The sequence below is a fragment of the Carya illinoinensis genome, chromosome 16 (assembly GCF_018687715.1).
Source record: "Carya illinoinensis cultivar Pawnee chromosome 16, C.illinoinensisPawnee_v1, whole genome shotgun sequence".
NCBI classification, from domain to species: Eukaryota; Viridiplantae; Streptophyta; class Magnoliopsida; order Fagales; family Juglandaceae; genus Carya; species Carya illinoinensis.
In genome coordinates, this window is record NC_056767.1 from 28,461,804 (window position 1) to 28,532,050 (window position 70,247).

The 70,247-nt window shown below is 35.2% G+C and overlaps 7 protein-coding genes and 1 non-coding gene across 12 annotated transcripts in view; 4 read left to right on the plus strand and 4 right to left on the minus strand.

The window, feature by feature from the left end:
• Positions 1 to 564: 564 nt before the first annotated feature.
• LOC122299178 lies at positions 565 to 4,562 on the minus strand. Its single transcript, XM_043109211.1, has 3 exons — positions 3,792 to 4,562; positions 1,294 to 2,730; positions 565 to 1,154 (listed from the first exon to the last, which is right to left on the minus strand). The coding sequence occupies exons 2-3, from the start codon at positions 2,689 to 2,691 to the stop codon at positions 1,131 to 1,133; spliced, it is 1,422 nt and encodes a 473-aa protein (XP_042965145.1). The 5' UTR covers positions 2,692 to 2,730; positions 3,792 to 4,562; the 3' UTR covers positions 565 to 1,130.
• A 1,168-nt stretch (positions 4,563 to 5,730) lies between these two features.
• Positions 5,731 to 8,604, minus strand: LOC122298477 (calcineurin subunit B-like). 2 transcript variants are annotated; one of them, XR_006239423.1, is made up of 7 exons: positions 8,296 to 8,604; positions 8,063 to 8,187; positions 7,756 to 7,852; positions 7,552 to 7,661; positions 6,584 to 6,658; positions 6,229 to 6,382; positions 5,731 to 6,047 (listed from the first exon to the last, which is right to left on the minus strand). XR_006239423.1 is itself a non-coding variant. In XM_043108235.1 (6 exons), exons 1-6 carry the CDS (start codon positions 8,363 to 8,365, stop codon positions 6,332 to 6,334), a joined length of 528 nt encoding a protein of 175 aa, XP_042964169.1. In that variant the 5' UTR covers positions 8,366 to 8,604; the 3' UTR covers positions 6,108 to 6,331. The 2 variants fall into 2 exon arrangements, 1 of the variants encoding a protein (XP_042964169.1); XM_043108235.1 differs by lacking the exon at positions 5,731 to 6,047 and having other exon boundaries at positions 6,108 to 6,382.
• Positions 8,605 to 22,748: 14,144 nt separating this feature from the next.
• LOC122298623 (AUGMIN subunit 8-like) lies at positions 22,749 to 32,249 on the plus strand. Of its 2 annotated transcripts, none has more exons than XM_043108454.1 (7): positions 22,749 to 23,113; positions 24,592 to 26,057; positions 27,727 to 27,846; positions 28,891 to 29,007; positions 29,093 to 29,182; positions 30,346 to 30,453; positions 31,721 to 32,249. In XM_043108454.1, exons 2-7 carry the CDS (start codon positions 24,735 to 24,737, stop codon positions 31,838 to 31,840), a joined length of 1,878 nt encoding a protein of 625 aa, XP_042964388.1. In that variant the 5' UTR covers positions 22,749 to 23,113; positions 24,592 to 24,734; the 3' UTR covers positions 31,841 to 32,249. The 2 variants fall into 2 exon arrangements, with proteins under 2 accessions (XP_042964388.1, XP_042964389.1); XM_043108455.1 differs by having other exon boundaries at positions 22,755 to 23,113; positions 31,724 to 32,249.
• Positions 32,250 to 33,757: 1,508 nt separating this feature from the next.
• Positions 33,758 to 39,987, minus strand: LOC122298622 (cellulose synthase A catalytic subunit 7 [UDP-forming]). The gene is made up of 13 exons (XM_043108453.1): positions 39,816 to 39,987; positions 39,494 to 39,689; positions 39,168 to 39,367; positions 38,928 to 39,027; positions 38,234 to 38,360; positions 37,823 to 38,089; positions 36,676 to 37,021; positions 36,323 to 36,586; positions 36,002 to 36,214; positions 35,691 to 35,901; positions 35,397 to 35,593; positions 34,946 to 35,299; positions 33,758 to 34,630 (listed from the first exon to the last, which is right to left on the minus strand). The coding sequence occupies exons 1-13, from the start codon at positions 39,888 to 39,890 to the stop codon at positions 34,049 to 34,051; spliced, it is 3,132 nt and encodes a 1,043-aa protein (XP_042964387.1). The 5' UTR covers positions 39,891 to 39,987; the 3' UTR covers positions 33,758 to 34,048.
• Positions 39,988 to 43,199: 3,212 nt separating this feature from the next.
• Positions 43,200 to 48,946, minus strand: LOC122299588 (translation initiation factor IF3-4, chloroplastic-like). Of its 2 annotated transcripts, XR_006239708.1 has the most exons (10): positions 48,591 to 48,946; positions 48,469 to 48,508; positions 48,218 to 48,277; positions 47,036 to 47,088; positions 45,916 to 45,971; positions 45,786 to 45,819; positions 45,221 to 45,293; positions 45,025 to 45,117; positions 43,498 to 44,053; positions 43,200 to 43,349 (listed from the first exon to the last, which is right to left on the minus strand). XR_006239708.1 is itself a non-coding variant. In XM_043109971.1 (9 exons), the coding sequence occupies exons 1-9, from the start codon at positions 48,863 to 48,865 to the stop codon at positions 43,916 to 43,918; spliced, it is 822 nt and encodes a 273-aa protein (XP_042965905.1). In that variant the 5' UTR covers positions 48,866 to 48,946; the 3' UTR covers positions 43,200 to 43,915. The 2 variants fall into 2 exon arrangements, 1 of the variants encoding a protein (XP_042965905.1); XM_043109971.1 differs by having other exon boundaries at positions 43,200 to 44,053.
• Positions 48,947 to 50,864: 1,918 nt separating this feature from the next.
• LOC122299000 (zinc finger BED domain-containing protein RICESLEEPER 2-like) lies at positions 50,865 to 54,068 on the plus strand. Its single transcript, XM_043108840.1, has 3 exons — positions 50,865 to 51,054; positions 52,183 to 52,895; positions 53,010 to 54,068. Exons 1-3 carry the CDS (start codon positions 50,865 to 50,867, stop codon positions 54,066 to 54,068), a joined length of 1,962 nt encoding a protein of 653 aa, XP_042964774.1.
• A 9,146-nt stretch (positions 54,069 to 63,214) lies between these two features.
• LOC122299076 (eukaryotic translation initiation factor-like) overlaps positions 63,215 to 70,247 on the plus strand; it is a 7,713-nt gene continuing 680 nt past the window's right edge. The window contains exons 1-9 of one of the 2 annotated variants that reach the window (XM_043108995.1): positions 63,215 to 63,663; positions 64,975 to 65,046; positions 65,965 to 66,060; positions 66,456 to 66,665; positions 67,555 to 67,652; positions 68,472 to 68,559; positions 68,639 to 68,986; positions 69,112 to 69,357; positions 69,474 to 70,247. The exon at positions 69,474 to 70,247 is cut by the window's right edge and continues 680 nt beyond it. In XM_043108995.1, coding sequence (XP_042964929.1) covers positions 63,490 to 63,663; positions 64,975 to 65,046; positions 65,965 to 66,060; positions 66,456 to 66,665; positions 67,555 to 67,652; positions 68,472 to 68,559; positions 68,639 to 68,986; positions 69,112 to 69,357; positions 69,474 to 70,247 — 2,106 coding nt within the window. In that variant the 5' untranslated portion in view covers positions 63,215 to 63,489. The remainder of the gene's footprint in view (positions 63,664 to 64,974; positions 65,047 to 65,964; positions 66,061 to 66,455; positions 66,666 to 67,554; positions 67,653 to 68,471; positions 68,560 to 68,638; positions 68,987 to 69,111; positions 69,358 to 69,473) is intronic. The other variant, XM_043108996.1, reaches the window with a different exon arrangement.
• On the plus strand, positions 64,421 to 64,525 carry LOC122300007. The gene has a single exon (XR_006239853.1). It is a non-coding gene; the product is annotated as a small nucleolar RNA snoR103 (small nucleolar RNA).

A 70,247-nucleotide genomic window follows, 5' to 3' on the forward strand; every position in this document is an offset into this window, starting at 1 on the left:
TTCAGCATAAATTATGAAAAATGAGCTCACACAGTAAAGAATACCTTTGGATCTGATTATGTCGCCCTTTAGGCATGTATATGTACAGTAAATCTCCTCCGGGCCTTTCAACTGCCCTTTTCTTTCTACTTTGATACAACATGTGTTTACATGAAATTCTTGGGAACAAAAGAAATGACCTGCATCTTAATGAGCTCGTAGAAATGCTTTGCTTCAAGTATTTGCATCTGCATCTCTCTTTATCTGCCAGCCTGCAGTACATCGCCTCGCCTCTTGATTTTGAGAATTTTGTGTTCCTTCTCGCTCAGATCCACAATCAAAATATATTTCTAATATTTAATCCTTGCTACAATCCTTAATTAATTCCCCTTGACACTTGCCATCCACAGGACCCAGAATCACATGATATTGTGAATGTAAGGAAGATGTAGTAGTGTGATAGTTCGAGAAAATAATTTTTATAAACTGATCAAATAATTAAGGGACTGAATTAATTTGAGAGAATATCATTGTTGTAGTGCACGTATTAGCTTCATTGGATGATTACAGAGTGACTCATCTCCATTGCTAAGTAAGAGGTGATTTGCACATTATTAAGAAGATTGGATTAGAACACAAAAACAATAAAGTTTTCAATGCATATGTTGATATATCAAGAACTGCAAGGCATGTCTGTTGACTTCTTTCAATTCAGGATTTATGAACGAATAGGTACTAAACATAATATTTGAGGAAAGATTTCATTTGGTGATGCACAACATGCCTATTTGCATTGATATGAAAAGGAAAACACAGTATCCTTATTGGAAAAACAAAGCACTCTCCAAGAAAACACCCTTTGTATGTTACTCACAACCTCTATCCCAAGTTTAGAAGCAAAACATGTCCACAAAAGCATGCTGTGATAGCCACTTATTGCCTAATGTAATTGTAATGAACAGTATGCAAATCTCTTATCATCTATTCTTTGTATGAAAGACATTGAAATCCAATCCAAAAACCTAAAACAGTTTGTTCACACCGTTCATTGGAAAGATCAAAGATACTCTTTAATTAAACTTCACACCGAGCATATCTGCAATGATGTGCGGAAGTTCATGGTTTCATCTGAGATGTCGCCATACGATTTCTTAAATCCAAAAGTATAGCATTGCCTGTACATTAAAATTGTTCATGTTATCAAACTTTTATATGCATGAGCATAGGTCCTCTGATATCCAAGATTAGAGTAGCAAACACAAGTGATGAGTAAAATAAATTACAAAAATGAAAAAAGAAATAAGAGAGCCATACCTCAGTAAGAGAAAGTAGAGGCTGCTCATCTTGTGGAGGGGATTTCTTAGTTCTCCAACTTCTCACCTCGGTCTGTATCATATTAAGTTGCTCATGTATTTCCTTCAACAAATTCAACCCTTCTTCTTCTCCAGCCTCACTAATTTCTTTCCTGAAATAATGTCTATCTCCCTCAAGTCGCTCAATTCTCTGACACAACTGTTGAAAACTGGCTTGAGATTCAGAAACACCCATTCTTGAGGGAAAACAAGACACATTGCAGTCATCACTTGCTCTATTTCTTGCTTTAATTAATTTATTATCATGGTTTTCACAATGCAACATTTTCTTTGTCCATTCTGTTTCATCTTTATTATTTGATGCACAGGGATCCTCAGAGACCAAATCTGGCTTTCCTACCCTGTTCTCACCTTCCAATATCAACTTACTCCATTCTTCCTGGTAGTCATGCGCTTTACGTTTCTCATTATTTTGGGGGACTTCAAGAATATCCTGGACACTTGAGGAGCAAGGATAATTAACAATTGCCTCACTTTCCTGTCTATGTTCGTGAAGTTTAACTTGCTCCAGATTAGTAATACTTTCTACACTTGTTTGGTCACATAATTTGTCAATGCTTACTTGTGGAAATAAAGAACAAGTCATGGACTCACTCTTCAAGCTTGCAGAATTATCTCTACCAGAACCTTTACAATCAGATACCTCTTTTACTCGTTCATCTAACTTTCTGATCTGCTCCCAGTATGAATCATAGGTTCCACTAGCATAGTTTCCCGCTTTCTTCTCTAAATCCATGTTTTGAACATTAAATTCCTGGTCTGCTTTTAGTTTCACTATCTTTGGAATAAAATCCGACAGGGGGATTCCAGATATTTCTCTTTCCAAATTACTTTGTTTCTGGTAGGAATCTTTGAGTTGAATTGGAGGCAGAGAGTTCAATCTTCGTACAATGGTATTAGCACCTATTTCCAACTTGCATAAATCATTTCTTTGCAAAAACGGATGCTCTGGAAATCTACTTTCATAGGCACCCAAATCACCACAACCCATGCTAAGAAGTTTCCACTTGTGAGCCTGAACTTGAAACTCAAGAGATGCAATTTCCATTTCTTTCTGATTGATAACATCTTCAAATACTGAAAGAGAGTTCTCGACGTAAGACATCCTTTCCTCTGCTAGTCTCTTATATTGACTTGCTTCCATCTGTACAGCAGCCTTCTCTCCTTGCAAACGCAGTATCATGGATAGAGCTTCACTAGCTGCGGTAGATGAGGCTTCTCTTTCCTCATCCAACTCAATGTACAGTTTTTGCAGAAGTTGTTGTTGAGTTTGAAGAGTATCTTTTATGGCTGTAATATCAATTTCAGACATTGCAGAACACTTGCCACTTTCGGCCATGGCACACTTAATTGTTTGTAGAAGTGAACAAATTTGGTTCTGAGCACAAAAGGATAGTAGTTTCCTATCGGTATCAGTGGCATATTAAGCATTATCACACTTAACAAAAAATGAGATCAATTTTCAACATAGCACATATGATGTCTGCAGGTGAACACAAATAGGATTAAGCATTAATCAGTTAGAAATTTCTATAACTGGGACTACATATTTCATATTATTATCCTTTAGATGCTGTCAAATAGGTATAAGTGGTGTTAGTAAGATCCATTTAGTGTGACCAATGCAGTAATATGACCAGGCTATTGAACATCTCTATAAGCAAATAATTTTAATCATAACATGTGCATTATAGTGGTGCAGGCCTAAATTTTCCGTAGAGACTAGTTTTAAAGATCTGTTTCCAACTCCAATTGTTATGATGAGATGGAACTTTGGGCTACAAGTATATGCATGGCTGAGGTCTCCACTCCATCCCTAAGTAGTTTACTCACACAAATAACATCACTGTGTAAGATAAGAAACAAACTACATCATCCACGACTGCAGCTACACTTCCATCATTATTTTGTTCAATGGTTTGACATGGGATCTCGGTTGAAGGGATTTCTTTGAAATCCAACATAATCCTCTTCTATCCTCTTCCTCCAAACTTAGGTTCTTGGATTTCTTGTTTGGCCATACATGCACATACACATCGTTGGTGAGAAACAGAGAGAGCACCTTTAGTTTCCAGATTATGTTGGACCAAAAATACTACCAGGAATTCTTTTCCCAAAGATTGGCACGATCAAATATATTCCAGAAAAAGGTTAATGGAAATGGAACTTGAAAAGCAGGCTGTCCTATGATAACTTGAAAATGGCGCTTTCTGCTCCAGTTCTATGTTTCTTATATGGAAAAACGAAACGACTGGTAATTATTTCAAAGTGTTTCATCAGACGGGGCCAGTTTTCCCATAAATTGTCTGAAAAGAAGAGATGCATTATTTGAAAGGATCATGGAGAAACAAATAAATCGTAATAGCTATCCAAACATCATCCAACAAAAATTAAACAGAAAAAAGAGAGCAGGAAACGGAGAAAGGAAGGTGACTTTGCCTGGTTGTTAGAGGCCGATTAGAATTTGATCCTCAGAGCAAGACCCAATAGATTAAAAGAATCCTCTCTGACTCTTTCTTGAGAACTGCCAACAGTCAAACAAGACAACCAACGTGTTCACGAAAATTCAGAACCCAAATACCAACCACATAAGCTTCACAATTCAGAAAAGCATTAACTCAAATATTAACAATGCTGTGGTCTCGAGGAAGACACGTGAAACTTATTTCACGCAAATTCTAATATGGAAGGAGAGTAATAAAATCCAACAGCCAAATCACACCCAAGTGCCAAGTTGATTGAAAACAGCATGCCCATAAATGCAAATTCTCTCTCCCAACAAAGATTTCAGACTCTTGCCTTAGAGGGTCCTTTGGGATGCAACAAAAGGCTACAGATTTGCAAGAAATTACACCAAACGCTGCAAAGAATTGCTTGGCTTCTCCAACACAATGGCTTTGCTTTCTTTTTTCCCTTGCAAAAGAAGTTTTGGTTTAGTAGATATCGCCTATCGGGAGAAGGAAGTAACTGATCACAAAGTCAGAAACTGCTCCTCAGACATTAATTACCAACCAAGAAGTGAAAAACAAGTTTTTTTTTTTAATCCAAGACAAATGTGCTTACAAGGCTCTGTGTTGTTGGTCAAAAGGATCAAAACGAGGTCGTTTGAATGTGTTTAGCAGCTAAAATGGCTCTAATCCTGTCACTTCCAGATAATTCTGCTTTGAAATGTATGTTCATTATCATCGCTTTGTGGGTCCAATCACATTTTAGAGTACAACGGCGAATGAGGTGTTCTTTCTTTTTAAAAGGTAGGTAGTGGAGCATACAACGGCTAGAAACGAGGCCCCGCGGGCTTATAAATGGGGCCGTCATAAGCTCGCGGGGCCCAGCCTTTGCCGACCATTTTATCTGAGTATATTATTCATTGCCTTTGGTCAACTTCCAACTTTTAAGTTACCTTTTATTTTAGTATTTTGCAACCGACTTGAGAATCCAACGTGTATCCTCGGCATCAAGCTCACATATTGGAAAGGGCTCAGTATCCTTTGGGGCCCATTGGGCGTACCAACAGACCTGTGACACCAAATCAGACTATCAGCCTACAGCACCTAAGGGCCCGGCCCATCTCTAAGATCTAATTTACCCCATTCGTCGGGAAAGTAACTGCCGAGAACCCATCAGGGAGAGAAATCTACCTTTTGAATATGGATAAACCCATTGTCAGTAAGTTTGAATATCAAACTTAAAATAAACCCTCCATCTGATAATACACGGATGAGTCATGGGCTCTATATATAGAGAAAACCCAAGTACACTAATTTTCATATTGGTATTCAAAAAGGTTTTTCCACGGCAGCTGCTGATTTAGGTATTAGAGGCGTTCCCATGAACCCCAAGCCGTTCTACCCTTTGGTTGCAAGTAATCGTACGTCAATAGCAGTGAGACATGTCCATAACTCATATATTAGATGTCTTTTAAATAGAATTATTTATGCATGTGTATATATATATATACACATGTTTGTAAATGACGAGGTATCTAGGTGAAAACGGTTGGTTAATGGTTATTGTGGTAAAATCTTTACATTCTTGTGCTAATTAAAGCACGTTTTTTATGCATGGTAAATGTTCACATATTTGAATATAGATTTTTTTAAAAAATTTTATACACCACACTACCATCTTACTTTCATATCACTATGTAAGATGTAATATATTTATCATCATTTGATAATCTTTTATTAGATGACTATTTATTATCAATAGTGATAAATGAATCACATTTTATATAATGAGACGAGAATATAGTGTATAACATTACTCAATTTTTTTAATCAAGAAATTCTCAAAAATAGAATTAAGTCGACTAAAATCCCAAAGTTAGTAGAAGAAAATTTGCCAATGGAGTAACGGATACAACCCCGGGCCATCCCTTCATCTTTCCTTTCCAATGCTGTCAAGTTTGTCATATCCCTATTTGTGATGATAAGCTGAGGAACAACGATGTTTTAACTCACAATGAACACTCTTAATTCATGCTAATCTTTGTCATCCTCAATAATACTTGGTGATGTGATAGATTTCAAAGGGATGTCATTTAAGTAATTGATGGAAGAAGTCACTTGAAATATGACACATTACCATGTATAACTGGGGATGACAGGATTTAGGATGAAGTGTAGTATTGTTCCCAATTTCCAGAAAAACAAACACTAATGGGAAACTCTGTTTGGGGCAGCTTCTGCAGAGTGGCTGCCACCATAAACACAACCATCAGTAAAATAGGAAAGGAATGCCTAATGCACCGTTGAGGACAATAAAATTCAGAGGCTGAAAGTTTATTAATCTAGTACATATGCAACTTTTGCATTGTTTAACTCAGTTTTATTGCTTATAAAAAAAAAGATTTAATCAAACACATCACAACCATCACCTTGCCATGGCTCTATTAGCAGAATGGTGGAAATATGAACTGTGAGAAATGCCTATGGACCACCAAAGTACAGAGTTGTTGAAAAGAACTTATTTTTGTTGCATTAATCCACTGGAACCTCAACCTCCATCTTCAAATCAGAATTGCCAAGAATCTGCAGGCAGCAGGAAAAATTTTTCTTTCAAAAGAATAGAATTTGCTTAAATAATGAAGCAGAAGGGCAACTATATGTATTCGTTTTTTCAGAGTAATCACGTGGGATGTATTTCATCAAATTAAAGCAAAGTATTTGGAAACAGATAATGATGAAAGTTCACATAGAAAGGATTTTATTCAAAATAAAGCGACACAATACCTTCATGAAGTCCGACAAAACTAACGAAGAATCCTTTGTGTAGCCTGCTTCCTCAAGGACTTGGGTCAGAACTTGCTGTACCAGACATCAACAAAACCACACATGCAAAACAAGATATTCAGTAGCATATATAATAACCATGCATATCAAGTTTCAAAATCGTTATGTACATTAGCAGTAATCAATATGCTCTCTTTCAAGTTCAGAGCACGTGTGAACATATTAGCCATATGTAAATAAAGTTGATTTTATTCAATTTCCATTAGAAATTTTAAACCTTATTTCTCACCCTAATAGATTTACAGATCAGGTGATACTTTATTACTCTTATTAGATCTAACACAAATGGAACTTCCTCCCCTGAAAAAAAGAAAAGAAAAGAAAAGAAAAGAACATATTGTATTTCTTAACATCACTCGTCTCATAAAAAGGGTAAAGAATTTAAAGTATTTGGCCAAAGTGCATCAGCATTTAAAAAAAAAGTACTAAATTAGAGGAATGCAGAGTCATTCAAGATTTGCCATATTTATACAAGCAAATAAACATTCAAGAACAGATTTTGTATTTGTTCCAAGTCCTTTTTCCTATCTTCCTTTTCTGTTGATATTGTTGAAAATCTCCAACAACCATATCACTTTCAAAGCAAACTTGAACCTAATGTGCACATATCATGCAATTGAAGACTGCTACGATATCCCTGTATTTTCAAGTTCATAGATTCAATATTAAAAAAGGCCACTGACGATAACCAACACAATAAAGTTTCATGTATATAGCCTTTTAAACTGTTTGCGTTGCACCTTTTGACTTATTAATAAAGATTTCTTACTTGTAAAGGGAAAAGAAACCTTTAAACTGTATTACCAATTAAAAAGAAAACGCACATGAATCGCATAGCCCCAAACCTTTCAAATAAGGCCACTAATCAGAAGATTCATTCTTCAAACATTTTGTAGTTAAGAACTAACCTCCCTCTGTTGTTCAGATATATATTGTCCTGTCAAGTCCCGCAAAACTTCGAGCATGTCATTCATCGCAACTCTTCCATTGCCATCCGAATCATAAACTCTAAAAATAACTAGGAACAAAGAGACGCCATCACCCCAATAGGTGAAAATTCAGAGAAGATAATTTCTAGAAACATGACATCACAAAAACTAAAGAGTCATTACACTCAATTTTCTGTTGTAAAGTCGCACGGGGACTGAATGCGGACAAGAATGCCACGAATTCCTTAAAGTTCAATCCGTCCAACATCCTCAACAATCTCTGGAAGATACACGTTGCAGCACATTATCTCAGTAAGCAAATTGCACAAAATAAGCGCATACAACCATAACCTACGTAATTACATATGTAAGAAGACACGCATACATGCGTAAACGAATTGAACCCAAATAAATAGTTTCATCCCTGTTTATAAGCGTATAATATATGTTATAGATATAAATGTAAACGCGCACAGAGAAAAAGTAGGACCTGGGAGAGAGGGTTGACGGCGAATTCAGGAACGGACATGAACTCCTCAGAAGAGATGAAACCACCGCCGCTTCGATCGAGCTGACAGAACCTCTGGTACAGTGACACTATTTCCTGCTGCGAAACTACGCACCAAAACCAAATCAAAGGGTCAGAAACCCTAAACTTCCCCATCAACAAAACATGAATTTCATCACCATAAAAAAGACTGCGAATCAATAAGTAAAACATACACGTGTGGCTGCAGTGTTCCTGGACTTCTTCGATGTCGTACTGCGTGAGCATTGATGATGTGTTGCCCATGGCGTTCAAAGTGAAGATTCCGGACAGTAAGCGGATCGGGTGTTTGTGGGGGGTCTAATCGGAGCTGTGGAAAGCCCGATGACGTTAGAAGAAGATGGACGAAATTGGGAGAAACGACGTGACCATCTCTGAAACTACCTCGGTGAGGCCGCTGGTCGTTGGAGCGTGTGTAAACAGCTCGTCGTTGGTTCTTATGTTGGCATAAGCCTCAGCTTGAGTAACGTTTTTAGGTGGGAGAGTTTTCAAATTCTAGAAGGCTTATAAGAAAAAAGTGGTGGGACATCTTGAAAATATAATTTATAAATGGTATGAATTTATAATAAATTTTTTAAATTAAAATTTAAAAAAAAAAATTATAAACGAAGGAGACTTCTAGCCATCAAATTGTTTTATCTTTTCAAATTGTTTTTGGACTTTATATATATAATTTTTGAGTTTTGCTATATACAAGTATAGTCGCGTACTAATCTGTAGATCAATACTGATTCATTCATACTTAAAATTTAAATTAACACCGTTTTCAATAAAATTTACTTTTTAACCAATTACATCACATTGGTGTACAGATCAGTACATAATTATATTTGCAACTATATATTTCCATAATTTTTTAGTTATTTTTACATGTGACATGTTGTGTCAGCATTACTCTCTAATAATTGAGTGACAACATGATCGATTTAATCAATTTAATATATGGATTTGAAGATAAGAAATTAGCATGTGTTGGGCACCAAGCTTTGGGTGATGATCGAGTTGTGGTCTATTAATTGATAGATATGTTTGCAAAGAATAATGGTATATAAAAGTCTTAAGGACGTGTTTCGCACCACTAACAATACGGATAACTTATAAAAAAAAAAAGAATGAGGCATGGGGTGCCTAGTAAACTCCGATGTCTGCATTAGAGTGAAGTGGTTTCAATATAAATATATGAGTGAATGTGTAAATGTATTACTTTCAGATGTTTTTTATAGGAATATGATGAGGATAATAATGACTAATCTCTAAAGTTTATTTTGAAGATTCTCCATGTAAAGTGAAGTGATCACCTTCGATCAGTCGGAGGTGTTATCTTTTTTATTATCTATAATGCATATTAATAGGATCAATCCTTAAGCTCATGAATCAGCCCCTAGAGTCTCAAACTTGGGCCCTTCGATATATGAGCTTATTCTTTCAAGGCCGGCCTAAATATCCATTTCAACAAGTTTCAAATGTACAAGTCTCACACAAATCTTTTATTAAAAAAAAAAAAACCCATATTTTCTTATTATATAGAATCCACTTTTACAAGAGGATTGTCTATGTGAGATTTATCTCTAACATTACTTTCAAAAAATGGGGCAAACAGGCTTGAAAGCTAATGAAAAAGGACATGTTGGAGAAGAAACGGGGAACATGCAAAGGTCATGGCATGCATATGCAGACTGCATGGGCTACGATCACCATAATTGTGTTGCATCTTTTGGCACATGAGTGTCCATCATCTGGTCGTGTAGTACTACTTGCCTTCTTGGTTATCATTTTAATTTGTTTATTTTATCATGTTTTGATCATTAATTCTCTTTATCTTTTGTCTCTTAAGCTAGCTAAAAAATCTCACAATGTGAAACGTACGTCAAAAGCAAACTTCTAACTTCTAACTCTGTAATTCAATGCGCGAAATTGAATCTAGTTGGAGGCCAAGATACTATCCAATGCAACTAGATCAAATGCCTTGGCGTGAGAGAAGGGAAAGGGAAATTGAACACATGACTGATCATATAAGACTGGAAAAAAGGCCCACAGTGTTTGTTGTGATGAGAGTTACATGACATACCATATATACGTGATACGTCCGAATCATTGCATGTGGCGGCAAGCTAAGACAACTCCGTCGACCAATTCTTTCATCCCCAAAGTACTTCACATGAATTATTCAAGTCAATATTTGGAAACATGTTCTTTGAATACATCGCACCAATATTGTTGGCCCTTTGTCATATAGCTCCAAGCAAAACATTCATGAACTTATATATATATACACACACAAAACAAAATGGGCCTTTTGCCACTGAGTTCTTTTCCTGTGACAAAGCATAATGAGAAATACTAGTGTAATTAGACCAAGCTTGGTAGTGGAAAATGAAATGAGTTGTTGCAGCGATATGCCTAGCCACGAGAGTGTTTTCGTGGGAGAATTTTCCTTTTACAACGAAAGTTAGTTGTCGCAATAAAATTGCCTTCAAATATTCACTAACTGTAAAGAATAGAGTTTTTTTGGGACAAAATCAATTTTGAACAAATCTCTCTTATGTTCAATCATAACCCTTTTCCGCGGGGAGAATAGAGTCTTCTCTACCAATCTCATTCGTTTTGGCTTTTCGGTGCAAACAAACAGAAGATCTACCACATGGCTAGACGTTAAACTAGTGGATTGTGCAAATTAGGGCTGATTGATTGGGGCTTTGATAATTTTGCATTGACCAGAGAGTTGGTGTCCACGAGTTCGGCATCTCCCACGGCTAGTGTCCGCCCTTTCAGATCCCCAGAAGACACGACCCTCTCTTCCAACGCAGCTTCATGTAAATTTCATCTCTTTTAAATTTATTCCCTCCCGTGTATCATTATATCATCGACATGGAGATAGAGCCAGATCTGAGGCTTCAACAAAGCAGCAAAAAGTCATCTCCTTGAGGAGGTAGCTCAAAGCCCACCGGTACTACTGTGTAAATTTCATCAATTTTATTTCTTCCTTACTCATCTTCTAATATCTTCTAACATCTTTTAACTGATTTCAATTTAAGTAGACTCCCTTCACTTAGCAATAGGAAAAGATTGCATGTAGTAACCAGTAGAGCTGATGGATGGGTCTGGCCACCTTGCTTCTGTACGTCAACATGCAATAAGTCAAGTTAGGAATTCCCACGAAATGATGTTTACTATGATGTTGTGAAAACTCATGAATCCTTAGTGTATCTCTATGAGTGTATTCTGTGTTAGAACTGAATATCATGGTTGATTGTTGTTGCGTATGAAATTGATTTTGTGACTTTAATTTCATATATTTTTACAGCAAAAGTTTTAAGTTCAAATCTTGAGTTTATATTTTACTCAATTAATTAAAAATTCTTCGTTTTGGACTTACTTCTTCAGAAAAAATTATTCCCCTTATGAATGAAAGTGTTAAGAATATAATATATAAAAAATTAGATAGAAAGGGGCATGACACATAATATTTGACATGTCTATTTCAAACTTGAGGGATATTGTAAATTGCATTTTTACCATTCAAATAAAAGCTCAAACCACAACCATATCACAAATATATAATAAGATTCTTGGGTATTGCACTCAAAACAGAAGAGGCAAACTGCATGAGGTTGTTGGGAGTGTTGGCTCAACCACGTATTGATAATCTGACTCCTCTCCACTTCCAACATACATAGTTGCAGCATTAATTTCCACACCAAGACTTTTTTCTTTTTTTCTTTTGAAACAAAGAACATTTCATTGCTCTAATAAAGGATTACAATATTTCATCTCTTACAATCTGTTGAACCCAAAATGGAGTTTCCTTAAGTTCAAACAAATCTTCATAGAGGTTAAGTGCATTCTTAGCTAAGTAGTGTGATGCTCTCTTGCCTTCCCTCTTCAAATGGGTTGCAGACCATATAGCAAACTAGTTCAACACCCACTTGGCATCCTCTACTATTAAGCCTCTATAGCTTGAATCAATTTGCTTTCTATTTAATAGATTGACCTCCTGCATAGCATCACCCTCAAGGATGAATGTAGAGACACCTATCTCCTTGCAAAATAAAACACTCATCATCATAGCATAGGCTTCCCCACTAAATGCAGTCACATTCAGCTTTCTCTTTACTGGATTGTTAGTTTGTGGTTACCCTTGTCAATACCTTGAAGGCTTGCTATTCTGTCCAGCTTTTGCCTTATGAAGAAACGACCTTCTCTTTTCTTCAAGGAAATCTATTTCTTCAATGTTGTTGAACAATGAGTAAGCTTACTTCTGAGAATAGAACTAGCATCAATACTCCATATTGTTTTTTACCATGCAGCCTTTATAGTGGTAGAGCAATCCTCCTTCAGGACCAAGCAGCTTCATACCTAAATTTAGAGTGTATGCTCCTACATTCTTGAGGCTAGTTAACCATCTGTACTAGAAGGGGGAGTGGTCAGACTTTATAGTAGGTAAAGCATAACATACTGCAGTAGGGAATTTAAGTTTCCAATAGGCATCTGTGATACCCCATATTTTCATGTGCTTTAATTAAGTAATTATTTAATTTATCATTATTATGGGTTTTCTTGTTTTAAATTTAACATGATTTTTGGGGTATTATTTCATGATTTCTTTGTGTAAAATTTATTTCAATTTGTTTTTCTTGTTATTAATTATTGTGTATTATTTAAATGGTTCTTTATTTTAAATTATTTTATTGTTGGATTTTACTATTTTTATTTTACTTAGTCACTGTGTTTTCAATTTAAATTATCATTTTCATCATCTTCATTGGATCAGTTTTAAGACCTCAAGTTCTAAAGACTGGATCTCATTTCTTTTCATTTTTATTTTTCTCCTTTTTTTTTTTCCTTCTCTCTTCTCCTTCCCTGCATCCCGCCCAAGCCCTTTCTCTCTTTTCTCTCCCCGTGCGTTCAGACCCTCTCCCCCAGCCTTGTCGTGCGCTGCCCTGTGGTATCACTGCCCAGCCCAATGTCTCCCCCACCCGTCGGCAAACCACTCATTCCAATCTTAGCCCCTACCTCGCTGCCACCTTCCCCCATGCTCCCCTCAAAGTCACGGCCTCGTGTCACTCTAGTGCCACCGTGGCACCACCTCGTGCCGCCAACCCAGCCATCCTTAGCCCTGATCCGCACCTCACGAAGCCACACTCTCTCTCTTTCATATTTCATCTCTTTGGCCTCCATTCGTCGCCCACACAATCACTCACGACCACCAGCCACCACCATTAGCTTTTCCAGCCTCCCTTAGCTCCTCCTTGTCTAGCCCAAGCTTCCCCTAGCTCTCCTCTCCATTTTCCATTCTGAGACCCACGGTTATTGTTTGGAAAACACTGTTTGCTGTTGCTCTGCCAATTTTGGCGTGACCCTTGATCTTCCAGAATTACTTCTACCATTGTAAGTATTTTTTCAAAGAATTTATTGAGATTAAAATATATTTTTACACTAACTTGTTTTATGCAATCTGATTGATTCTTGTCTGATATAGGCCTCGAGCCGATTTGGAGGATGGGTTAATAGTAGAGATGATTTGTGGGTTGTACACTTGGAGTTGTGATTGGTATATTTTATCTTATGTGTGATGTGCCATGACATCATATATACTGTTTGCATGTATTTTCATGTGTCATGTTTGAAAACTGAGTTTTTGTGTTAAGAAATGACTCTGAGTGCATGTGTAATGAGCAGATTGAAATGAATGAAAGAAAGAAAAAAAGGAATTGCAGGGATGATAGTAAGCACAGACAGTGGTAGAGTCTCACCTGTGATTCTCGCCTCGATGCTAGCCGTAGGGATGATGGTAAGTCCCACCTAATATTCCCGCCTATAGTGTGAGCTGTAGGGATAGTAGTAAGTCCCGCTTGTGATTCCTATCTACGGTGCTAGCAGTAGGGATGGTGGTATGCAGAGATGATAGTATGTTCTACTTGTGATTTCCATCTACAGTGACTGAATGAATGAATATGTCAGGTCATTTTCTAGAAAATTTGTGATTTATGATTAAATGGATATCAGGACCATTTTCTAAAAAAATTGTGGATTTATGTTTGGGCCATTTTCTTGAAAAATGAAGGATGGCATTTAATGGACTTGTTTGCAGTCAAATGGGCTTTTGACGTATGTTGGAAAACGAGTCAATTTCAAGAAAAATGATGGTTTTGTTTTTGCGTGTTTCTTCATGTGGATGCATACACGTTGGTTGTATTTATATGTTTTTATCTCTTGTATTGTTTGGTTGGTTACTTACTAAAATTCTCAATCATACTGTGGTAATCCTACCATACAGTTCTGTTTCATAGAATCATAGATTTTGATGCAGAATATGAAGTTAAGCCTGAGAGATCGGCTCCGCCGGAGGAGTGACTCGTGGTCACTCTTGGATCATGGGATTTGTTTTCCCTTTTTGGCTATGTAAGTTGGCTTTTACTTTATTTTTGTTGGATAACTGTATAACGGTTTTGAATGACTTTTATTTTGGTGGTTGTACACTTTTTGCCTGTACACACATTTAGCACTTGTCGTTTTGAGTGTATGACCCCATGTTGTCATTATTGCGATGTCACAATTCTTGCCTTTTCGTACGTAGGAGTCGGGATGTCACAACATTGGTAGTCGAGGTCTAGTCTTTCTTTGGTAAATCTTCTTCCACTCATTTTATTAGACCAAGTAAACTTCAGTCCTTTAGTATTAATTTGAGATAATGCACAATCCTCAATAACCTCTCGAAATGCCTCTAGCTATTTGTAGGGTCTGGTGGCTACCCCCATCTTTTCATTTGACTTGTTATTTCATTGAAGTCACCAATGCAAATCCAGGCCTTCTAGTTGCAAGTTGCAATGCTCTTAAGAGATCCCAACTTAGAGCCCTCTTGGAAGTGACTGGGTGACCATAGAACTAGTAATCTTCCAAAGCATAGTCGAACCCCCACTACTCCCCTTACTTCCCACAACCAAACAATTATCAAATTTAGTGAATCTTGTAACATATTCAATTTTAGCTTTTGAGCACTTGGTTCCATGAGGAAACCCAAACTTGAGCACTTTTTCTTAACCAACATGTTAAGGATTCTAACTGTTTGAGGGTTCCTAAGCTCTTGACAGTTCCAGCTCAAGAAATTCATCTGAATTAGCAGGATTGGAAACTAGGCTCTGCCATCTCAATAGAGCACTCATCCTTGAGTGTTCTTATATGGTTAACATGTATAGTGGGCTTAACAGCAAGATGTATTAGTTGATGTACTAATATGGTTTTCTATTAAACTAGTGGAATGTTAAACTGTTATTTCATATAGTTTTCAAGTACTTAACAGCAAGATGTATGGATGAAGAGTTTTGTCTACCCAAAGTTTTGCTAGGAAGATGAACTGGAACTGGATCTTGTGAATCCCTCATGTGTCTAGAACCCTCCATATTATGTATACATAGATTTTATTAAACATTTTGGGTTATATTAGTTGATTAGGTTGCTGTGACTTGGGAAAATGTAGACTTCCCTCTTGTACTCCCTATTTTACAAACATTGATGTATCTCCATGCTTGGGTTGATGTATTTCAATATTGGAATGATGTTTTTCAAAGTGTTATATATATATGGATGCAACTAGAGAATTTGGATCCAAGTACTTGGCATTAGTCATGTTATATATAAATATATATATATATATATATATATATATATATATATATATATATATATATATATATATATATATATATATATATATGTGATGGCAAATTCAATAATAGCCTATATATACAGCATTTTGATATAAGTATAATATTGTGAGAAAAGACCATTTTTGAAGAGTGAGAAATAGTCAAAAAAGCCAACATTTTGTTGTAGTATTTCCCACAAATCAACAGGTGACAAAAATTCTAAACTAAACCATACACTGAGAAACTGTATTCCGACTAAGCTACCAAATGGAAGGGTGGCAATATATCAATTTTAATAAAATGTTCTAAGTGGGCAAAACTTTTTTCTCACAAACAAATATCATGAACAATACTCTTTACTGACAAAACTATATAGTCCGAAAAATTATATTTCCAAATTTTACTCATGATTGGCAATGATGTGGGAAGTATGAATTGTCATGAAACAATGACATGCAAAATATTCTTTACCCACAAGTTAATTAGGTCTGAAATAGTATATTTTCGTCCATTATTGACGAGTGCCTTTGGTTGGGAAAGATTTATTCCCACGAAATGTGTTCATGAAAAATATAATTTTCACCAGTATATTTCGTCAAAAAACTAGTATTTCCCACTAACACAAACTGATTTGAGTAACCATTTGCCATGAAATTCATTGGCTTTCTTCACGATCTAGTTGATGGAAAAATGTTACAATTTACTATGAGTTTGTGAATTGGTGGGGAAAAAATACTTAGTGTCACCAATTTTAAATCGCTAGTCTCCCACAAATAGATTTAGTGGGAAAAAAGCGTTTCCCACTACGACTATGGTTTTTCTGAATACATACTCTCACAACAAAAACCAACAAATGTTGTAGTGTATATAGAAACTACTCCGGCTAGCGTTTCAATCAGTTGTCACTTACGTAGTGATTTGAGGAAGACTCAAAGCACATCTGGATCTATATTCTAACTAATAGAAAAACTGATATGATAATTAGAGTTACTTGACGTTATTATAAAGATAAGAACTTCTCCATTTCAAGCAGTGTCTAAGCCTATTCGCCACTTTTACATACTTGGGATATTTACATGTTTTATATATTAATTAGAAAGTTATTAAATAAACTCTTGATATTGTAGATGGATTTATTCTAGGTCAGTTTCTTATCCAAATGTCAATTCTAGAAAGAAGGGGGGGGGGGGGGGGGGGTATGTGAAGAAATGAACAAAACCAGCTCCCAGCCAGCTAGATGAAGGGTTTTACCTCATGATCTTACAGGTTTTACTAGAGATCACAGACAAATATGTTCTACTGTTTCTCTACCTTTTGTATGTTAGAAATATAACAATGAAAGGAAAGCAATAGTGCATGGACAAAAACAGGAAGCCTTTTAGTTATCTTTGATACTCATGATGTGAGTTAAGTTGGTGAAACTTACCAATCAGGAAGAAAAATGAGTACTTCCTGTTTAGTTTCAAATTTGGATAGTACTTATGATACTTCACAGCAAGAGCGCAAGGACTGTAATGCTTATACAATATGTCCTTTCTCGCATACCATATTGATAGCTAAAAGCTTGTGTTAGAATATAAATTAATTAAAACAGTTCGGAGAAGGAAAAAAAGAGAGATCTGTTTTTACCCAACCCGAACGTGTCAGGTCGGGTCTTGTTATTTTCATCCTGTCTAGTTATCGGATCGGGTCCATAAGTACATTGGGCGGGCCAGATTGTAGGCTTACTTTCTCCCATACTGTATTGATTGCTAAAAGCTCATGTTAGAATATAAATTAAATAATTAAATAGAACTTTATCAATAGTATAGTCATATATATATTTATTTTTCTAAATATGGCAACAAATCAAGAGGGAGACATGTCCAAACTTCCAACTGATCACATCTAATTTCTAAACATGTTTTCTAGGTAACTTGGTCCCTTTGCATTTAGCCTGCGGTTGGTTTCAAACTTCTCTAATCATTTTTTCATAATGTGGACCCAAAAACTTCACTTTCCATCTCATATTATGTTCATTCAGTAGCTGTAAAATGAGACTTTGATCCACCTTTCGGCTAAAAGGGTTGAAGGGTTATGTCAAAGCAATGATCTTAATTTTTCTTTTTATCTTCTCAAACCTCTTCAATCGGCTCAACCCCTAGATGATGATCTTCTAGCTCCCCTAGCCTGTTAGATCATGAGTTCTTTCAGAATTCCTATTTCTATTAAAAAAAATAGGGAAGCCAGTGAGCCATGACTGCTTGTTGATTTGCCTCTTATGATGCTATATTAATAACCATAAATTTGGTTAAAAGTCTAAACTCAGTTAAAAAAATAGTCACTTTAATAATGAATTGGTGATTGGAAATGATTAATATTGGAGGTATTAGCAAAAGCCAGCTCAAACATGACAACTTCTAGCATGTATAGTACTAATGGTTTTTTCTTTTCTTTTTTTCCTTTTACATCGAAGATGATAAAAAGCATCCAAGTCTTCATGAGTCCATCGTTCTTTATCGGTTGAATCGAAAGTATTGGAGATTTTCATGTGCACTTGAAAATCCATATATCAAGAGTCAAGATTCGAATTCAGAATTTCTGTTTTGATATTATTTGATTAAGTTAATACTCGTCTAAAAAATTTAATTTAATGAGAAGAGATGAATTTTATTACTTAATTTATATATTAACATATTAAAATTACGTCGCTGGGTATAAACTGTTGAGTTAAAAGCAATTTTCTATTTAAATGATGAAAATTTTTTTGATGAATAAATGAATAATGAGAGTTTTTTAAAAAAAAAATAAAAAGTTAGTTTTCTATTTAAATCCATAAAATATAATATAAGCCAAAGTCTAAAAACCTTATCTATATGATTAATATTATTAATTATTCGGGATGCGTATGTGACATATTAAATCTGTAAAGGCTCAAAACAAAACCTAAAACTAGCTATAGCTTTTGACAATTTCAAAAACACAAGGATAAAGGTACCCTAGCTCATGCCATTGGCTGTCTTAATTAATTAAGTCAACCTAGGGGCATTGCGTATGAATTGGATTAGGGAAATTCTAAAATAAATAAGAAAAATGTCCAACCTTGACTGTTTTATATATGAGTAAAGCTACAGCTTTTGAAAAAAGTTATAGAAAAAAATATCGAATACTTTTTTTTTTATATATAGATATATTCTTAAATGTTTTATTTTTAAAATTCACAATATCACTTAAAAATATTTACTTAATCACTAAGTAAAAAAATAAAAAAAATGAATTCGATTAAAAAAAATTTTCGAATTCGGGAACTTTAGCATTTCTCTTTATATATATAAAAAATGTTCAACACTTTAGCTTGTAAAAGAATTGGACCCATTATTATAAATATTTTATTTTTCTCAATCTATTTTCTATTATTTATTATTTAGAATAATAATAGTGGATTAGAACGAAGTGGCCAATTCAACTTCATGAACGCACCACAATATATATATATATATATATTTTTAATTTGAGGTCAACTATATAATAGTTATATTATATAATCGAGGGATACTTCCCATTATTATCTATAGAGAAAGAACATGCGATCGAAGATTCGAAGGCATAGGGGAAATAGGAATATTGGTATTTACAATATCATTAAAAGTTTGTTGAAGAAAGTTTTGAAATATGACAGTCACTATACGAAAATTATTTAGTTATCATCAGCTATTTTCTGTTAAAATTAATCAATTCTCGTCACAAATAATTATTCTCGTCGTAAATAACTCATCTTAAATACCTATTTTTCTTGAGATGAATATTGCTACTAACCATTTGTATTAAGATGTGGTTGATATAAAGAAGAGAAATAGACAGATATCATGTGGAATTAAATGTTTGAGATCTATCTATTTGGAGAACCTATGCATCGATAACATCGATTCTATTAGACCCCAAACCTCTATCTATGTGGTCTCTCCTCAAATTCACCTACCATTCCTCAAAACATGCAATTTTGGTAGGAATCCAAATTCTTAATGCCAAGTATAATTGTGAGTTATGCTAATTATAAGGGCGGTGCTAATCTCATCGTTGGGAGCTCCTATTAGGATTCCCGCTAACAAAATTTAAATTTTGTTTTTTGCTTTTTTTTATATGTATTTTTTTAATATTTTTAAATATTTTTTTTTTAAAAATACACAACATAATTACAAAACACTTCCTTAATCACAAAGTAAAAAAAAAAATGCAAGGAGAAGCCCCAGAGGTAACACTAGCATTATTCTAATTATAAACTGGTGTAGAACACGCTAAACACTGTGAAATCTATTATATTTAGAAAAAAAAATATAAATAATAATATATATTTTTTAAATAAACTAATGTAGCAAGCTTCTACATCAGTAATATTATTGTTGCTATACAAAAAAAGTTAGTTTGATTACACAAAACTAAACTATATCATCTCATCTCATATAATCATTATAATTTTTTTTAAATTTCACATAAAATATAATAAACAATTTAATGTTTTCAAATTTCAAAACAAAAATTATATTATAACAATATTTTATTTAATTTTTAACAAAATATTTCTTCTTATCTTATCTAAATTGTATAACTAAATGTGGCCAATTTACATGTTCATTCAATGAATTGAGAGAGAGATCATGAAATCAATGGACATTTTATCTCAATATTTATTTGTAAACTTACACTCTTTGTATTTGAGAGTTTTGTAAACCCATATCATTTTTTTCATCCCATCTTTTTTATAACTATAAATGGTTAAATCCCCCAAAAAAAAATAAAAAATAAAAAAAATAAAAAAAGGCTATTGAGGATTAGAACGAAGTTGTTGAAAGTTGAAAGGGTAAAAAGTGCCAGCTAGACAAGACAAAGAGATGATTGGTGCTAGCTAGAGGAGAGAATTTTCATGCAACGATGGTGACAGACGATAATGCCAAAGTTCATAAAGACTAGTTATGGAGTCTCATCCTTTTAAAAAAAAAAAAAAGGTTATGGAGTCTCTTGCCCAATATTCTGAAGTATTTCATTCACAAGCTGGGGATCATTACAATGTTATAATTAGGATGAAAATTCATGACTTTCTTAATTGATCTATTTTCTTAGTGACTTTATAAAAAAAAAAACACACATACACATAATTTGGATTATTAATATTCTACCTTTTATAGGACGTACGTTGTTCAATATATAATTTCTTAATTTTAACAAAATTTTATATACAGTTATTTTTACATATTTCATTATACATTTTACTAATGTAATTAGCTACATCACTTTTTTTAATATAAAATAATTATTTTGACCAATTATATTAATGAAGTGTATAAAAAATACGTAAAAGTAACTGTATATAACATAATTCGTCTAATAAATTGGTCATAACCCTTGTTAATTAGTTCATGAGTTGTGGTTTTGATATGGTTTGTCAATCGGATCAAGATATAGCGGTTGGATACCACTATCCACCGATGTATTTTTAATGAAAAATAATATTTATAATCATAAAATGCATAAACGTTACGTGTGAAAATAAGTACGCACTGCTTGCATAATTTAGAACTGTATTTAGCATTATTCAAAATTTTAATTCCTTTTTTATTCTTAACTTAATTATAAAAGACCAATATGTTTCCAAATAAAATAAAAGAAAAGACTAGATAGATATTTGGCCATGGAGACGACAGTAATTATGGCAAATCCCTTCTCTCCGGCGGTTAGGGGGTTGGAGTTGTTTAATTAGGATGTTAGGAATGAGAGTGATAGAATGTAATTGTGGGACTGTGTATTATTTAGTGTCATTTTTTTTAGAAAAATATTATTTATAATTTTATAATACACAAATTTCACGTACTTCTTTTAAAAAATCAGATAAATTTAAAATTCACATAAAAAATAATTTTTTAATAATAAATTTCAATTGTTTTTTTTTTAAATACACAAAATACTATATCTAGTATTACCTAATAAACCTTAGATAAAGATATTGATAATGTAGAATATGAACAAGAAGTTATCCTTAATTATTATTTTTTTGAAAATGTACCTAATTAATAAGATCTCTTCGGCTTTACATTATCTGTTGTGGCTTTACGATTTGTATCATTTTGAAAGTTAAAATCCAACAAAATGATTGTTATTGAATGGAGATATAGTTTAACTATGGAGATTTTATAAAATTAAATCCATAAATTATCGTGGTTTAATGAATGTATCATATGAAATCACGTCACTTTATAAATTAATTAATCTATATTAATGTAAGATGTAATCATAAATTGTGTAAGCGTTACACACATTTTTTGAAAAAAATGAAATTTATTATTAAAAAAATTAATTTTTTATATAAGTTCTATATTTATTCACATTTAAAAAAAACTATGATATTTGCGTACTTTATGATTGCAATTATTATTTCTCATTAAATATTATCATAGACCAACAAAAACAAAACCAAATTTTGGATTTTTCTTTTTCAAAAAATAAAATAATACAGCTAAGAAGCCGGACTCAATTTTAAAAAAGAAAAAAAAAACTCTATGTGTAGTTATTTTTGCATACTTCTTATGCATTCCGCTAACATAATTGGTTGCCTCATATGTTTAATAGAAAATGCTTGTTTTGACTAATCACATTTGAGTTTTGCTACATACAAGCAAAGTCGCGTTCTAATCTGCTTGCCAATACTGATTCCTTCATACTTAAAATTTAAATTAATACTATTTTTAATAAAATTTACTTTTTGACTAATCACGTTAAATTGGTGCGCAGATTAGTAGATTAGTACATAATTATGTTTGTAACTGAATTTTTTCTTAATTAAATGAGTAAAAAATATGTAAAAATAATTGTATATAGCAGAATTATAATTTAAAAAAAAAAATTCTAGAAAAAATATTTTCAATTTATTTGTCGTAAAAGAGTGCTTTAAGTTAAGTAAGCGTAAATACAAGTAGGTGGCGCGAAAAGAACGTCGTCGTCCATCGACTGTCTTTCTCTCCCTCCCAAAGTCCCAACTGATTCAAACCGTTTTTTATTTTTCAATTTATTTTATTTTTATTTTTCCTATAAGTCTTATCTATCGCTTCCTCCTTCCTCCTCTCTGTATGACATAGAATATACTCTCCGCCGGAAAACCTAATCTTCGACCAAAGCCCGGCGATTCTTCCAAAATTTTCGGCGATCCGCTGATCCCTGTTCGTGTCGTTCCGATCCTATTCACGAAGAGATCCAATTCTTTAATATTATTGGTAATTTTTTGGTGGTTTGGTTTTTTTTTGATGAATTTGCTATTGAGCGTTTCCGAATTCGAAGTTGGAGGAGACTGTCTGCGCATAGGTTCTTTGATTTGGTAAAGGTGAGAAAATAATTTCTTTCTTGAATTTGAAATCTCAGTTTGTTCTGATTCCTCCTACAGATGGAGATCGCTTTGATGTTATCAATTTGAAGTGAAAAACAACTAACGAAAAGTGATCGATCTGATTTCACCGGTTTTGTTCTGAATTTTCCATATTTTCCTTTTTCGGATTGAATTGAAAAATAATCTTTAACTAAAAAAATTATTTTTTTAGTTAAAGATGTCAGAATAGATTTTTGTTTCTGTTTTGGATATAATATATCTGAAAGTTTTATCAGAGATATTCAATGAACTCTCTCTCTCTCTCTCTCAGTGGTACACTGTAAGCGTGTCTTCAAAACAAGAGTCAGGGAACCTGTCAAGCACATCAGAATTCAGAAAACTCTTTGTTTTACCTTCGTTTCATCGATTTCCGTTCCTAAATCTCGCAGTCGGGCAATTCGTTAAAAAAAAAAATATATATTGTCGATCTGTGGGTACTTCTCTTGAGTTAATCAAATCATGCAAATATACGAATATCGATGGTCTTATTTATCATTTTTAATGTTATTTTTTTGCTTAAATTGTTTTCTTTAATTGCAATTCTGTAGATTTTAAATTGGGATGAACAATGATCTTCCTTCCACGTGGGCTTCCATTGTATCTTTTCATTCCCTAAGAACACTAGCACCTGCAAGGTTGCAAGTTCAAAACTTCTATTCTGCTATTCAAAGAATACAAACAAAATACATAATTCACTGATGTTTTGTCTTAAAAAAAATGAAGAAATAGATTTTTTTCCTAAATACTAATTAATAATTGGTAAAGTAATTTAGCAATTCATCTCTGAGTGTCATGGTTGATCGCTAAGATAATTGTGTGTTTCTACTTATAAAATGAGTGAGGAAGAGTAGGAGAATTGTTTTTAGTTTCCTTTTGTTTTTCTCATTTTGGGTGCAAGTTTTGAAATCAGTTTCATTGAACTGATTTGGCGTCGTGTTGTGTTGGGTTGTGTTTTGAGTGAAAACCCATTTTCCAGCCCAGCCGACCATGGCACTCCCGTGAGAGAGACAAAAGGAAAAAAAATATTAATAAAAGAATCACACTGCTTATCCTGCGCACCCATGGCCTTCCATCGCTTTTCCTACACTCACTACTACCTCAGTCTACTCCCTGGTCTCCTCAATTTCCCAAGGGGACCCCTCCCCTGCAAATTCAAACATCTGATGGTAACCGTCACTGCACGTTGTAGCACCGTCCGCAAATTTTTGTGACCCCGTTTGTATCCTATGTTGCTCTCTCACTCTTTAACCGCTTTGTCACGCCCTGATCTGCTTGGATTTGGGCTTACTTTGATGAAAGAACAAGACCCATCTACGTTTATTAGCTGTGATTCTCGAACTCATTCTCTTTCAGATCTGGGTCTCTGTAAAGATGTATACTTCTGAATTTTGCATTTATTAGTATCTTTCTTGCTTTTGGCTGTGCATGGGTGGCAGATTGATTGCAGAGAAAAGGATCTTTCTTTTTGAGCAGCCGGTGTTATTTCTTTGAATTTTGCGGTACATGAATGCCGAGGCTGTCGAGTATGGTTTAGTTATGTGAAGATTTGTTTCAATGTGGTCTAATTTGTTTAGCGTGGATGGATATATATGAGTCACATCAAGCATTGCGGAAGCTCTCGGCGGTGGACACATCAAGACCACCGTTGGTTCCGGCTGAAAAGAATAATGCAGTCACGGCCCGCCGATCTCGGACGAGGGAAGTTAGTTCTAGGTACAAGTCGCCATCTCCTGCAAGGCCTTCCACACCCCGGCGTTGCCCTTCTCCAAACCTCACCAGAACATTGTCTACGACCCCCTCCTCCCCTTTGGTACCTAAGAGAGCGCAATCTGCCGAGAGGAAGCGGCCCTCTACACCACCTTCCCCATCTCGGCCATCCACACCTGTCCATGACTCGGCAGTTGATATACAATTGTCATCCAGAAGGATGGGGAATGGTCGGTCACCAGAGAGTTTATGGCCTTCCACGATGCGTAGTTTGACCGTTTCATTTCAATCTGATAGCATATCAATTCCTATTGGTAAGAAGGAAAAGCCCGTAAATGCTTCTTCAGACCGTGCTCTCCGGCCGTCATTAAATGTGGCACATAAGCAGGCAGAAACACCTACCGTTCCACGCAAACCTACGCCGGAGAGGAAAAGGAGTCCTCTTAAAGGAAAGAATGTGCCTGATCAGTCGGAGAATTCTAGACCAGTCGAAGGTTCACATACCCGATTGATAGATCAGCGTCGATGGCCAAGTAGAATTGGCGGGAAGGTATCTTCCAATACGTTGACTAAAAGTGTGGATCTTGGTGACAGAACCGTCAGGGCTTTAAGTACCCCAGTTCTGGGAACTGGACTATCTCTGCTGAGGAGAACACCGACATCTGATGGTGTAGGTAAACCATTAAAAAGATCTGCTAGTGATGCCACGAGACTATTATCACTAGACGGGAGTGCTGGAGTAGGATTGGAGGTGAATTCAAATGATGATAACCCACTGCAGGTATTTGGACTTCACAAGTCTCTTTCTACAAGTTTATCAGATAGAATAAGATCAATCACGCCTGCTGTAAGATCTCAGTCTTTGCCCAGTTCTAGATCACAGCCCCCATCTCCTTGTAAGACCTCAGCGGTGTCGCCCTCATTTAGTAGAGGTGTCAGTCCATCGCGGTCAAGACCATCAACTCCTCCTGGTGGAATTATTCCATCTCGGATTCGGTCATCCAATTCTTCCACGCAATCCAACAGCACTACATCTGTGCTCAGTTTTATTGCGGATGTTAAGAAAGGAAAAAGAGGTACAAGCTACATAGAAGATGCTCATCAGCTGCGGCTGCTATATAATAGATTTTTGCAATGGCGATTTGCAAATGCAAGAGCAGAGGCTGTACTTCATATTCAGAAAGTAATAGCAGAGGTAAAAAATTATGATCTCTGTGGGATTAACAAACTTTTATTTATATATGATGCAGGTCTTATGATTTTTCCATATGTTTTATTTGCCTATAGTTGTTATCTGTATTCAAGTATCATATCTAGGTTTTGAAAGATAATTTTGACGACTTATATACCGGTACACACATACGCAGTCACATATATGTATACACACTTGCTCTCATGTAAATTCGCCTCATATTCTCTTGGTCAATGACTTGCAGTCCATAGTGGTTCACATGCACTCACGCTATGTGTGTGTGTAAAATCAAAAGAAGACGATACCATGTTATTATTGTTTGGAGAAATATCGTAGTTACAGCTTACAATACTTTGGTGGTTACAAGAGATATAGCATAAAGCCCAAAATCAAGATATAATATTAGCAAAGAACCTACAAAACAATCCATTACAAAACAAGATTATAGGATAACAGTAATGGGAGAATTTAAGCCTAAATTCCATAACAACAGGAATATAACACCTAGACCCCAAACTCCACCCTCATATTCCTTCCACTGCAACTGGGGGATATGACATCCATCAACCACCAAAAGTCCCCCCCATCTCCCTTTGAATTTCATGATGAGATATAGTTCCCAACTCCCGAGTAACACCCCTTGCACCAATTTTTCCCAAAGTAGAAGCCACTTAGTTTACCTCCCTAAATACATCTCATATGAACTGCGAGATTGCTACTAACAAAAAAAATCTTCTCCCAAATGTCCCTTGATCACCTAGGGCATGCACACACTTCCTTTCCACCAATTAATCACAATTTGTGAATTGGACTCAAGTTGACTCTCTCTCTCAAGTTCAACTTCATGTAAAGTTGCAAACCATCCCAAATAACTCTTACTTCCACCATGGTATTAGTACCTTCACCATAACTTGAAAAACCAGCTTCAAATTTTCCTTAAGCATATCTAATCACCCCAGCCCTCTACAATTCACCGGAACAAAGTACATTTCACATCTGAGACTACACAGCAATCATATTTTGAGGCCATCTGGATATTAATCTGTTGTATTCTTCTATTAAAATCCAAAAAAGTAAATTAAGCTTTCCACATCAAAATGGAAATTTTGGTAGGGGCAAGTCTGCTCGACACCCATTTTCTTCAATTCAGTTTTGTATGCGACATGATGTTATGCCAAGCAGATTTGATGAAAAAAATGCCATTGGTAGCTGCAGTCCAAACTGGTTGATCCTTTCCCTCCCTAATCCAAAAATACTTTGTCATGATCGTTTCTGCAAGGTTCTCCCCAACTAGTTATTGGAGATGGGGTTCATTCCATCTAGTAGGGGACAAGATTTTAATGACCTGAATTTCCTTCTGCCTGTTGATATTATCCCTTTTATCTGCAAGAATTTCCAAACAGACCAATTTTCAAACCTATAGGACACATGCCCTTTCATAATGAAAGAACAACAAAACCGTTCAAATACGTGACATTTGTGCTGAATGGTTTTATCAAATATGTTTTACCAATCACTGAAATGCTTTCAATGATAGTTATGTAGTGCCATATCATCTTCATTTGTTAAGCATTGATTTTGATGCTGAATATAATTCTCTTTCATATCATATGTTAACATTTTTTGTAAGTATGTGTTAACGTTTATCAAAAAACTCTGTTTGATGGTGCAGAGAACTCTATTCAACGTTCAGAACAACATGCTAGATCTGTGGGATTCGGTAATCATGAAAAGGATCAATCTCCAACAACTGAAGCTAGATCTAAAGCTGAACTCAATTTTGAATGATCAAGTACTGCCTCTTGCTCTTTTAGGTTTTATCATGTTATGTATAACTTATATTCAATCCAATAGACCACTTTTTTATTGTGTTGCAAACATTATAATTTTCATTTCTTTATTATGTTCTTTTCAAAAGACACGGCACGATGATACGGGTAGAGTCTATATTTTCTTGTGTTTCTACATAAAGCATGGGATATCATTGTGGACAGTCAACCTCTAGGGGTTGCCTCAAGTGCTAAAGACCTTAGTCTTGGTGGTGTGCTTCCTCCAAGGTCCAAGGTTCCAATCCCACTGGGTGCAAACAATCTCTAGAGGCTATTGAACTAGGGGGTTTTCTCCTTGAATTACTAGAGGTGTACTTGCGGGAAACTCCTTGCCAAGAGCCTATGCAAACAGAAGGAATTAGTTGGGACGTTGTTCTTGGACACCCGGTGCCAATAAAGAAAAGTTGTGGACAATCCACTCTTTACTTGCGTATATACTAGCAGAATCACAACCACACAGCTAGAACCTTTACCCATTTTACAAGATAAGAGACTGTAAGCCAGTAAGATGCAGTTAGCAAAATTAGTGTTGAAGTTGCCTACCAGTCCTCAATGCAAGAAAGATTTAGTTGTACAAGATACATAGAGATTAGATGCATTAAGATTTCATCCAGATGTGACATGTTCAAAATCATGATCTGATCCTGAATAAACAACGGGAGTCATATCCAATAAATTTGCCAAATTAACTCAGGCCTTAGGGCTCATATCATGGAAAATAAAAAAAAATTCATCCTCTAAGCACAGATCTTTTTTTTTTTTTTTAATTTTTATTTTATTTTTATACAACCTCTAAGTACAGATCTTATGGAATAGGAACTATGTCAGAGTTCCATTAGAAGAAAAGATGGCCTAACCTTCTCTTGAAGACACAATCTTACCTTTTTCATGTTATCTCTGATTCTGATTGGGATGGACTGAATTCACTTTTTTGAGCATGCAAGATTAAGTACCTGATCTCAACAAATGCCTTTTCTAAGTGCTCGAATGTACCATGATTGATTCAGATGGTCTACCTCGACGATTGGGCTCTAATTGAAAGAAATCATATTGATTCTTTATCTGGGGCACTGGAAGATTTAGAGGCAAGCACTGTTCGTCTTCCAGTAACATCAGGGGCATGGGTATGTCAAGGTCATAAAAATTCATTGCATTTGATTTGTGGGAAGAGTGCTCTTTGCCATCATTTTTGGCTTTTTACTTTTACAGGCAGATATTGAATCTCTGGAGGTTGCTATTTGCTCAGCTGTTGATGTGATGCAGGCGATGGGAACCTCTATAGGCTCTATGCTCTCAAGGGTGAGATTTTTGTTGATGTGATTGTATCTTGCTTATACTGGGCATGTGCATTGTAGAAATATATTTAACTGCCCCAACTTCTCTTTGTTTCTCAACCAGTCTCATTTTCACTCAAGTGGTTTATCATATATGTGTGTGGGATAATGTGTAGTTTGAAAAATAGATGAAGGTATTATGTACAAAAAATTTTATGCGCCTCACGCTGCGACTTTTTGTTTTCCTCCAACAAAGTTTGTATGCTAGGGGCTGTTGTAGTCAGTAGAGAAGGTCAATGGACAAGATCTTCATTTTCTTGCCATCTTCATTATTTCTTCTAGGATGAGAGCACACGTGTCTAATTATATTTAAGCTTTTCATACACATTTTAAATTTTAGGACTGTGCTGCTTCAATTTCTGTTTTCCTCCATTTTTTATAAACCTGAGATCTACCTCAACAGCATTTCATACTTTTACCACTTGAGCAATGCCTAAGCAGCTAGACGTGCTACCCCATTGTTTAAAAGTAATGCGGACTATTGTGTTAATGATGCTTTCTTTTTTTGATAAGTAAAAAGATTATATTAATAGGAATAGGCATAGACTTATAATAAATAAATAAATAAATAATAGGAATAGGCATAGCCCAAGTACACGAGAGGTAACACCTAGTGAAGAGGAAGAGATAGATTCAAGAAAATCATGAAAATAATAAATGGGTCTAGCCCATAGGAATAAAGTATTAACAAAGAACAATCTATTCTCCTCTAGTGAGCGTTCCCTACCTTTAAAATTCCTATCATTACGTTCCTTCCATATGAACGTTGGAATACAAATAGGAACCATCTTCCACAAAGTTGTAATTTGGGAATACCACCAATATTCCTCCAGCTGGCCAGAAGCTTGACCACACTAGCAGGCATAACCCAAGCTAGCTCCAATCTTCTTACGACATGATCCCATAACGCCCTGGCAACCTCACAATGGAGTAGCAGATAATCCATCCTCTTCACTCTTTCTGTTCATACAACATCGGTCAACAACAATCACCCGATGTTTCCGTCGGGACAACCTACAGAAATGCTTCATACTTGTATAAAAAAATTAATATGCTTTATTTCCAACAACTTTGCACAATGCTTAATTCTGGATTCTCAATACCACCTCTTAAATTCATGTGTTGTAGGTGGAGGGCATGAACAGTCTGGTTTTTGAACTTGCTGTCATGGCGGCACAGGAGAAAGCTTCGATTGATGAATGTGAAGAACTGTTGACTTCAATGGCAGCTATGCAGGTGAGACAATGATATAAGCTTGCTGGCACAAAAGTGCCACTTCTTTTGTGGTGAAAAGATTATTTCCACTGTTTTATTTTAAAGTTGCAACATTACACTTGAATGCTGTCAAAAATCAACTTTAGTGTTTTAAGACCTAATTTCTGAAAATCACACCTGAAGATTCGGATTGCATTGAAGAATTATTTTAAACTTGACACTTGGACTCATGAGATGGGCAGCTTGTTTTTGGCTTATTTTTCCTTGATTCAAGCGAGTTTAACTTTCTTCTAATTCTTGTTACACTTTACCTCTCTGTTTGCTCTTGATTGCTTTTCACTTTTTGAAACTTCAAATATTTACATCTTTGGAGGGAATAAGAAGGCAGGTTGGAGAGAGGAGCGGTCCAGGGCTTCTGACTTTAAGGACACTTTCTATTGATTTTGTTTCTTCTCTTTCTTCTCCTAGACACGCAATATTTTATTCCCAGACCAATTCCACCAAGCCCTTTTTATCGTGAACCTAGTTTGAGGATTTATGTCAAACTGTTAACTGATTACATGGTGTGCAGACCATGCACCCATTTGAAAATTATTTGTAACTGAAGAATTCGTGTTGTGAGAGACTTCATTGGTAGTTAGAAAAAAACCCCCCTTTCCCATCAATCACCCACGCTCTTTATTTTTATATAAAGCAAAAAGAAATGACCAATAGATAGAAGAACTACCCAAAACCAAGGAAGCAAGGGATATGGGGGAAAGGACTAAATTGAAAAAAAAAAACTAATAAACAATTATTCTCAGAAGCAATGGAATACTATTTTATGCAAATGATGTGATCTAAAAAGTTTTGAACATATATCACCTTGGAAATGGTGGATCAGGTCCGGCTGGTCCAAACTCAGTTTCATAGTAACTGCAAAACATGTATTATAGTTTTACTACTTGCGTGGTTGAACGCCTGTCAGTTTGTTATGTAAAAGGGTAGTTTACAACATGACTTTATAGCTTAACTTTCCAATAATTTAGGCATTCAAAATATTAGTTGTTTGGGGGCAATTAATGCCTACTGTCAGTTTCTTCATTTCTCTCCCCTTGTCCATAACTTCTGGTCCAGTTCAGTTCAGGTCTTCAAATCTCCAAATCTTGTCCTGGGAATTTCTTTCTGCACCTACTGTAAATTTAGTAAAACTTGTAGCTTGAATTATTTCTGGTGCTTTTAAAAAAATGTTGTACTTGTTCCTCAACAATTCATTCATTGCATAATTTCTGAGTATTTTGGACTGAAGCAGGTAGAGGAACACAGCCTTCAGACAAATCTCATACAATTGGAACAAGATTTGGAGAAGGGTAACAGCCAATCTTGGCAATCAAGACACCCCCATGACCCTGACCAGCTGCTAAGCTAACAACAACTTACCCGTTCGTCACTTCAGCAGATTCAAGTCACCATCTGCTCGGTTCAATGTGAATGTAAATTATTTTTTATTTTTTTATTTTTATTTCTTAAATTTTTGGTGAGAAATCTTTTTATGTATTTTTTTTTCTCATTTTTTTCCTCTTTTCTCAACAAAAGAGTTACTGGCACGATCCTTCCACTTGTAATGTTTGTATAATGAAAATGAAGAGAAAATGCAAAGGAAGTGGAAAAAAAAAAATATGGAAATTTACAGTAGAAGTAAAGTTGAAAGGGGGTGAAAATAGAACAGAAAGTGCTGTAGAAGCTCATATCTTGTCGTGTATGTATGGATGCAGTTTTACGAAGTTCAAATTTTGATAAGCAAGCACAATGGATTTGCACTTGCAGATCTCAGTAAATATGAACTGTGAAATGGGTATAACCCTACTGAAAAAATAATGACCTTTAGATACAATATATAATTAATGGCCATAGTTTCACTCCTAACTTGTAATTTCAAAGCTGTCAATGCAAAAGCATTTCCCATAATTTTGGCTTGAATGAGCATATATCACTATCCTGCCTAGCTATATTGAAGTAAGAAATGAAAAATGCCCGATTTCCTCTTTGCATGCTCAAGTTACCCTCTTCAAAGTATGAGCCAGGGTTTGCTTCACTGACTTGTAATATGATATTATCATTCTCAGTCATACTGGCTAAATACAATGAAAACCATGTAAAATATGGCAAATCAGTTTTTATGACTGGGACGACATCCTTGTTCGGGCTGGACAATCGAACTGAGGCATTGAAATGTATAGAGAAAGTGCCGCTTGAGCCAGGTGCCACTGTCTGGGGTGCATTTCTAGGTGCTTGCATGATTCTCGAAGACACAAACCTAGCCTGTGTGGCTTCCGACAAACTATATGAATTGGACCCAGAAAATGTTGGGTGCATTCCGAATCGCTAGTAGTGGAGAAAAGAACATTGGCAGAGACTCCTTGGTGCACTCTAATTGAGGTTGGTGAGACAGCACGTGTCTACATCTGGTGATCGGTTCCATGCTCAAGTAACTGCAATCTACAAAATGCTAGAGAAGTTGACCGGAAAGATGAGAGAGGCTGGATTTTAATCACCGTCACTGCTATGCATGATAAGCAGGAGGAAGAGAACTGTGCAGGCAGGAATCTGACTCCAAGGTGTCTGTTCATGGTGGCAGCACAAGTCTGACGTCATTTGGACAGTGAGGGACGCATGGGACTTAGCAAAGGCCTTTACTAACCACATGGTTATTCAGGTATGCCATGCTTACAGCCAAGTCAATCAGGTGGCAGATGGATTAGCGAAAATTAGAGAGCTAAGGGGCAGTCAACTGATATCTTGGCGATTCAAGACCTTCCTCGTGAAGTTAAGGGGATGTTGCAACTGGATGCATTGGGCCTTCCATATTTACATTGTAAATGAGGTGTTGATTAGTTGGGATTTTCTTGTATTGCCACGGTATTCCTTCATCATAAGTGAGGGCTACTAATAAAATGGGGCCTCGTCCTCTTTTTGGGGACAAAAAAAAATGCAGGAGGAAGAGAAGGATGTAATAACCAAGGTGCATAATGAGAAGTTGGCCATTGTATTTGTTTTCATCTATACTGAACCTAGAACTGAGATCAGTATCACTAGGAACCTCCGAGTTGAGATTGCCATAACGCGACTAAATTTATGTCCAAGATTATAGAGAGAATTATTGTGTTTAGAGATGCTAATAGATTTCATCATTTCAAGGATGGCATCTGTTCTTGTTGAGACTCTGGTGAAAAGATTGTTTTCTACACTTGGCAAGGTAATGTAGATGGAACAAGCATCTAGCTTTCCCAAGTTGTCAGTTTTTGGTAATTGGAGATTATAATGTATCAGTTTAGGAGAGTTCATGTAGTTGGAGGGTGTAAGTGTATTCTCCCCAAGCTTTGTTACTGAGAATATAATAAACAAGGAAACACTCAACTTTCTGATGCATGAACTGTGAATGAATTTCACCGTTTTTGCAAAAGTATAGTAAGCAACATTTTCTTTGCTTCACTTACAAAACTGGGTACCTAATATTTTTACAGCACATAAAATCTCACATGTTCTTTATTCAATCTTCTGCACCCCTTTGTAGGTTCATACACCATACTCATAAAAACCAGATTTTTGTCACACATCTTCTAGAAATGTGAAGATTTTAGCAATTAATTCCACATTGCTTGGTGTCAGGTCCCTTGGTTTTCATCACAAATGGATCAATGCGGACCCATAGCAAGGAGAAGATGGAAGCCAAAAGGATTGACCATATGACAACAATGGTCGGTGTCCGGTTCTGCCGCCCCATCAGACCTTTAAGGAATGGGTAGAGATGGACAATCACCCAGAAGGAAAAGAAGAGCTTGCCAAATAGAGGTCCCCACGATTGGTACCCATTGTTTATGGCGTCTGAGATACCAGCTACCACTCCAACAATGTTGATGATTAAGATAGTGGTTGGAGGGATTAGAAGTGTTGTCCATTTGAAGGCATATAATTCTCCAAAATCCTCATCATCTGTTGCCTTGGATGTGACAGTGAAGTTGGTGTCAATTCCGGCCAAAACCTTTAGGAGACCTTGCACAACAGCAAAGAGATGTGCTGACACACCACCAATGACCCAAAATTGTTCATTTCTCCACCATTCCTCAATGCTAACTCCGCTCCATCTCAGCTCGAGAATGCCAGTAGCAAAGATCGACATGAACAAGGCAATGAAGAGGAGACTCGCAAGAGTGCTTATCTGGATTATGGAAAATTTAGGAATGATAACATGAGAATAATCTTATCGGCTGACACAGCAAAAACGCTTGGAACTTCTGTAAACTATACATTTTTATTTATGTTTTCCAATTTTTATAGGATTAAGGAATATATCCATTTCTCTCAGAGTATCATGTTTGGGACTAAAGTGCTTCTTAACTTATCTAAAGAAATGGTTATAATTCATGCAATGTTATGTTCCATTGTTTGAGGTTAAGAAACTTTATAATCATCTTGAGTCCAAAATCACATAATTATCATCTTTCAATGTAAAGAATGGCAGTTATAATATTACCGGTGGCATGATGAACTTATCGGTGAGCAAGCAGATGGCAGGGAGGGTACAGTATGCAAGGAGGGGTAAGGAGGTGAAGGGATAAACAGTTGTGTTGGCATAGGCAAATCTCTCGAGCCACTTGAGCTTCCCTTCCTTGTAGCCATACCAGACAGGACAGTGGTGGCTGAAAAAAATCTCAATGGAACCAAGTGCCCACCGAAGCACCTGGTTGAGCCGATCTGACAAGTTGATTGGAGCTGTACCCTTAAATGCAGGTCTCTTTGGCATACAGTATATGGACCTCCAACCACGGCAATGCATCTTGAAACCTGTGAGGATATCCTCTGTGATAGATCCATAAATCCAGCCAAGCTGCACCATTCAAAAGTAGTGACAAAAACTGGTTATACACATTAGAAATTTTTTAAGGGAAATCTGGAGGCACATTGAATAGAGTTGTTAACATTACCTCAAGACCCCATTCTGTTTTGTCTTCATAGCCACAACTGATTACATGAATGGCTTCTTTGAGCAGGGCTGCTGGACTTGAGGAAGGAGGCACACCACCCTGTTCCATTAAGGTTGAAGTAACAAAAATTGCAGACTGTCCAAATCTCTGTTCGAAATTCATCTGGGACATGAGCAGCTCCTTGTCATCATCCATTCCTACTCAAACAAGGAAGTATGTGGAGATAAGATATATGGTAGGGAGCAATATTGCATACAAAAGATATAATTAAACAAGACAAAGATCTCCAATAACCTTGTAGACTTGGTTCCTCTATATTTGCCCCGTCCTTGGCATATTTTTGCTTCTTGCGGCGTCCAAAACATGGGCAGCAGTCACAGCTTACCATCTTTGGGCGCTTAGGACCTTTTGGAGGTTCATAGCCATATAGAGCTTGCCTTCTGAAAACGCATCCTGTGCCCACATATACAGGACCTTGAAGTCCATCGAGACCTTTCATGTTAATCTGCAAAAGAAAAGGAGTTAAAGAACATTATTTCTACTGTTATTAAAACAAACCAGTAAACAAGAACCATTGCTATGGTGAGATTCTAACACTGACTTACATCAAAGAAGACTGTGTTTCTGTTGGCATAACGATCATTCCTATCAATACCATCGAATCTTTGAGGGAATTGGACATAGCAAACCTTTTTTCCAATCTGGGTGTCCATCAAGAAACACATGGCCTCTCGAGCAGCTTTGCTGTTGTTAATATAGTGATCACAATCCAAGTTCAGCATGAAAGGAGCATTGGTAAGCACAGCAGAGACCCGAATCTGTAAATTAACGGAGTATTAAAAGAAGCATAAAAACAGAAGTTTATAAAGGTGAGGAAGTTTTAATTGAATAGAAGGCAGAGGGTGCTTGAAAGTTTAAACTCTTACCAAAGCATTCATGGCACCGGCTTTCTTGTGGTGTGAAAAACCAGGCCTTTTCTCACGAGAAACATAGACAAGACGAGGAAGCTCATTTCCTTCAACATCAAGACCTCCACTCTGACCAAGAAAGACCTGAATCATACCAGGGTGATCCTTAGTATTGTTTCCAGGCCATGGTGTCCCATCTTGCATGATCCACCCTTCTGGAGGAACCTTTGTGGCTTTAGCCACAAGGGCATTTATCCTAACCTTGAATTCTTCATATTCTCTCTGTCAAGCACCACAAATCCAGCATATATTATGTAAAGTTGCTTATAAATACTTTTTCAGGGAATGGCATTAATGGAGTTGGTACAAACCTTCATAGCTCGACGCTCCTTGACAAATGTAGGCTGGACCTTGTCCTTAAGATAATCAATCTTCTCGGAGAAGTACATCTCAGGGGCTCGAGGCTCTATCAAGAACTTCTTACAGAAAGGTACCCATTTCCGAGAAAATTCTGCAGTTTCAGACAAGGCTTCAAACGTGAGCATGGAAGCACCATCATCTGATATGTAGCATGAGATCTTATCAACCGGGTAGTCCATGGCCAAGATTGAAAGGATTGTGTTGGCTGTAACAAGAGGAGGTTCCTTCATGGGATCCACCGTACTGACGAAGACATCTACTGGAGCCAGTTGATTTGGTTCGCCTTCCCTCTCATACCTGTGTCAGTTTTTAGTATACCTCAGAATCGAACTTCTGGAGACATTTAACAGAAGAATTTAAATGTCAAAGTTCTTTGAAGTCTTAAATGTAATCCTTAAGCCCAAAGGAACATTGTCCTTTGGTTCAGGGTGATTTTGCAGTCCTGTACTGGCAAAAATCCACATGATATGCTCTACAAATTACACCTGTAGCTATTTGATTGGAGCAGCACATTCTTCAGTCACATATGCCATGGATCCTATTCAACTCAACTTCCAATAACCCATCAGTGTCAATTTAGTCCTGGTTTGGGACTTCATTATACAATAAAATATGGAGTATTTTTTTTTTTATAATTTTACATTATGTTAACAAATGAAATAATCAAATATTCTATACTTCACACAAATGTTTACTATTTATTTCAAACTTGAAATGGAGGGATTGCCACCAGAATGATGTCTACTGGATTATCAAGAACTGCTTTCCTATGGGGAGAGTTATAGGCTTTTAGGCGTCAAGTTCTTTATTTTGTGAAAAAAATCGGCAAAAAGAACCGCTACAAGTACTTGTGTCAAACCCGTTGAGGCTCGTCTTCTTTCTCTTTTTCATTTCACTTTAGCCTTTTAATAAACAACTTGGAAAATAGTATATATACTAGGCTCTGTTACAGAACTTTTGGAAGAGAGAATCTGTTGATACTGAAAAGAGTTTACCAAAAAGTCAGCTGCTCTACCTTCAAACAGTTTCTACAAAGCACAAGTAATTATGTAGTTCTAAGTTATATATATATATACACTTGAATACAAATCGGTATACCTGAGAGAGAGACGATCAAGGTAGGTTTCACGATCAATGGGGAACCATTTCGGGAACTGATCAAGGATCCATGAAATTGCAAACCAAATTTCACATATCACAGATGTTAACCAGAGCCCAAAGGCATCATGCACCGGATTCATTAGTCTATATCGGAGGAAAGCAGCCAAAACAACAAGCCGGGCCACGATCACCATCCGATAAGGATTGATTTTGCTAGAAGCAATAGGTACTTTTCTTGAGAGAGGCTGCCTAGCTTCATCTATCCTGCATGATCATCATGATCAGTTATATAACGTATTATTTTTAAATATTTGGATTATTTATCCTGCATATATGGGTGCAATTTCTCGACAAGGATTTGTATGAACAAGTCTTTGAATAAATGGAGTTGGAAGATTTGGTACGCACATGGACTTGTCAGGGTCATAGTCGTCCGGTTCAGGGCCCCCCAGGTTGCCTTGCTGCATTTTCCAGTCATCCATCCTCTCTTTCCAACCATCCTCTTTCTTTTGATCATGATCCCACCTTGCACTTCCTGCAATATTTTGCAAGAAAAGCTACTTCTTCTCAGAAAGCATAAATTTTTTCATCTCATTTGAAAGTTTAGAATAAAAACTTCAATCAATAAAAGTAGAAAGAAAGGTGACTCTGAGGCCTGGACTTCAGAAATTTTAGCATTATCAATTTATCAGGGGTGTAGCACCCAACCAATTAGTTTTGCCAAAAGATAGTATAGACTTCGCTCTGCTTTTTGAGTTGAGGAGTTGCATGAAATATAAGTTCAGCTCAATAAATATTCTAGGAATCACTTTGTGATCATGTTAGAAGAAAACTGTTTCGTTTTGGCTAGTTATATCTTAAAATGATTATTTTCTGTTAAAATAAGTTTGTTTTGGTCTTAAATAGTTATTCTCATCACATATAATTCGTCACAAATAATCATTTTTCTTGTGGTAATGTATGATCTCTCTCCTACTTAAATCTCGATCAAATTCAGACAAGAACTTTGAGAAGATCTTGATTCGGGTTTCTCATATGGATCGCAAGAAAGTTACAAAGATCCTACAAATAGTGGGATTCTGGGAAGAGTGGTGATACCTACCAGATTCAGAAACTGGATATGGGTGCACTCGTTTATGCAACGAAGAAGATAGCGCGTTCTCTCCATGCGCATGAGATGATATAGAAAATTCACCGCTCACCTGCATGCGTGCATGCAAACAGTTTTTTCACTTGTTTATAGTACTGTTTGATCGAAATTTATCTGATATCTGAGCAAAACGCAACAAGCTTGGATTCATTTTAAGCATTTCAACGATAACCATGAGCTTTTTTTCCTTACCGGTCGCGATCTAGAACCAGAAATAATCGGGGGGAAGTGGGCATTTTCATCATCTTCTGGGCCCCTTCCATAGCTCATCTTACCATGAAGCATCGCTTCTGCAATCTGGTTATGCTTGTTGCGCTCATCCTCGATTTTGAATTCGTGCTCAATGTCATCAACATCCTCTTCATCATCATCTCCCTCAACCCTCGGACTCCCTTCACAATATTATTTCCAAAATATTGAAAAACAGATTTAAAAAAAAAAAAAAAACAATATAAGTTTGCTGTCTTCTTTGCCATTGTAATTTGTAAACTTAACACGTTGTGCATGTTTTGCAATACCTTTGAGACGCTTGTATCTGGTCCTGCACTGAGGACAAAGCTGGCTCCCTTCTCTCCTCTCATACTCATAGCATGGTCGGCACACCGGAAAACCGCACTCATTGCAGGCCACAAACAGGTCTCCATCCACTGTAAGCCCCACGTCATCGCCACAAATCTCACAGACTTGGCCATCCAAGTTCCTCAAAGGCTTGTGCTGCAACAAAACCACAAAAACCAAGATACATATACATTAGCCACGTACGTAGATATACAAACTGACTAAAACCAAAACTTCTTTGCTCCATGTTTGTAATTACTGATCTCTCGATGGCTAATTTACCTCTTCATGGCCATGAATGACAACGAGCTCGTTGCGGTTGTGAGACCCAGCAACAAGTCCGGCGCTGGCTTCCATGGTGGCCGGTGGTGGTGTGGGATCAGAAAGATGAGCTGAAAGTGAGGTGGTGAAGGGAGGATGGCTTTCTTTTTTATGAATGAAGGGGTCGGAGGTCATAAGAGCTTTAGTTCCTGATCTCTCACCTAATGCGTCCACATAAGGGTGGTGGTGTACATTGTTGTTGGTTGCAGGGTCTCCATTGCCATGAAGTGAAGCTTCCTCTATTTTTCAACTACCGTCTATGTCTTCACCGCCAGGCTTTTTCCAACGACCACCTAGCTACTAGATCAATATGTCCATTTTGTTTAGATCGATCGGATGGTTTTAAAAAAATAATAATAATAAATTGCTTTTGTTTCATTAATTTATATATATTATACACATAAATCACATTATGCAATGTATTGAATGTGCACCAGACTAATCATGATTTATCGGTACTCCATATGGCATATATGTATCTCCGGCCATCTTAAGTGGTTTTTGGAAGATCAATCTAATTGATGTAGAAGTAGTACTAGGTTGTGTTGTTGACAAATTAATAGTAGTGAGAAGGATAATCATTCGGATGGTTCAAAACTTTTAAGGTTTGATATGAATGCAAAACTTGTGAAAAGGCATGTATTTAGTATGCTTCTTTGTTTAACAGATAAATTAAGTAGCTTCTATTGGTACGTTCAAGAAGACTTACTTTGAGATAGAAATATGGAAAATTCTATATATCACACTATCATTTCATTCTCGTCCTATTATATAAGGTGTGACATATTTATCACCATTAGATAATTTCTTATTAAATGATTTTTTACCATCCAATAATAATAATAGTGAAATAAAAATAAGATGAGAATATAGAGTGTACGTAGCATTATTCCAAAAATATATGTATGCCCCATAACAAGAGATTTCATAAAAGGGAGAATGTAAAGAAAAATGATTATTTGCAAAAAGTTATTTACCATAAAAATGAATGTTTATGATGAGAATTGACTCATTTTGATAAGAAATGATAATTTTCGTCGCAAATAACTAATTACTTGTAAACTTTTTTCTTGTACCAAGCTGCTTAATTAGCTAGTGATCTTGTTGCCTAACATACCCACAAATACGATGAACCTCAAATGAACGGAAAATTTAATTACATTACATATATATATATATATATATATATATATATATATATATATATATGTTTTCATCTAAGACCATTTTATCTCAATATATATATATATATATATATATTGTGAAAAATGGCTTTAGATAGTGAGATATATAAAATGGTCTTAGATGAAAAGTGAAATTTAAATAAAATATTATTATAATATTATTTTTTAATATTATTATTATTTTAAAATTTGAAAAAGTTGAACTGTTTGTTATATTTTATGTATGAATTTGAAAAAGTTATAATGATGAGATGAAATGAAATACTTTTACCATCCAAAGAGGATCTTAATTAATCTAATAAAACTGAAGTCCCACTTGATTTTTTTGTTTCCAAACATTTTGCTGCTTATTTCAAGAAAAAATTTCAAAAAATAGAAGAATATAATCTTGTATTCTTAGTATCAACCTAAAAAAAAATCTCTCTCTCTCTCTCTCTCTCTCTCTTCTTTTTTCCATCTCTTTTTAATTTCGGCACCCAATTTTTAAGAGACCATAAGTCTCATGACTCTATACATCTTTCTCTAGTTTATTTAAACACTTGTATATATATTTGTCTCTCTCTACCAATCTTTTATTTTATTTTATTTAAATATTCTTCTTTCTTTTCTTTTATTATTTTGTTTTGTATTCTTTTCAGAAATACAAAACATCACACTCACCTTTCTTTTTCAAATCGAAGTTTTATATATAAAAGATTTTTTAAAATATATATATATATATATTTATATCTAGCCTTACTACGTACGTAAGTACTGGCTAATGAACCAGTATACAGAAGCCACAATGTTTCTTTGTTTAATGAGCTAGTTTGATGATGAGGCTGATTTTAATGGCTTTTTAGCCTAATTTTGGATTAATTAATGCTGATGTGGATGTTGCTCTTAAAGATTAATGCATCCTCGAACCAAGTCTTGGAGTTCATGCAATGCTGCAGAAAGTCCAAACATGATCAGTTGAAACTAGAGACTGTTTGCTCTCATTAATTGCTCAAGATCATTAACTCCTGAACATGAGCATAATTCGAGATATAAATTTCTCTAAAATTTTACTTTTGTTAATTTTGAAACATATAAGCATATTCCTTATTTCACATCTTATGAAAACAACAAGTTCTCCCCATTATGGAATGGACCGGACCGGACCAAATTGGAAAGATCCGCAAAAGGAGGACGGATGCAATCAGTATAAGCATATCGGGTGACAATGCTCTAGGATGACTTACAATATAAAGGAATCATTGGTCGTTTCTTGTCTAAGCCATAAAAGAAAATGTTATATACTACCTACACTCTTATCTCAATACAGTATGATGTAATTAGAATGGCCGTAAATATAGTATATAGTATGACTCAACCGTAAAACCTTTTTTATAATGTCAACAAACTATTATTTGTTTCGGAATAAGTAAACGCAAAATCAAATTGAAAATATTTGTAAAAAGAAGCATGAGCAATGCTAGGATGAGAATCTACAATCTGCCAACCATAAAAAATACTTAAAAAAGTACGAAAGCCATTGCTTTCAAAACCGCTGCAGTTTAGGGGTTACATAGAGAGAGTAGGAATGCTTGGGATGTAAGAACTTAGAAACGAAGCCAAACCCCAAATCGTTTGGTGTGCAAGTTAAAGTCTCTCTATCTAGACAAAGACTTGCTACTCCTACTTGCACATTCGTCTCTCTCTCTCTCTCTCTCTCTCTCTCTCTCTCTCTCTCTCTCTCTCTCTCTCTCTCTATATATATATATATATATATACACACACACACACACACAAAAGCACAACAAAATAGATCAGGCACACGCAAAAATGGGGCGGCGTTTGAGAGTTGGCCTTGCATTTTCACCCGAAGGTATCCCTTCCTCACCACCCCCCACCCCCACCACCCAACAACAAAATAGAAGCTTATTCAGTCATGTCAAACAAAGATGTTGCCGTGTTGGCGTGTCAAATTCCTTAATCCTAATCTACTAAATGTTGCATGTTGGGTTCATATCGTATTAAATCAAGCTCAAATTATGCACGGGTCAGCCTTAATTTGACTCATGAATTTCGTGTAATGTTTATATTGAATACGTGGATCATGTCAAAAAATCGCCCACCCGAGGAAAACTGCATAAAATACAACCACGACACACAAGTACGAAAGTTTTAAGACAATGAGTTCAAACTCAGTCACATAAAAGAACATTTGCAATAGGAATAATAATAAAAATAAAAGTTGTGTTAAGAGGTATTTACTCTTACAACCTTTCTTCAGCTTTTGAATGCTTGGGGGTCTTCACCTTTGTTTGATTGAATAAGATTCCAATCTCTTTACTCAACGCCATTCAAGAAGAATACAAATAATCAGGCATAAACAACACCACAGAAGATATCAAGATTGCATATATCCTAAAATGGATACCACCATAATAAATGGAGACTGATTCTAACAGCTATAAAAGGAAATGTGAATTCACCTCATACTGGTGTCTAAACTCTGCCTTTACGTTCTTGATTTATGGATCATTCTCCACGGTTCCCATCCGGTAGCTGGGAATCTGGGATACAACCACTTGTGCACTTGCCCCACTTGCATCCATCACAAAATGCTTGAACAGACAACATGCTGTTATAGACATGGACATAGCAATCCAATCTTTAAAGCAATGGTCCAAACTCGCTTCCAGAACTCTACTACAAGTTAGAACAGAGAATGTAGATTCTATTATTAAAAGCCTAGTAAACATATTCTCTAACAAATGTTAAACTAATGCTATACAAGGCTTCTGGATCCTCGATCAAGTTGAAGAACGAAAATGAATCATTGAATATCACCCTGTAACTGTGCCATCACTAGCACCCCACGGCCATAATAAATGAAACTTTGGACTGCACTCAGACACTAGCTGATACTTCATTTGCCGCTGACTTGTCTTGTTTCTTTGGTGGTTCTTGAGCTTTTTGTGCCTTGTTCGGAACCAAAACTATGAATATGTTCCGGTCACGGAAGTTTTTGGCCTCCTCGGTTGCAAGCTGCATTCCAACCCAACAGGAGATTGAAGACAGAATTAAGGGAGTTACCACACTTTAAAAGAGAATAACCAAGACTTAAGACAGGCATCGATGTAAAAATGCAAAAAGATAAATAAAATGACAGAAATGTCTGAACCTAGAAGAGAATCACAAGAGTGAAGTGAACCACAAACGCCCAAACCAAAGAAGACTGTTCAGGTCACTTATTGATGCCACATTTACTTGACAAGTTTTTTTATTGGTAATTTACTTGACTAAATTTTTAATTGGTCCAAAGGTGAGAACCAGAAATGTAGCAGGGATGGTCCTGCTGCCATCCATGTTTTTCCCCAGCCCTGATGGAAGTAAGAGTCAATTCTAGGTCTCTCCAATGCAATCTCTCAGGGACTTCTCTGAAAGGCTAGCTGTAACCTTATTGACAAATTTCCTAGGATATTCAAGAAAAATGAGTGGGCACCCCTGGTCTGAATAGAAAGGCAATGGAGGGAGAGTTTTGAAGAAGACTGAAGCCAATGATACCAAGCCAACTGTAGTTGACCATTCTTTTGAGATTAAACGAACCTGTTTTGAAACAGTATCAAGAATGACTGCATCATGATTTCCCTATATAAATTTAACTGAAATGAATTTCAACTGAGATTGGTTTAATACGTGTGATCAAGCATTCATCTGAAAAAATTACAATTGAGGATTGACAAGAATTAGAGACTACTTTTAACTAAATTTTGCTTAATATGTGGTGATCAAGCATTAGCTGACAAAAATTGCAAATGGGGATCGAAAAGAATTAGTCTTCCAAAGTTTAGTCAAAACTGCACCATATCAGCGCTGCAATGGTTCCATTCCAAACATATTAGTCAATTATTTAACAATGTATTTCTGTTCTTGTTCGTGAAAGAAGAGCCTACTTACCAAAAAACAGAAGGGAAAAAAAGACAGAATATAAACCTACGTGGCTATGTCATGAGTACCTCTCCAACATCATTCTGAAAACGTCTGATAAGCTCGATGGCAATATTCCTGAATTCATTTTCACGACCTTTCAGGCTCACTATAACCTTCACCTGCAGGATTTGATATCTCAAATGTTTTTTTTGATAAGTCAAATCACAAACACAATTTCAACATGTATACTCCATGCCGACGTCATAAGAAAATCCCAGTAACCTTGTCACCATCTTTCAAAAACTTCCTTGCAGCTTTCAACCGAACAGAATAGTCATGTTGATCAATGTTGAAACTGCAAAGAAAATGAAGAAAATCAGTTAATGAAAACATTTACAAACTGAAACTGACTAGTATAAAGTATGTGGATGCTTCAGCTATCGAATTACGGCCTAAAGAGAGAATTTGAAACATGCAGGTAAAAAAGTGCATACATGCATCCCCTTAATACCTAATCTCATGGTTAGATTAGGGGGTCTGGCCACTCTAGGTTTCAACTAACCCTTAGTATGGTTGGTTGCATTTTAGCCATATGTCATAGCATCCACCCACCCTCTTTGAGCCGTTCCTTGCAAGTAAGAAATGTTTTTGCATACATAATTCCAGATTCAGTAAACTAGCACGCATAGGCGATACTCTTCTATATGTTCCATATACTTGGGCTCTTGCCTATTCTTATGATAAAAATTTTTGTTTACTGATAAAAGAAAATTAATTCCAGATAACCAGGGAATCTTGTCAAAGAAAAACTTAGCCAAAAGAATCATAAATGAAACTGACTACATACCCCATTTTGAGCTCCTTTAAATCCACGCGATTGGCTAGCATTTAAGAGCAGACTTTGTCAATAACTTTCTGAAATCTGAGAAACATAAATCAGAGAAAATCAGCGAAGTCTAATTAGGGAAGACATTCACCAGCGCTTTTCTTCTGCTGTTCTCTTTTCTTCTTTTGCTGTTCATATTTATATTTACTGAAAAGAGAGAAGAGATATGGATCAAAGGGTCTTCTAAGGTTCAATAACCCCAACATGAACATTCAACAAGAGGGAAAAACTTTAAAAAATCAGATTGAGAAATATATAGATTTTGATCCAACAGTCATTTTATCATAAGTTAAAGACGGTCCAGGTCCAAGGACAACACTCTTTCATTTTTACCTTTGTACCATTCATGTATTAGTAATTTAGTCTATTTGTTTTGCCTAACAATCTCCAGGGTCAAATGGCGCTACCTCCCCTCAGAAGAAAGGATTGGGATGAGGTCATCAATTAAATACCCAATGGATGAGCATGTAACTTCCAAACTAAACATCGAAGGGGAAAGGGGCGAAAGCGAATTGATAATTCTTCTTAGAGGAGAAGAAGTGTCCTACAACCTAAATAAGCATATAGCCCTTCATTCGTGAAATTATTACCATTTTGAAGTTTAAAAAAAAAATATGAGATTCCAATATAGCAAAGATATCCTTAGCAACAGACCATACATGCCCTCTGGGATACTTTATTTCACGTGAACAGATAAGAACACAATTGGGTGAACAATATCTACACATAAAAGCTACCTTGAGTTTGTAAGGGACCATACATCACACTTCATGTAGATAGGGCTTTTGATTTCATTTACTGCTTGACACTTGAAATACTGGTCAATTTTTTTTCTAAACTATATATGAATCATAAACACATGAATTACATCAACTTAGGCCTCGTTTGGTTACACAAACCATCTCATCTCATCATTAAAACTTTTCCAAACTCCTACACAAAATACAATAAACAATTCAACTTTTTCAAATCCCAAAAAAAAAATTATATTAAAAAATTATATTCTAATAATATTTTATTCAACTTTCATTTCATCTAGTATGTGTAACCAAATGAGGCATTAATTTTCATTTCAAATGGCTGACATACGGTAAAAATTGAAAAAAAAAAAAAACTGTAGTAGATTTTTTTTAAAATATAATTAATAAAGAAATTATATATATATATATAACAACTCTTCATCTGAAAAAATATGGCAAAGTACATCGTACTTGTAATCCATTATTTTGACAACAGGGGGATCAGCATCTGGGGATAATATGACCTACAAAAAACCGAGTGCAAATAAGTTCCTGTATAAATTAATAGAAAGAACCACAGATCACTCTAGAAGCTCAAAAAAATAAACCTTTCATTTTCTTACATAGAATGAACACACTTTATTTACTTGAGACTCACCGTTTACATTCAGCGTATTGGATGCGAAGAGCAACTAGTTCATACCTTCTATGGAAAATTAATGGTTTTAATTCCACAATTTGTGATAAGAATTTCAATAAATACACTGGAGGCGAGTGAAGCAGAAGTTGACATTGGAGATCTAGCATTGCCCAATCACCCAATGCATATGTCGTAAAAACAAAAAGGTGAATCTTTGGTTGAGCAAAATTCCACAAGTCGTCAGAAAAGAATGATTTGGTTGTTCTACAAACAAGCAGGAACTCATCTGATATATATCATTATTCTCATGGGTTTTAGTAGACAGTTTTTCTTTTATAAATCAACGTCTCTATTGGATTAAAATCAACATTCATTTTTTTTCTTTTTTCTTTTTTTTTTTCCACTGTTGTTAAGTTGCTCATAAACCCAACAAGTCTTAAATCCATGACGTTGGCTCCACCCTCTTCCTAAGAGAGGGAAGAATTATTGGCTCATCGGCTAATATTGACTCTCAGCATGTAAAAATATGGGCATCTGATAAAACCATGCAATAGAAACCAACTACGCAAACAGCCAAGATGCCTCAAACTGAACAAGAACCAGTAGTTAAATTAAAAGAAAATGGAAAACTGAACAACAGCACTAGTTCTTCACTATTCACTTGTGGGATACACGCCAATACTATTCATTATTTTATTATTACTTTTCACCTATTTTTCACTACTTTTAATTACTATTCACTCCCACAACACTATTTTTGCATAGGATCATTTTTAGGTTGTGTTTGGGTAGTGAGGTGATATCACAAAATTGGATACTCTCAGAATGTGCATTAACAAGCATATTGCCACATTTTTTTGTCGGTGTATTGCCACATATTTGAACAAACAACAGTCAAAAACAAACAAGCATTCGCGTATTCCTCGAATTTTTTATTTTTTATTTTTGCACATTTTCCGGCCACTCAATTACTTGTTCAGAGAGCAAAGAAATCACACTAAAAGATGGATTACCAGATCAAGTTCGGCATCCTCAGCCATTTGAATAGCCTCATTTTTGGATAGCACTCCCACCTACGAATATAACAGCATCAATCTCCAAACTATAACATTATCTCAGAAATTAAGAACGCAGCTCAAGGAAGCACACAAGCGTAACATTTAAAGTTAGACAAAAAGATAAGATATTTCGCACTTATCTCCACTTTCCTGCGTTTTCCCAGCTACCAAACGAGCGTAAACCAAACAAAACGAAAGCCACTCACCATATTCTGTTTCTCATCAATTAGCCTCACAGTGGCTGACCTATTTCAAAACCAAAAAGCTCAGTTTCATTCTTAATCGAATCCAACTTCGAACGCACGCGCACACACTCAGCCATAAGTACCTAATGGTGGAGATGTCAAGTGCTTGGTCGTCATCTGAATCGCTCTTCCGGTACTGCCTCGAATTTCTGGGGCCAGAGGGGCGAAACCCGCCTCCGTACCGGGCGGTGACGGAGGAGCCACCGAGGGTTGAGGAGAGAGATATGGAGCTCGACTTGATGGTACCTATGTTGAAGAGGCGAACTCCGAAGAGCTTGGAATCGAGACGAGAAGGCGTCGCTGTAAGGGTCCGTGTCAAGAGGGGCTTGGATGGAAAGCAGCTGGCGATCCCAGCCATGGCGTCAAGAGAGTAGACTTTCACTGTGAGTTTGTCGCATAATTTACGAATTTCTTACTTATCCACCTTTTTTCCGGATGCTTTTGTTGGTCGGGTCGGTACTGAAAATCTGGATCTTTATGAAACTGACGAAAGGTCAAGAATAATGCTACGAGCGGGTCCATACTTGTGCCTCACTTTTTATAGAGAATATTATATAAAATAAAATTTATAAAGTAATATAATTTAATGTGATACGTTAAATTATAAAATTATTTTTATTATAAAATAAATTTAACAGTTCACATAAAATTACGTTAATTTATAAATTTATTTTTATTTAATTTATATATATATATATAACAATCATCTTATATAAAATGCAATACTTTTTATTATTATTAGATCATCAATTATATTTTTAAAAGAAAAATTAAAGGATTGATGGGTTATACCACTTCATGAATAAAAGTAGGATGAAATATACTTTGTAAGATTTTCCAAAAGTTAACTGGGGTTGATGAACAGATATAATCAAGATTTTCTAAGAGTTCTCAAGGAAAGAAAACCCATAAAATCATTGTTTTTAGGTCCCCAAGGGAAGAGATCAAAAGGATTATGATTAAGGGAAGGTTTGGGACATATACAAAATTCTAATCTAATTTCAATTTATCACTTTTTATTTTATTTTCAAACATAATTTCAATATAAAATTTTCAAACTAATCATTATAACTTTTTTAAACTTTCAAATAAAAAATAAAAAATAATTCTAACTTTTTCAAATTTGTAAACAAAAATAATATTATAAAACTATATTCTTACAATATTTTAATTTTATAATATCTTTTATTTAATTTTTTCTCTCTCCTTTTTCAAAACTCAAAAAATACTCAACTCAAACTATCTCACTACTATTTACAAACTATTTTACTACTATTTACAAAATTTTTAAAGAAAACCTCATAATCGGTCCATCGGTTCTTCTTTAAATAACAGTCCTTCAATTAAAAAAAAATGTCATGTACAGATCAGAATTTTATCAAGATTTCACCGCACCACAGACGATCCCACCTAGGGCTGCAAATGAACAGAGCAGCTCGTGAACAATTCAAGATAGACTCGTATAAACTCGACTCGGACTCGATTCATTTAATAAATGAGTTGTTCGTGAACATTAATATTGGTTCGAATATTAAATGAGCAAAATTCGTATAATCTTGACTCGATTCGGTTTAGGCTCGTGAACAATATTCGTATAAACTCGATTCGACTCATTTTGAACTCGTCACAATACTCGTAATATTTATATATATATATATATATATATTTACATATATACTTACATGTACTCTTTTATTATATATATTTTATACTTATACATATATTATTTTTTACACTTTATATATATGTTAAGTAATATATATATATATATAAAATAATATATGTTGTTAGTTTAAGTTTATGTATAAGTAACATGTTTTAGTATTTTACAATAATAATGTATTATTGTAATTAAATGTTTATAAAAATAAACAACTCTAATTGATTGCGACACTTTCTTAACTAATCATATTTTGATTATTTGGCTATATTTAATATTATATTAAGGATAATTGAATACTTTAATATTAAATTAATAGCTTTATTATGTAATTTTTTAAATGACTTTAATGTATTAGGCATTCTTGATCCCATATGCATTTTTATTTATTTCACTATTAGTAGTGACTAGTAGTGAAATTTTTTAATTTTTTAATCTTTTTTCTTAGTGATTAAAAATAATAAAAAAATACTTGACAAAAATAAAAATTTTAATTACATTATAGTTTATAATTCATGACTCTATAGAAAAATAAAATAGTACAATCTCAAATATATTAGAATATTTTTCCTTTTCCTTTTAGACAGTTTAGCGCCTAGCGGGTTTAGTTTGTTTATTTCCCTTATTTTGAATTTTGGTTATTTGCACGGCACCGTTCCCCAACAGCTCCTTGGTGGGACGTTTACGGCTTGAGAAGATGGATAGCTGTCGAGCTTCTCAGAAGTCAGACTGCAAAGCGAGAAAGCGTGCCATCTACAGACTTGAAATGTTCCATACTTGCACGGTTCCAAACTCCAGTTCCTCAGCTCATCAAGCAAGCATGAAGCACGGTTCCAGTTCCAGTTCCAGTTCCTCTGTTTCTTCGATAGTTTTTGGATTGGTAAGAGGTACTGCTCTGTTTTAAGATGAAGGCTGAAGCTAACACAAATATCTCTGTGTGATAGTGCTCTGTTTTAAGATGAAGCTAACACGTAGAATGCTCTGTTTGGATTTCCTCTTTTCCCTTTATATTTCTTCCTCATTAATCTGATTTCCAGTGAAATATATCTAAGGAAAACAAAAGCAGAGGGTTTTGAAGCAACGGATTCATCTTCTTTTGTAGATTGAGTGATCTTCTTCTTATTCTTTTCATCATCAACCGGAGCCAAAGCCAAGAGCCAAATCGTCTTAGAGGTAGAGCTTTTCTGATGGTGGCTGTTGGGCTTTGAAGAAGTAGAGCTTTTCTTGTGGGGGCTACTGAGCTGCATACTTCACAGGTTTGAGAATGGCATAAGGAGATTTTTTTTTTTTTTTTTAACTCATCCATTGTTATGCGTTGGCAAATTAAGAAGGTTCATGGATGTCTGATCTTTCTTAAGTTAACAAATTTCCATTTTGTTTTAAAATTCTTAAGTTGGTATTTGATAATTCTTATAGCCTTACCTTTTCCATAATGATAAAACATTTGGATTTGCTTCTGCTGCTGTGAAGTTGGGGGGGGGGGGGGGGGGGAGGGGGATCTGGAACCTTCGCCCGACACATTCTATTTGAGTTCTCTCGAGCGTAGTGTCGAGCGCATGTCGAGTGTTCAACTCTGCCTGAGTTTGCTCGAGCTCAGTATCGAGCACGTGTCGAGCGTTCAACTCTGCCTGAGTCCACTCGAGCTCAGTGTCGAGCGAGTGTCGAGCGTTCAACTTTGCCTGAGTTCGCTCGAACTCAGTGTCGAGCGAGTGTCGAGCGTTTCACACGCGCTCGACACTGCGCTCGAGCGAACTCAGGCAGAGTTGAATGCTCGACACGCGCTCGACACTGAGCTCGAGCGAACTCAGGCAAAGTTGAACGCTCGACAAACCCTCGACACTGCGCTCGAGCGCCCTGTTGAGTGAGGGTCGAGTGAATACATCTGTTTTTATTTTTATTTTTATTTTTATTTTTTTACTCTAGCTATTTGTAGCTATATTTTCTTCTTAAAAAAAAATTAATCTGCAATATTTGTGTCTAACATTGCCACTACTTGTCTAAAAGTTTTTGTTTAGACATGTATGAACAAGTACCAACTGTTGAATGCTCATCTGCAAGTCCACTAGTAGAGATTGAAGTTGATGGTATTACTGGTAGAGAAGAATTTAATGCTATAGAGTGTGATAGTAATGATGGGAATAATGAAGTTGATGGTATTATTGGTGGAGAAGAAAACCCAAGTGCCCCTATAGATCCCCAAAAATATGCATACCAAAGGAAGCCTAGGAAGAAAACTTCTGCAGTTTGGAAAGATTTTAAAATAGTGGAGAAGAATGGTGTCAAGAAAGCTGAGTGTAACTTTTGCAAAGATCTCTTGTCCATTTCTTCATCAGGTTCTACAACTCACTTTCATAGGCACTTGACTAGTTGTCTTCCACACATAGCTGCTTCTAAGAGGCAAAAGGTTTTGACTATTGACATGAAGGGTTCTGAATGTGTGAATGTTGTAAAAAATTTCTCGTATGATATGAAAAATGTAAGAGAACTAGCTTTTCACATGATATTTTATCACGAGTATCCTTTTTCCATGATGGAACATGTGGTGTTTAATAAATTTATGAGAGCTAATACTCCTTATTGGCAAAAAATAAGTCGTACTACAGCTAGAAATGATTGTCAATCCACTTATGAGATTGAGAAAAAGAAGTTGAAGACAATATTGAGAGGTGTGAATAAAGTCAGTATAACAACCGACATGTGGACTTCAGGTCAAAAGATCTCATATATGGTTATTACCTGTCATTTTGTTGATCCTGATTGGCATTTATAAAAAAGAGTCTTAAATTTTTGTAAGGTCCCACCACCACACAACGGGGTTATTATTGCTGATGCTCTTTAAAAGTATTTCACTGATTGGGGAATTGAGAACAAAGTATCTACAATAACAGTGGACAATGCTAGATATAATGATGTAACTTTAAGGGTTCTCAAAGATGTTTTCAGTTTGAAAAAGAAGTTATCTATCGAGGGGCAGCTTTTTCATGTGCGTTGTTGTGCACATATAACAAATTTATTGGTCAAAGATGGACTAAGTGAGATTGGTGAACTTGTCGACTGTGTTCGAGAAGGGGTGAAGTACTTGGTTGCATCAGAAACTCGTATCAAGCAATTTAGTGATATTGCAAAACAATTGCAATTACCAAGCAAGAAACTTTTTTTGGATGTTCCTACCAGATGGAATAGCACTTATCTAATGCTAGTTTCAGCCTTAGAGTTTAGGGAAGTCTTTCCGAGATATGGAGATAGAGATCAAGGCTTTAATTATGTTCCAAGTGTTGAGGATTGGACCAAAGTGGAAAATGTCTGTCAAATTTTGGCAGTTTTTAATGAAATTACAAACATTATCTCAGGAACTGAGTATCCAACTGCTAACTTATTCCTTCCTGAGGTATGGAGAATAAAAGAGGTGTTGAACAAGAAGTCTCTTGACCTAAATGATTACATACGAGCAATGGTTGTGAAGATGAATACAAAATTTGATAAATATTGGGGGGAATGTAATTTGCTTATGGCAGTGACTGCTGTTTTGGATCCAAGGTTCAAGATGATGCTAGTTCAATTCTGTTTTCCAGTAATTTATTTAGAACCCGAAGCCACTAGAAACATAGACACCATCTTGAGAATCTTATATGAGCTGTATGATGAGTATGCTGAAGATTATAATTTAGCTAATGTGGAGTCGAGTGGACATGAAAATGCTCGAGACATAGGTTCTTCTTGTAGTGGCTCTATCAATGTTGTGGGGAAGAATGTGATGAGTGGCAAGTCTATATTTGAATCATTCGTTAGAAGGAATGATACCATTCGTCCAGTGAAATCTGATTTGGATGTTTATTTAGAGGAAGGTGTCTATATTTGTAGTGAGGATTCAGATTTACATTTTGATGCCTTGAAGTGGTGAAAGGTTAATGATCTAAAATACCGCATTTTATCTAAGATGGCACGTGATATTTTGTCAATTCCAATTACTACAGTGGCTTCAGAATCTACATTTAGTGCTGGTGGTAGAGTAATTGATCCTTATTGCACATCAATGTCTGTTGAAACAGTAGAAATGTTATTATGTGGAGCTGACTGGGTTCCGGTACTTCATGGTTTGAAAAAATCATCGAATGTAAGTATAATTTTATTTAATGATTTTTTATTGCCATCTATAACTTGTCTTAACTTATTGAGAACTTGTCTTAACTAATTTTTTCTTTCATTTTCTAGAGAGAAGAACCAACTTATGAGGAGATTTTACTGCCTTGATGGGAATCAAGAGACAAGTTGTATAGTTTTGCCTTTTTGGTATAATGCTATTTATTTTTGAATTGTTATTTTGTTATATCATGTTGCTAATTATATCGTGTGTGTTTTGCATTATAGGTTGATGGTGATTGGCATTTGGCTAGTTTTTAGTCTCCTTTTCTTTTTGTGAATTGATCTACTAGAAATACTACAAGGAACAATGATAGAACATGTTATTTAAGACAAAAGTTGTAATTATTTTTGTGGATCAAACTTATTGACTCATTGGAGGTTGGAGGCTTGAAGCTGTCCAACTAGACAAGGTTGAGAATTTGGGATTTTTTGGAAGTTTGGATCTAGGTGATTTCATTAATTGAATATCTGACTTATTTGAATTGCAGCCCTAGTTTTTTGTAAAAGTATAATTGTGTTGAATGGAGAAATATGGATAATTATAAGAAGGTATTTTGTAGTGTTTCTTTTTGTACTTGGTGATCAAAGAAATGGAATTTATTATTTGATAGAGATTTGTAAACAAAGGTAAGTGGGCTTTTTTTTGATATTTCGTCCAATTTTTAGTCAGATTTCTGAATGTGTGCCATGGAGGCTTTGATATTGTTCTATCAATCTACTAATTTATTTGTAATAATTTTTTATTTATTATTATTTGTCAAGCTCTAAATCTACTAAGAACTAAGTTATTGAATTGTGTTATATTTGTAATGGGCATTATTTGTAAGTTTGTAAGCTTTTGAAATTACTTAGTTTATTCTTTTAGTAAATTTGCTGGAAATTGTAACTTTAATTAGTGATTTATCATTTGAAATTATAATTTATTATTTTTGTAAGTTCGCTAGATTTTGTAATTGTAATTAGTGATCTACCATTTGAAATTGTAATTTATTGTGATACGATATCTTATATGTTGGAATTATTATTTTACCTATTTGTAAGTTTTAATTATATTGTGGTAAGTGATGAATCATTGATTTATGTCTAATAACCATTAAGAACTCAATTTAATATATATTATCATAATTCTAGTTAAAGTTGATTAAGAGAAATAATCTTATTTCTACTTCAGCCAACAAAAATAAAAAACAAAAAATTGTGGGTCTGATTTAAATCGAGCTCGAGTCGAGCTACTCGAGCTCGTATCAACTCGAGTATTTTTTGTACTCAAGTTTGAGTCGAGTTCGATCAGAATTTACATTAGACGAGTCGAGCTCGATCAGAAATTCTCAATCTTTTTCGAGCTCGAGTCGACTTCGAGTAGGTATATATGCTAAACGAGCTCGAGACCCCCTGTTTGAATTCGACTCGATTCAGTTCGTTTGCAACCCTAATCTCACCCCTCCAGAAAACCTTCTCCCCCCTCTCCACTAGAAATCATTCTCTGAAATGAAAACCCCTTCCCCTGCAAAAACCATTCATAGGTGATTGCTGCTCCCCCACCTCGATCATGTCTCTCTATATTTTATAGTCTTTCTTGTAAGTCTCTGTTTGTATAACCTGTTGGAGATGCTCTAAATGTTACCTCTCCTTAATCTACAAACAATCCCCAACATCAGGATCATTTATCTACAAACCCAAATTTATATATCAACAATATCCCAAAATAAATTCACTGTAGAAAGTTTTGATTCCCTTAAAAAGAAGAAAAAAACTATTTTTTTCTCCTTTTAGGATTTTATATATCTACAAGCAATGTTGACTCTGATATTGCATTCACAATTGCTTTCCCAAATCCATAACTCAACCCCCCTAATCATTTTTTGAAACCCAATCTGTACCTCTAGTGGCATAGGTGTAGAAATACTGGACGAAATCCACACCCTTGTCCACAGCGGTGGCGCTTCGCTCTTCGTCCACGATGCTATTTCGGTAGCTCCCCATGTTGCCCACACAAACAACTTTCTTCTCAGAGAGAGAGAGAGAGGTGGCGGTGGACTGGAAGTACAAATCAGTTTTCCTTTCCGTGAATGTGTGTAATGTATATCTAATTTTCCCCTTTTGTTTTTCATGTGAATAAGTGTATTTAAAGTTTAACGTAATTTTTTAGATGTCAGCATATAAGTGGAGGGTGTTAAACAGAGAAAAATAGCCAGACCACTTAGAAGTGGTTCTCAAATTTTTATTTCATCTTACTCCCCAAACCTAACCCTAAGTCATGCCTTTCCATCTAATCTGTTATCATCACTCCAAAGTGTCTAAGGCAAAAAGCTATAGAATGAAAAATATATGCCAATGGTGTTTGGAGAGTTTGAGTTATCAATCAATAACGTCATCGTGGTTTGCTCTTTATCTCAAATAACAATATCTAGATTAAGGACTGATTTGTTTTTACAAATCATCTTATTCTAAGGTATCACACCAGATACCAACACTAACCCATAACAAGAAAAGAATGGAAACAAGAACGTTATCAAGAAAAGAAATAAAGAAACCAATAATCCACTTTATTGATTCTTGAATAAGGTTTTCGAGGAACCTCAACCCTCCATAGTCCATACACTTCCAAAAATTGATCTAAGCAACTGAACAGAAAATAATGAAGTTCCACTTCCGTATTTATACAAAGGGATGTAAAAGAGAAATAAACGACTCTGTTAAGCCTCCTTTGCTTTTCTTCCCTTCTAAGCAAAAACATACCGCTTCACTCATGCGATAAAACGCATCATTCAAACTCCAATCTGTTAATTATGTTATTCCTCACTTCGCACCATTTCATTAAAGCCAAGCGCACCGTTTTGCCTTAACTTGTGACCTCACTTCTCTTCCTCAACACTACTTAAGTCTCATTCAGCTCTCTCCTCCCATACACCTTACAATCTCCACTCCTTTAAAGACCTTGTCCATAAGGCCTTGACACATATCTAATCATTAAAAAATTTCAAACTTTTAAATAAAATAAAAAAATAATTCAACTTTTTTAAATCTCAAAATAAAAATTACATTAAAAATTTATATTTTAACAATTTTTTTTAACTTTCATCTTATCTCATCTCATCTGTATAACCAAACGAGACCTAAATAAAGAGATTTGACACGGTTCAGTAAATTGTGCCAACAACCACAAAATGCCCTCCTAGCGCAAGATACTTCATTGTCATGAACGTTTATACATCCATCCAAATATGTCTTTCTTCATTTTTTTCTTATAACCCATCTATTTATTTTCTTGCATTTTGATAGACATACAGTGAGTCTTCCATAATGTCATCACATTCTTTCTATCGTCAAGTCACGTTTTGGCATGCAAATTCCAACCATCTTTTTTCGGCTAATATTTTCAAAATTAGGGTTGGTAAAGCTCTACAAGGGTCATCTGCCCAGCCCCATTGATACTTCATACATTTTTTTTTTCTTCACCTCGTCTCCTTCTTTTGGGCAAGACCCACTATTTGGTTGTGGATCTATCATGCGCAGAAACCCACAACCTGGCTATAGATCTTCCATGTTCAAATCTCCTTCAAGCAAATGTTCTTGTTTGATTTGAGCTTGATTTGTGTGGATACAATATGGAAGGTTTGAGTTTTTGTTTATCTGAGTGTATAGGTGGGTCAAGCGATACGTTAACACCTCGTTTAGATAGTGAAATGAAATAAGATGATCTGTAAATAGTAATGAAATAATTTGTGAATAGTAGTGAAATTATTTGAGTTAAAATATTTTATGAAATTTTAGGAAATATGAGAGAAAAAGTTAAATAAAAATATTATAAGTTAAAATATTGTTAGAATATAATTTTTTAATATAATTTTTATTTTGAGATTTGAAAAAATTGAATTATCTTTTGTGTTTTGTTTAAAAGTTTTGTGAAAGTTATAATAATTAGATAATGATTAGATTAAAAAGTTAAAAATTTAAAATTAGAAAACGTTTGTATTTGTGATATTTAAATATTGAGATGAGATGAGATTTGAGGATCTTCCAATCCAAACAAAGCAACAAAGCCTAAACCACTTGCTCAACTGACGGATGGAGTTGGAGACAAAACCATTGTTTTAAATACTGTATCGTACCGGTTGGTACGGTCGGTATATTCCGTACCGGCCACTGGTCCGGTACAGGTATTACACCTGTTTTATACCGCTCCAAATACCGGTCGATATTTCGGTTTGTATTGGCCTATATTTCCGCCTGTACCGGCTGGTATTTCAGCCCTTACATCTTTTTTTTATCATTTCTTTAAACTGCAAGCTGATTTTTTGACCCATAATTCAGATCAGATTATTTATAATTTGTATATATATGTATTTATATATAATTAATTCATATATATACTATTATTTTGGAATATAATTTATATATATAATTTATTCATATATCGACTATTTTGAAACGGTACACGAAACGGTGCCGATACCGAAATATTTCATTTCAGTACCTTAGCCGGTGCAATATTCAAAACTTTGGACAAAACTAGTGTGAAAGTAGAAATTGTCACCCCAACCAGGTGGTGAGGGTGCTACGATGCTCCCTTTTCTTAGCCCTTTTCATAATTCTTTAACTCTAATTCGTGTAATCACCATATACTAATGACCTAAACTTTTAGGGAGACTAACATAGCAACCCACTACTTCAGCCTTCTGCTTAAATTGTAGTTTGATTCTAGAAGGAATTGAACTTATGACATGGGGCTCATACACACTAATTCACCCTTACCACTTGGGCTACCCATGAGTGGGTTGTTTCAATGTTTTTCACTTGCCAAAATGTTATTCTCATGTGAAGCTTTTATGAGAATGCCTTATTATGATTCTCTGTTTGTTTAGGCTTGACTTTGCATCACAATATTTATTTTCTAAAAGAATTTTTCAAAAATTTCTCTCTCCTTTATAAAAACCTAATCTCAAAAAATTCTCAAATATTTTAAAACTTTTTTTAATAAATCAAACGTGGCCTTAAACTCCAAATCAAGCTTTTTGTTATTAGTTACCCTTTAGTTAGATTAGTTTGATTCTATTTCTTTCTCCCTGTTTATTTTGAAAAACATTCTACTGAATGCTTGGAAAATTAGTTGAGATAAGAAATATGTGAATATAATATGAGATAAGAAATATGATATTTTATGAGGTTTTGAAAAATGAGAGAGAAAAAATTGAATAAAAATATTATACAGTTAAGATATTATTAAAATATAATTTTTGAATATTATATTTGTTTTTTAAATTTAAAAAAATTGAATTGTGTTTTGTATTTTATTTGAAAGCGTGAGAATATTATAATGATTAGTTTGAAAATATTTGTATTTGAGTGATATTTAAAAATGAGATGAGATGAGATGATCTGGAATGATATGAAAAACATTACCAAAGATGCCCTAAATATAAAACCATAGTAATGCATGGATTTAGACTCACTAAACAACACAAAGACATAGTCTCAAATTTGGCGCCAATACCAATCTCATCTCACATGTTCAATTTGGCAAAGATCTAATAATGAAGAAAGGCAAGAAAAAATAAATCATTCAAGATGCAAAAGCGATCTAAATCTAGCATATGATAAATTGATGGGATTTCGTATGCGACAACATTATCTGGAACATATAAGGGCCAAGGCCACACAATCATTGTTAAAAACTAAAAATAAAGAATAATATTATATACAGTTATAAGATATAAAAGTTTCAAACACTCTATTTAAAATTAAGTAGAGTTCATTGTTAAAAAAAATTATTTTTATATGAATATTAGATTTATTAACTTTTTTTCTAAAATTAGTGCGTGAACTTTGCATATCTTATAATTGCGAATATCATTTCTTAAAAACAAATAGTTGGTTACATGGATGGAGTTGGACTTCCATCTATTAACATCTATCGTGAATACGTCTTATTAGAAATGGAAAAGACTTAAGATAAAAGTGATTATACAAAAGTAAAAGTATAAACTGATGTAGTTTGATGTGGTATTACAGATTGTAAAGTTACTTTTATTGTACAGTAAATATAATAAATCATATGAAACTATATCAATTTATAAATTTATTTTTATATGTAACAGCTCTTATTAGAGATTCAACCAACAAATCAATTGTCATAAAAAGAAGGTTTCTAAAAATTTCTTACAAATTTTATGTGATTGTAAAATGAGCCATGTTACTTACCATTTTTTAATCATTATCTTCTTACTATTTTATAAACCATTTTATGATGTGAAATTAAATTATTAGAGTTCATTTGCTATGTTTGTGGACCAATTAATTAATGGCACGTCAAAAATATTTGAAGAATGATAAATATAATTTTTAACAATAAATATTTATTAAATTTATCTTTTATTTGGATGGCATATGTGTTTGTTTAATTATAAAAGAAAATATTTAGTTACAAGCACAATTACATATTAATATATACATTAATCTAATATAATTAGTTAAAAAATAAATTTTATTAAAAATAATTTTAATTTAAATTTTAAATATAAATAAATCAATAATATTAATACGTAATTTGTAACTTTTAACTTTACTTATACGGATAAAAATTCATTATAAAATTTGTAATATCTCGAGTATGATACTTTAAAAGAAAAGAAGAGAGTGAGACAAAACAACAATGGAAGGTGACGTAAGGGTATACGTGGCACGATCGTGTAGTCCAAACCCCTGCCATACCCAGTTAAGAAGCATGAGTGGGGCTGCGGAAGAGACCGAAAGCCGTAGTCTACCGACACGTGTGGGTAGAGGGAGTTGCTGTCGTCCGATTAGAATCGGTCAGCCTCAGAGAACATGTGGGGCCCATAGCCGGTAACAGGTAAGAGTTAGGGCGAAGGAGTTGAAACGCCTCTCGTATTTTGTTGGCAACTTTTGGTATTTTGGGAAAAGTTCTACTTTCGTAAGGAAACAGATTGGATTTTGAAAATCTTTTTATCTTGGTGATGAAATACCAATATTCTCCTCGTCTGCTTCTTAAGACAAAAAAGATCTTTGGGTTTTTAAAAAATACAAAAATTTTATTTACAGTCACTTTTATATACTATTTATTCATTTTATTAATATGATTGACTATATCACTTTTTTTAATATAAAATAATTATTTTAACCAATCACATCAGTAGAATGTACAAAAAATATACAAAAATAATTATATGTAGCAGAACTCTTTCAAATATGACTTTTTAGTCCTTTTATATACTAGGATAAGTTTTACTATGTACAAACAAAGTCGCGTACTGATCTGCGTATCAATACTGATTCATTTATATTTAAAATTTAAATTAATATTATTTTCAATAAAATTTATTTTTTGACAAATCACATTAGATTAATGTATATATTAGTACGTAATTATATTTGTAACTAGATTTTTCTTACTAGGATAGCTTACAAGATGGTTGTACCACCTCCAAATAGGTGGTGGGAGATTTTTGCCCTTGATTCACTATAACTAGGTGGTGGAGAAATGACTTTTCACCACCTTAAGAGTGGTGCAACCGTTCGTGAGTTCCACTTGAATGAGTAGCATCATCTTTATGGGTAGAGAGAATCAAGAATCCTCACCTTATAATTATAGTCACGAATGCATATTGTCTTTTTTCCAACGACAACTCTTCATGGCATGAGAGGGTGTTAGGAGACCCATTTGTTGTTACTTGCATGGTGGCACCAAAGGTCTCCTCCACCCCCACCTTAAGGGTAGTAGTCCCTCCCCATCCTCATTTTTTAAATTCTCTCTCTCTCTCTAATGTTGATTTCTATTTATCTGAAGTTTTGGATTTTTAGGGTTTTAACCTGTATTTCCATTTTAATTTTTTTTTCTCTTTATTTTTATTTTGTTGGCTTGTTTTGTTTTCATGTTTTTGGGATTATATTATTGTGTTTTATTTTTTTCAGCTTAATTTTTTTTTTTTAAAAAAAGACATGCTTTTTCGATCACAATAACTTTATTTTTATTCTTCTTTAAACATGTGACATCCATGTACAACACTAGGTTGTGTGTTGACAATATGCCTTTCTATTAGTAGTTCTAAAGGATTTATGGTGGAAGAACCATCTTTTACCCTCAATATCTAAAGACAAAGGTTGAAATTTCATGGTCTTGGATAGGTACAATGGAGTTATTCCATATCATCTTTATCGGTGAACTTTTAGGTGCCGTTTGGATTCAGAAACCATCTCATATCATTTTATCATTATAATTTTTTTAAATCTCAAAATAATAATAATATTATAAAATAATATTTTATTTAATTTTCATTTAAAACTATCTCATCTCATCTCATTGTCTAAACAAGCCCCCTGACCCCTATTTGAAAGATTATTATAGGTCAAAACTCTTGATAATAAAAAAAAAACTAATTTATAAGATGAATATATCAAGAAAAAAATGCATGACTATATAGGAACATTTAAGTTTTCTTTATTTAAATAATTCACATGTAAATTCATTTCAAATATATCAAATAATAAATAAGACTTCAAATAAATATGATAGAATATGAAAAATATTAAAAAAATTTAATTCCAAAGAATAAATATTTTTAATAATAAAAAAATATTTAGTATATATGGAACAAGAACAACATATATCCAAAAGAGATTTTATAAAAATAAATTTATAAATTAATATAATTTTTTATTAAAAAAATAAATTAATACAGTTTAAAGCGATTCGTTAGATTATAAAATAATTTTATTATAAAATAATTTTATTATATAATAGATATAATATTTTATATAAAATTATATTAATTCGTAGATTTATTTTAAATTTAAGAGAAAGGGTAAATACGTCATCTACAAAATAAGGACGAAAGGGAAAAAGAAAAGAAAAAAAGAACCGGAATCCAACCCAAACACACTCACCTTTAAGAGGGTTTGTTTTCCCCCTCCATCGCCTTCCCTTCTCCTCTTCTTGGCTCTCTCGCGCGGAAGAGAGAGAGAACCCAAGCAGCTCTCTATCTCTCACAATACATACAAGAAGTTTCTCTTTCCTTCTCTATCTCTATCTCCATCTCCATTTGATATATATTCCTTCTGATTCAGCGTATCGCTCAGCTGAATCTCCTTCGCTTTCTTCTTCAAGTTCTGAATCGGGCGGCTGAGATTGTTTTCCTATTTTATCTGAGCGAAAGATCCGAGGTATGCAGCAGGCTGATCCGACGGTGCTGAGCTTGAGACCTGGTGGCGGTCGCGGCGGCAGACTCCTTGGTCCTTCTTCTTCCTCTTCCAATTCTGCCCTTGCTTTCGGTTCCGTTTCCTCCGATCTCTCCATCCTCCGTCCTCATGGCGGCGCTCCTTCTCCTTTCTCCCTGAAGGTCTACATCCAATCTCAGCTCCTGTTTTTCTTTGGATCTGCTTTTTTCATAGTAGTGGGTTTTGATTTTACATGAGTTGTTACTGTTTCTTATTGGATTTGGATGTTTCTGGGTATGATTTGCCCTTCTTTTACTTTGGTGGCGAAAGTTGTATTGAGAAATAAAATGTTTTTGCTGTTTGAACTGAGTTCTGTGCTGAGATGGATAGGCGTGCGTAAAAAATTTGGATCTTTTCGTGGGTGTACGAAGAATTATATACGTTTTATCTGGATCTTATGCAAATTTTGAAGGGTCACATGGATATGATTAATTTTGAAAAAAAAAAAAAACTTTGGGGTCAGTGTTGTTAACCTATTTTTTCATCGGTAGACTCCGTCTTTGTTTATGTGACTGTGTGAATAAACGCCGCTGCTTTTGGTACTGTTTGGTTGGCATTTGGAAGTCCCTTTTTGCTTTTACGAGTCTAAAATGTATAAAGCTTTGCTTTCAAAAGTGAGAAGGGCACTTAAAAAACGCAAGGCCAAGTATCACTTTTAGTATCTTATCTTCTTATTCTTCTTGTTTTTTTCGGTCGATATTAATTAGTTAATGGGAGAATGTCGTTTAAGCATCAAATTGGGTTTTAGGATTAGGAATAGGCCTAAACTAAACCGGACATGCTTTTTGCATCTCTTGCAGTTTTTGATGTTGAGGCCTTCATTAAAGGGGTTAATGCAGTGTAATAGTTACGCATAAATGTCCTAATTCTTGGTGGGCCACTTAGTATGTGTTCCTGCTGTAAATATGGACGTACAGCAACATGTAGGCTTTAGGTGGGCATGCTGTGAATTCCATGTTGCCCACAAAGGACCTACAAACACAGGAACTCGATTATGGGGGATTTTGATGTGACAAGGCAAGTTTATTTTTGTATAAGAGAATTGGGTGCCCTTTTGTATGCACTCTGTTCTCATATAATCAGTCATTATCTTTATGGTTGTTGGTTCTCTCTTTTGTAAGTGGTTGAGCAAGCCAACCAGAATTTGATTGTATTTTGATCGTTCTTGCCTTATGATAAGGCTTATCAATCTGTTGATTTTTTGAGTGTCACTTATTAAAAAAAATTGAGCATATACTTGGTAACGAGGCAAGATGATTGGGATGCTTGTAGCAGTGATGTCTATGCATAAATTTAGTGTTTTAATGTATACCATGCAATTTATTCTTTTCTTTAACCTTGCACTACTTTGCAGGTAATTTATATTCTATGCTGACTTGTGGACTATTGTAAGGTTGAAGCTTTTTGACTCTTTAGTTGTTTTGTTGTTGTAGACTGGAGACTTGCGGTTTGAGGGTCGTGAGCGTGTGCGGTACACTCGTGACCAGCTGTTACAGCATAGGGAGGTAATAAATTAATTCCATTTTTTTGATGCTCAAAATGTGTTATTTTGTTGGGTACCACTCATTTATCAGAGGAGAAAATAGAGTTACCCCTTAGGGTGGGTCGGAAGGGCCCTGCCTTGGAAAGGTTCCCCGACATTAAAAAAAAAAAAAAATAGTGTTACCCCTCATGTCCTGAAACATTATTGAGTCCATTGTCTTTCAAATAAATTTTACAAAACTGCCCTCTTTAGTACAGATTCAAATAAAGTAAACCTAAAAGGTGTATTTATTTTAGGTTCATTGTTTGTGTACTTCCTGCATACTTGGCTTTGCCTTGTTTCTTGTCTCAATAAAGTTTTATTCATAAAAAAAGGTGTATTGATTTTTAAACTAACTAGTAAGTTAGGAGAGTTATTAAAATGAGTCCATTTATTTTTTTAAGTGCACTGTCTTATAACATCTCAAAATAGATTAGAGGAGCAACAGTATGGAAGGAGGGCATGTTAGATTTTTTTCCCCTTCACTGCCTTTTCTTTTGGTTGCTATGAATGAATGGATCAATTAATCCAAACTCCCATGCTACCAATGTCCCATGTCGTTCTAGCTGTTTTTGTGTAGCTAGATGTGGCAGACAAGAAAATTGGCCCACCCACCCCCCCCCCCCCCCCCCCCCCCCCCCCCCCGCGGTCTCTCTTTCCTTTCTATGCTTGTTTTCTATCTTCTTGTATTCCACGTGTCATAATTATTCTTAATGTGTTCTTTTTTTTTTCTTTCTTTCTTTTTTTTTTTTTTCTTCCTTCCTTTTTCACATATATTGTCATACGTATAGGTCATATGGGGAGAAAGCTGGATCATCAAGTTTTTGTTTGAGCTGTTGGATTGTCTAATTTTGTTATCATGTTTGAGCAGTGTTCTGCATATACTTGTTTTTCTCTGCAGGCTGTTGAAGTCCCTGATGATGTTCTAAAGATCAAACGAGAAATTGAAGCTGAATTTTTTGGTGAAGAACAAAATTGGGGTCGTGGAGAAACCAATGTGAGTTCCAGTCCAACTTCCAATTCTCATTGTCATCCCTCTCCCTTCTTTTAAAGGCATAATTAGCACTGTTAAAAGCACGAGGCTCACTTAAAAATTCTCATGATGCCCATGCACAAAGTTCAAGTGCACACTTTTCTGCTTTAAGCATTCATAGGCTTGCTTTTGACAGCATGAGTTGTAGTTGTTGATAAATCTGAAGCCAGGCAGGAAAACTGATTTCTCTAAAGAAATTTTACGTGGACTGGAGTTTTCTAAGTGATCTACAAGTTTATACTTTTTGATAGCAAGGATGAATATATTCATTTTCTATTTAGCTTTGAAGTTTTATCATGTTCATTTTTTTTATAGTTATAATTTTTATTGGATAGTGATATCATGCCTAACTTTATTAGTTCCTCCTCCAGCCCCAACAGAATCCTCAGAATCGTTATTCTGAGCCAGATAATCGTGACTGGCGTGGCCGATCTGCGCAATTTCCTACCTCTGGAGAGAGCAGGGAAGTTGGTGGTCGATTTGACTCTAGACAGCCAGACGACAATCAACTTAACCGCCAAGACCAACTCAACTTCCAATTTCAAAGGGCCCAGATCTCTTCCCAAGGGGTAAGTGATATAAAAAGAAATATGGTGGCTTTTTATGTTCTGTTTTTTAAAACTGTTGCACTGATTAAAGTTGATCACTACGTGTATGTTGCATTTAAACCTCTAATGGTTTTATTATATTTAAAAGAAATTCTTAGCATGTATTACAGTGTCATTATTCGTCCAATATCTTGTTACGGATGTACATTTTATTTAGTTAACTGGACAATAAACTACTATTTTTTATTTTGTTGCATAAATTTTTTGTTGTTGCATACAGCCATAAATTATTGCAGATACAAAGAAATGATGTTTTGCTATATATAGAACATCTCTTAGAAGGTGTTGGTCATGTGATTTAAATTTAGTTTTAATTGTGAACATGTTTTTTTTTTTTTTTTGGGTAAAAAACTTAAGAGTAAACATGTCAATAGTTCATTGGGCATGTGCCCAGGAGTTTTGGGGAATTCATTCTGTTCTGCTCAATGAAGTAACTTCAAGTCGTGTGTTTATTTCAATTTCCATTGTTTCAAACGAAGTTTTATCATAACATTTCTCTAATGTTGGCCACCCGCAAATGTTTGCACTAGCTCCTTTCTGTTAAAGTGTTGCATCCTTGGCAAGAAGTGTTTTTACCTTTTATTTATTATTTTTAAACTCTCAATAGGTGTTGAGGGCATGTTTGTGTTGTGTATATTAATCATCATAATATGTTTGGTGATATTTTGATATTGAATTCTGGACTTGTTGAACTTACCCAATAAGTTATTCATGTAAGGTCTGCACCTAATAATCTAATCTTTCATGCCTTTTTGTTTTTGCTCATTTAAAATTCTGCATTTTGTAAGTTTGGCGCTCTCATGGCTTTACTCGCACTGTTTTTAGTTTTATTGGTGTTCTTTATTATCAGGGAGGACCTGCTCCTGCACTAGTCAAGGCTGAAGTGCCATGGTCGGTCAGAAGGGGAAGCCTCTCTGAGAAGGAACGCGTCCTGAAGACTGTGAAGGGGTATATATGATGAAGATTTGTTGTTGTAATATTTAAATGATCTATGTGTTCTGTTTTATTTACCGGCTAGCTGTATTAAATACTTCCATTTATTGGCATTTATGATTCCTGCAATATTTTCCGACTTGCCTTTTGGTGTTCTTTCAAATATTGGAATTTTAGGATATGCTACTGGGAAATGCTTTAGGGTCTTGCATATTGAGAAGAAATCTTTTCTAGCTAGGTAGCATAAAACGATCACATGCTAGTTTTGTGTAGACATATCTACTTATAAAAAAAAAAAGGTTTTGTGTAGACGTGTGAGCCTTTTATTGTCTCAATCTGAATTGGTTTCAACTATGCTCTCATGAGTATTATGCATTATTGGCTTTGCATTGTAATGCGATTAAGATATGCATTTAATGTAATTCAACATATTTTGTGTTCTCAAAACATTAGACTTGTAGCTGCATCCTATGCCAAATTCTGATCTAAGTTTAATGAACATTTATAATAATTTTTCACCAGAAACTAATGATTTTTTTATAACCAATAAATCTTTATTGATGAGCGCGGACAGTGCAACTCAGGTACACGGGGAAAATAATGATAGAATTGAAAATCAGTTAATATGCATATAGCATCATCAATCTTGTCACGTCTGAAAAAGAAAATGTTTGTGCTTAATAGAAGGTGGGACATTATTCATTCCCCTGTAACCCGTCCCTTTTATGCTTCTAACTGTTTCTACTATCACAGAGATCCCCACCCCTCTCTTTTGCATGGCCTTGGTTTAAAACTTCTGAAGGTTAAGGGTGATTAGTATGTGTTCTTCTGCAGGATTTTGAACAAGCTTACACCTGAGAAGTTTGATCTGCTCAAGGGCCAGCTTATTGATTCTGGCATTACATCAGCTGATATCTTGAAGGTCACTGTTTCAAATTTAATAAACCTTAACTGTTCTTGTACCGTGTTTCAAAATCCACTCACATTGGACTTTCTCACAGGATGTTATTTCGCTAATATTTGATAAGGCTGTGCTGGAGCCCACATTTTGTCCCATGTATGCTCTTCTATGTTTTGATCTTAGTGAAAAGCTCCCCCCTTTCCCATCTGATGAACCTGGTGGTAAAGAAGTTACTTTCAAGCGAGCCCTCTTGAATAACTGCCAGGAGGCTTTTGAAGGTGCTGACAAACTGAGGGAAGAAGTGAGGCAGATGGCGCCTGAGCAAGAGATGGAGCGGAGGGATAAAGAAAGATCAGTCAAGATTCGGATTCTTGGAAATATCCGTCTAATTGGAGAGCTCCTGAAGCAGAAGATGGTACCTGAAAAGATTGTCCATCACATTGTTCAGGTTCTCGTGTTTCTCTCTTTATTGTTTGACCTCTAAATTGTTTAAATGTACTTTCAACTTTTGATGCTTTGAAACGTCTTTACTGTTATTAATATTGCTTTTGGCTGCTTACATATGTGAAACAGGAGCTTCTAGGACCTCCTGATAGCAAGTCTTGTCCTGCTGAGGAAAATGTTGAAGCCATATGTCAGTTCTTTAACACAATTGGTAAACAGCTTGATGAGGGCCCAAAATCACGGCGAATTAATGATATGTACTTCAGCCGATTGAAGGAACTGAGCTCAAACGCACAACTGGTCCCGCGAGTGAGGTTCATGCTTCGTGATGTTCTTGATTTGAGATCAAATAATTGGGTCCCCAGGCGTGAAGAGGTTTACAAATCCTAACAATATCATCATTTTATGCAGAGTCAACTGATATATGAATTTAAATTTGTTATCAGTTTGCAATTTCTACTCATTTCTTTACTACCTTGCTCTTTTTGCAGGTAAAAGCCAAAACCATCACTGAAATACATTCAGAAGCAGAGAAAAATCTTGGATTGCGTCCTGGTGCTACTGCAAGTATGCGGAATAGCCGCGGTGTCATTTCTGGTGCTCAAGGGAATACCGGCCCTGGGGGCTTCCCCCTTGCCCGACCTGGTGCTGGGGGTTTGATGCCTGGAATGCCAGGAACCAGGAAGATGCCTGGGATGCCCGGATTTGATAATGACAATTGGGAGGTACCTCGAAACAGGTCAGTGCAGAGGGGTGCTGGGTCAGTTGTGCAGCCTGTTGGTCGTGGCCAGTCACCACTAATTGGGAAGTCAGCATCACTGAGCACAAGGCTCTTACCTCAGGGTAGTGGTGGCTTTATAAGTGGGAAGACTAGTGCCCTATTGCAGGGCAGTGGACCCCCTCCTGCTCGCCTTCCTAATTTTGGTTTGGGTGCAGAGCCTGCACCACAGGTCTCTGTACCTGCTAAACCAGTTCCTGCTGCATCTGCACTTCCACTCGCTGAGAAGCCACAGGCTCCAGCTTCAAGGTTGAATTCAGATGATCTTCGAAGAAAAACGATCTCTCTTCTGGAGGAATATTTCAGTGTGCGGCTTTTGGATGAAGCATTGCAGTGCGTGGAGGAACTAAAGTCTCCAGCATACCACCCCGAATTTGTCAAGGAAGCAATCTCCCTTGGACTAGAGAAAAGTCCTCCATGTGTTGAACCGGTTGCGAAGCTTCTGGAGTACCTACTTGACAGGAAGGTTCTCACAGCTAGAGATATA

Coding starts and splice junctions, on each gene's coding strand:
- LOC122299178 (XM_043109211.1), bottom strand. CDS start 2,691: ATGGCCGAAAGTGGCAAGTGTTCTGCAATGTCTGAAATTGATATTACA. Junction 1,155..1,293: donor CTCTACTTTCTCTTACTGAG/GTATGGCTCTCT, acceptor TTTAATGTACAG/GCAATGCTATACTTTTGGAT.
- LOC122298477 (XM_043108235.1), bottom strand. CDS start 8,365: ATGGGCAACACATCATCAATGCTCACGCAGTACGACATCGAAGAAGTC. Junction 7,853..8,062: donor CCGTCAACCCTCTCTCCCAG/GTCCTACTTTTT, acceptor TGTATCTTCCAG/AGATTGTTGAGGATGTTGGA. Junction 6,659..7,551: donor TATCTGAACAACAGAGGGAG/GTTAGTTCTTAA, acceptor TGTCTGGTACAG/CAAGTTCTGACCCAAGTCCT.
- LOC122298623 (XM_043108454.1), top strand. CDS start 24,735: ATGGATATATATGAGTCACATCAAGCATTGCGGAAGCTCTCGGCGGTG. Junction 29,183..30,345: donor TAGGCTCTATGCTCTCAAGG/GTGAGATTTTTG, acceptor CATGTGTTGTAG/GTGGAGGGCATGAACAGTCT. Junction 30,454..31,720: donor CTTCAATGGCAGCTATGCAG/GTGAGACAATGA, acceptor TTTGGACTGAAG/CAGGTAGAGGAACACAGCCT.
- LOC122298622 (XM_043108453.1), bottom strand. CDS start 39,890: ATGGAAGCCAGCGCCGGACTTGTTGCTGGGTCTCACAACCGCAACGAG. Junction 39,028..39,167: donor CTGGTTCTAGATCGCGACCG/GTAAGGAAAAAA, acceptor GCACGCATGCAG/GTGAGCGGTGAATTTTCTAT. Junction 35,300..35,396: donor AAACAGAATGGGGTCTTGAG/GTAATGTTAACA, acceptor TGAATGGTGCAG/CTTGGCTGGATTTATGGATC.
- LOC122299588 (XM_043109971.1), bottom strand. CDS start 48,865: ATGGCTGGGATCGCCAGCTGCTTTCCATCCAAGCCCCTCTTGACACGG. Junction 48,509..48,590: donor CTTGACATCTCCACCATTAG/GTACTTATGGCT, acceptor GTTTTGAAATAG/GTCAGCCACTGTGAGGCTAA. Junction 45,972..47,035: donor GTCAAAATAATGGATTACAA/GTACGATGTACT, acceptor CTCTCTTTTCAG/TAAATATAAATATGAACAGC.
- LOC122299000 (XM_043108840.1), top strand. CDS start 50,865: ATGGATAGCTGTCGAGCTTCTCAGAAGTCAGACTGCAAAGCGAGAAAG. Junction 51,055..52,182: donor AGTTTTTGGATTGGTAAGAG/GTACTGCTCTGT, acceptor GTTTTTGTTTAG/ACATGTATGAACAAGTACCA. Junction 52,896..53,009: donor GTCAAAAGATCTCATATATG/GTTATTACCTGT, acceptor GCTCTTTAAAAG/TATTTCACTGATTGGGGAAT.